The sequence below is a fragment of the Scleropages formosus genome, chromosome 9 (genome assembly GCF_900964775.1).
Source record: "Scleropages formosus chromosome 9, fSclFor1.1, whole genome shotgun sequence".
In the NCBI taxonomy this organism is placed as follows: Eukaryota; Metazoa; Chordata; class Actinopteri; order Osteoglossiformes; family Osteoglossidae; genus Scleropages; species Scleropages formosus.
This window is the reverse complement of record NC_041814.1, coordinates 31,475,315-31,546,264: the sequence shown is the minus strand read 5'-3', so window position 1 is coordinate 31,546,264 and position 70,950 is coordinate 31,475,315. Positions and strand designations below refer to the sequence as shown.

Here is a 70,950-nt window from a genome sequence, read left to right as displayed (position 1 = left end):
GGATACAAAATCTTGATGCTTCCTTACAGGTTCAGAGCAAAATATTATGCTTTTTGGAATTTTCTTAATTATGTGTAAGCAGACATTGGGCCTGAATGTTAACTGGAAAAAATTATGATTATTTCTGATAACCAGTCATATGTTAAAAACCATTTTGATCAACAAAGTTTATGTTGTACGTTGTTGGCCAGTCAAAAGTCTCCCTGAATATTACATGTATCTGAACACTGTTCTCCCCATTTGGCATCTTTGTACTGTTCATGAACCCGTCTGTTCATATGTTCAGTTCAGCCTGCAGGGCTCTTGAGACAATAAAGAAAACTTTCCAGTTAGGTTGTATTGCGCTGATCTGAGGACATTCTTGCTTTACGATTTGAAATATTCATTCGGTCGTTTTCACCAGGAAGCATACAGTATAAGGCAGGATCCACCCTGGACAGGATGCCTGATGTTACACTGCTCTCACACACACACACACACACACACACACACACACACACACACACACACACACACACACACACACAAAGGCTAAGGAGAAGTCTGATTCACCATTTCACCTAAAACATAGCCTTGGAAAGTGACTGGACATATGAGGAAAACACACAAACTTCCAAGAGACATTTGAAGCCTGACGTCAGGAGATATGAGGAACCTGAGAAACCCACTGGACCACGGTGCCAACATATCTTTTTCTTGTGCGTTTTGCCCTTATCCTGGTGAACTTGCGCTGGTGAAAGGTCGAGCAGAACAAGTATGCAGCAAGTGTCCACCTCCTCCTGTGGGATCTCCAAGGGTTCCCAGGTAAGACTAGAGACACAAACTTTCAGCTTTCCCCCCAACCTAAGAGGGAGAGAACTCCTTCTTTCAGACTGGGAACCAAACCCCACAGATGTGTCACTGGTCTTCATCCCCCGTGCATCGCACACACTGAGAGCTGCTCTAGCACAGGCTGGAGATCACGGTCTGATGAGGTTGAAGAGGAGCACATCTTCTGCAAATAGAAGTGATGCAGTCCGAAAGCCCAAGTCCTCATACTGGCACTTGACCCACAATATTGCAGTTTGTAGGTGTCATAAGAGGTTTATGAACTGCAGCCTGACTGTAATTATCAGGCTTCCCAATTTACTAAAACAGCTTGTCTGTTGGTAACTAATGCTTAAAGTTACATTTTACCCTCAGTTACAGTAAATATTGGATTTAACCCAAAGTGCAATAAATCAAAATTACACCTCCTAAGATGAGTGAGATCTTGCAGGTTGTAATAATAAAAAAATAAAAAAAAACAGATATTCTCCAGGACAACGATAGAATGGTTCACCTTACAAGCTTCCAGTCACCTTCACTGCCAATTCTCCCACGTGTGTGGAACACTCAACCTGGTAACAAACCCAGACTGCCAAGTGAGCAATATTAGACCTTGATGTAGCGTGACTGGACTTGCCAAATGTTTATGGTTGTTTCCCATCAGAACATCAGCTTCACTCTTAATATCTTCCAGATACCAGCAACTGGATGTTCCAGCTTGCCCATTTTTTCATATTTCTATCTGAAGTCATCTGATAGGCTGAAGGTATGTAGTCTGTAGAGTCTTGTCACAGTTTGAACAGAGGTTATTGTCTTTGTACTGGCTCTGGGTGTTGATTATGCTCTTCAATCATTCTTCCCAAATGTTTCAGCAAGCCTTGCCAGCTGGCACGTCCTACTGTGTACTATTCTCATGGTGACAAACTCTGTCACACTGTTCTCGGTGTTTGATCGATGAGCGCAAAGGACATGACTCAGTCTCAGCTGCTACAGGAAGGACTGAGAAACAGTTAAGAACTGGAACTGTTTCTTGGCTGCTGTTTGGTTTGTAGTGCTTGTCTGTAGTGCCGGTACCATTTCCATTTCCATTGGTTCGCGCTGTGTGCCGCTCCTCCAGTGGACCAATAGACGTCCACATTGGTCGGTGTCCGCGTGTTCTTGCTGTTTATTGGAGCCCCTCTGCGGGCAGCGGAGGAAGAGAGCGGTTCAGGGAAGTCACGTGGTTTACCCTAACCCTAACGGGAGGGGGAGGGGGAGGGGTAAAGGTAAAGGAGTGTAACTCGTGTGCAGAACTGCTGTATGATTTATTGCGACCATAATGGAGGGGGAGTAGCCCAGCGCTTCCAGCCAAGAAAGAGAAACTGATACATTCACACACACACACACACCTTTTCAGAACCACTTGTCCTATACAGGGTCACGGGAGCCTAATCCAGCAACACAGGGCGTAAGGAGGAGGAGGAGGAGACACCAGTCCGTCGCAAGGCACCCCAAGTGGGACTCGAACCCCAGACCCACCAGAGAGCAGGATCACGGTCTAACCCACTGCACCACTGCACCCCCACACTGTCCTATTCCCTGAATGTATTATCAGATATCAGACCAGAGGAAGTCAGTTACTGAGTGTTATTGTTTATTTCTTTCACTTAATGCACATGTTATGTTTACATTCATTGCTGTAAGCATGTTTTCGTCACCTACAGTTTCCTGTTGTTGCGCTTGTTGTTGTTGTGTATATATTGTGTGCGTGATTATTATCATCATATCATTACAATTATTTACTTGCTATTTATTCATTCATACATTTTTTGAATAATTATGCTGTTGTGGCTGTGGAAAGTTTGTGATTTTTTTCATGCCTCATAATAATAATATCTCCTGCTCGTGCTCTGTTTGCCTGGAGATATTATATATATCAGTCCTTTTACGTCATCAGCCTGCGTAATAATAATATTTGTTATTCTGTTCTGAGGGAAGAAGAAGGGAGTTTTATTGTTTCATTTAACATCCTTTCTTCTTATTCTCGCTTAGAGTTTTCTAGAATTATGTGCAGTTGGGTCTGTTTTAGAATTAGAGCAGTTTTGCATGGAATTATGCAAATATATTGCTTTATGTAATTTTAACCTAAATGACACTTCTGATGTTGAATTTATCAGCATTGTGCAATAAAGGAAGAAAAAAAAATCTTTAAAAGTGTTTTTGATGTTAACACTGATCTGATGATTTTCTCCAAAGTGACTTGTTATTATTTACCAGTTTGTATAGCTGGGTAATTTTTACTGGAACAATTTACATTAAGTACCTTGGTCAAGGGTACTACAGCTAGAGGTGAGACTCAACCCAGCAACCTTTGGGTCCAAAGGCAGTAACTCTAACCTCTACGTTACCAGCTGTCTATAGTTCTAGATGTAAATATTCATAGTACAGTACTATATTTGGATGTTTATAACACCTTGGATGGATGCAGATCCCTTTTCTCTTTAGTGATGTGTATATATAGTTGAAAATCAAAGGTTTGACATAATTTTGTTCGTTTGTAATGATAATTATTTCACTAAGAAATTACGGTTAATGAGAAACTGCTTTGTTTCTGCAGTTCGGAGCCTCAACCGAGGAACCGGCCAAGCCACTCCATTCTGTCATCAGGTCAGTTTCAATACTTTATCACATTTATACATGACGAATGTAGTTTTTAGTCGGTTTAACAGCTGATGGTCTCCTTATTTGTCATAAATGTAATAAACTCCTGCAGTTCCACAATGGACACGTGCCCTGGCCAGATCTTGAATACACTGAGATTTCGGTGGGTTTAAATAATAAAGAGGAATTTGGGATAGGTCAACTTGAGAAAATGAGCTGTGTTGAATTTACAGGCCACATTTGTTGCCCTCTTGTACCAAAGGAAGCAGAAAGGATGGTGTCTCAAATTTTTGCAGTCTCGAGTTTAAATCAGATTGCCGATGAGTTCTTAGCTTCTCAACATGGCAAATGAATAACAAAAGCAATGGGTAACTTTATTGACGGAAGGTACCTGTCTCCACCTGCAACAATCAGCAGCAGGCTGTAAGAGGAGCAGCCAGATAGAAGGCAAATCGCGGAACCTCCCCAGAGCCCTGTAGTCTGTCTAGTGTCTTCCTTCCGTGATCCTCACTCTCGTTTCCCCTCCACGTCACCCTCGGCTCCCTGACCTCCGGCTCTCGTTTTCTGGATTCCGATTTCGGTAACGCCCCCCTCGGACAACGTTTGCGCCTCGCCTGACCCACGCCTGTTTTTGGCCGTTCTCCTGTCTCGCCCGAAACAAACGCACCGCCCTTGAGTCCGGTCTCCTGTCCTGTGTTCCGGAGCGATGGCAGTACCAAAGCTCCTGGATATCTAAATTTGTTTTGGAATTGATTTAGAGGTTTTATGCACTAAATTTGCAGCAGGTCTCTATATTCTGTTAATTTCACAAATTTATTCTTCCACTGATTTTTAGAGTTGAGTGTTGAACCTTATGCACACCTGGGGTAGACACTAAGTAAGTACTTACTTTAATTAATAAATAACAATTCTATTCTTGTAGTTTCAAGAGGAGTCTTCTTTTAGCTGATTGTTTACCACTCCTTCCCTTACATGTAATGCATCTCCTTTACAAGACATTTATTTGCATTTATATGGATATATGATATTTCCTCTCTCTCCATTATGTGGCGAAAGTACGAGCTTTAGCTTCGTTATCAGTCCGCTTCTTCTCCGATATCGGCTGCTTATATACATCGTCCAGTACCAAACCTGACATCATATATTTGAATGGCCTTATCTGCTTCACTGCCCACAGAAATTTGGTTTTGGCTCTAAATTTATTTGTATTAAAGTTCCTAGCTCTCATGTCACTTATTTTTAAAATGAATGATCTTTTCTCTGAGTACATTGCAGTCCTCTAACCCCATCCCTGCCTGCTCTGGCGATGGAACCCCTAACAGTGTCATTACTTATTAACCAGTTAATCAAAGGGATAGTTTGTGGGTTACTGAACGGGCAGTTTCTTTGTGTGCTTATGATCATTTGTCACAAGTCCTTATGTCTCAGTCCTCATGTTCTATCTGTTTTGGACCATTGTGGTCATTGGAAAGGATTCAAGCTCAAGACACGCACACAATCTGAGGCTGCTTGTCCCAAGCAGGATTGCAGTGAGCCAGAGCCTAACCTGGCAACACAGCGCACAAGGCTGGGGGGGAGGGGACACACCCAGGACGGGACGCCGGTCCATCGCAAGGCACCCCAAGCGGGATTCGAATGCCAGACTCACCCCAGAGCAGGACCTGGCCAAACCCGCTGCACCACCGCACCCCCCGCTCAAATAAGAGTCTGTTGCTATTCAGAAATTCTATAGCAGCTGGCGCTGATTCCTCAACATTTCCTTTCCGAACTGTTAAGGTCTAGATCACCTCTGTGAGCCATCATAATGCAAAATTTTTTTTTAGTATTTAAACATGACCTTTCACTTTCCATAGTCGATCACATGAGTGTTTTCCACCTGAATGTTCTTCTCAAGTGTCCCATTTAGGTGCGTCACCACTTTTATTTCCAAGCAGTTTTGTATTACACACTAACTAATATCCTCATAGGGGGGCGTGGTGGTGCAGTGGGTTGGACGGGATCCTGCTCTTCAGTGGGTTTGGGGTTCGATTCCCGCTTGGGGTGCCTTGCGACGGATGGACGGACGGGCATCCCGTCCTGGGTGTGTCCCCTCACTCTCCAGCCTTACACCCTGTGTTACCAGGTAGGCTCCGGTTCCCTGTGACCCTGTATGGGACAAGTGGTTCAGAAAATGTGTGTGTGTGTGTAATATTCTCATTAATTTGGAACAAAAAAGTCCTCCTTATATGGAGATATTTTTCTTCAAAGACCTGACAATGGCAGCTGTGACACTACTAAACCTCAGTTTTACTCCATATTGAACTGTGTTTTTTTTCTCCCTTCCATTCTCAGCTTTAAGTGTTGCTCAAAGCTGGGGTAGATGTTGCTCTTGGAGAAAAGTGCCAACTAAATGTTAGAAAGAGCGTTTGTATTTCTGTGAATTTAGTGAAGAAATACAGAAATGATCTATTAAACAATCTAGCGTTTTTTGCAGATGAGATGTTTATATATCTTTATGGTTCATATAATACAGTTTGGGAAAATTTATAACCTATAAGACTTGATCAGCCACTACACCCCAACTGACTGCTACCGTCAAAACTTGCCGCTTTCATACTCATTTCTGCTCTGACCTCCTATGTGGAGACAGGATATGTTGCAGATGCAGATATATGCTGTCACTCATGCAGTGTATACTGGTTTATGTGGTACCATGGTCCAAATTAACTGTACAATCACATGCCTGCATCCGAACCTCTCCTTCTGTTGTGCGATAAATTTTTGCTTTATGTAACTTTGGAGGAAAGTTTCTGCTAAATGAACAATTGTACATGGAATAAATGTTCATCACTTATGACAAAGTCATCGGAATGGAATCCCGTTGTAAATTGGGGACCGTATGTACATCGTAAATCATTGATGCTGAACATTTTCTTTAAACAAAACGGAATGTTTTTATTTCATTTGGTGTCAGTTATGCCTAACGACTGCATAAATCATCCACCCATCATTTGGTGTTATTTCAGAAGTAATGCAAGGCATGTGCAGGGGGTGCGGTGGCGCAGTGGGTTGAGCCACAGTCCTGCTCTCCGGTGGGTCTGGGGTTCGAGTCCCGCTTGGGGTGCCTTGCGGCGGACTGGCGTCCCGTCCTGGGTGTGTCCCCTTCCCCCTCCGGCCTTACGCCCTGTGTTGCCGGGTTGGGCTCCGTGACCCCGTATGGGACAAGCGGTTCTGAAAATGTGTGTGTGTGTGCAAGGCATGTATGGATGCTGAATATAATAGGGCTGGCATATAAAGATTGAGAATGATTGCCAGTATGGAGCTAAACAGTACTGATAATGAGATTACTTCTTTCAAAGTTTATGTGAGCCATTCTGGTCTATGGAGAAAATTATATTTCAGTAGGAATCTCCTTTAACCAGAATCTGCAAATAGATGTTTCTTTCACAGCTGGAAAGTTCACAAGCAGTGAACACACTTGCGATTCACAGGTTGTATATTCATTTATATAAAGAGGCACAGGAAGATGATGTTAATCCTGTATTTTAATGAGACAGAAAAGTAAAGCTTTAAAAAAAACTGTGCATTAAACTTCAACAATGAATTATTATGATTAAAATTTTTCTATATTTTTTTTCCCTCCAGGTCAAACAGGCAGCGATAAATGTCAAACAAGCCTGTCCACTAAATCAAAGGGTAAATTTCTGTATTTACAAAACAAAATTGCTACATCCCTGTCTGTGTGTGTTTGTTTGTTTGTTGGTTTGCTCTCATTCCGACTCTCGTGCCAGTTCACTCTCTGCACAAGTATCCCATTTGTTACCGGTCCACCCTTCTGTCCTTCTTTATTGGCCGTGACGTTATCGCTTTACCTGCAGCCCATCAGACCCAGTGCGGCAAGTGTGAAAACGAGAAGCTGGACTTCACGCCTTGCTAGTTTCTTTTGTACGTCAGTGTATTTCTTTTCCGCCACTGTGAATGTCGCCTACTCGGTTTGCTGCTGGTATCGCTTTTTGTGTTGACTGTCTGTGTTTGTGTGTCTCCAGAGTAAAGTGAAAGGGCAAGAAGGTGACATGACACACACCTTGCACACCTTGCACACCTTGCACACATTCAGAACTCAGAACTCTTTATTGCCAGTAGATAGGATGCTGGAATTGGTTGAGGTTCAGGGCCAGATATAAAGCACGATACAACAAAATACATGAGCATGATGGACCGGACAATAACAATATAAGAAACAGTCAACATGAACAAGAAGTAATAAATAAACAAGACGACATAAGCAGTAGCGCTGTTGACAGCAGCGTGGCGACGAAGACCCCGCCGTGCAAAGAGGAGCGCAGTTCGGAGAAGAAATGCCAGTAGAGACGACATGAACTTAAGCACGTGACCGGGTGGCGGCTGTCGCGTCCCCCGCAGCCGGCACGTCGGCGACGCCTGTCGTTTCCTAACGGGAACGGCAATAAGAGGGAAGCCGAGGAAGCCCAAATGAGATGCGGAACCTTGTTTTGCTTCGGTGAACCTACTCCGACATCGACCTTTGCCTGCGTATTCCCGACCCGACCGCGTTCTTCGCCTAGCCTTTTGTAGTACTGCCGTTTGCTGATCGCCAGACCCACGCCCGTCCGTCCCTCGACTTCGCTTTCTGGATTCCGATTCGGCTTCGTTAAACATCGGTGTACGATAACTCTGCGCTTGAGTCCGTCCTTGCTACGCGCAACCGTGACGGTGGGGGGGGGGGGGGGGGGTGAGGGTGCGCCTACTTGCTTTTACGTAGGAGGCGGATGGTTTCGGGCAAGAGATGACGTGACGTGACGACGAGCGCCCATGCACTTATATTGCCCCCCCTGGGCCTGGCTGAGGTGGCAGTCTGGCGAAGAGGTGACTGCTGCGATGAGCGGAGTCTGCAACACTTTGCTCGGTTAATATTTACCCTCAGTAATACCAGGAAAATGACAGCTGTGTGAGATCATCTGGGAATTTTTCAATAATTGCTTGTCCTCAAAGTTCAGTTTTTACTGTGAGCATTTGGAAAATGTGCAAAACACACTTCTGATATAAATGTTGTACAGTCAAAATGATCATCACTGAAATGTTTCTGAAAGGATCAAATATGGGACAATCCCTTGTATGTAATGACAAATGTAATTTTTATTTCTTAAAATACGGAAATGTATGTTTCCCGTACCAGCGTTTAAAACTTACTGTTTACATAATAAACTTTTTGTTGGTGTCAAAAACATTATTGTACAACATGCTATTAAATTATGTTTTGGAAGAGTTAAAAAAAAAAAAAAAAACTGCAGTGTTACCAACTACTAATTAGTTCTAATTGTCCTCTCTGACAACACAGGTTCCGAAAGCAGTGCAGACATTTCTTCTGCCTGTTTAAAAGCTTTGGATGACATGAGTGAAGAGCAGTTTAAGAGGTTTAAAATGAAGCTACATGAAACTAAAGGGTTTGAAAAAGGGCAAACTGAGAAGATGGACCGTGCTGATTTTGCACGCCACATCTGCGACGTACTTCAACAAAAAGAAGCAGAAAAGATGATGCTTGAAACTCTAGAAGCCGTGGGCTTAAACGCGATTGCTAAGGATTTTCGGACCGCTTGTCAACATGGTAAGTGAACAATAAAAATATTGGCTGAATGTATCGACTGAAAATACTATTGCCTCACAGCACCTGGGCTTTTCAGGTGTCGGTTTGAATCCAGATCAGTCTGTGTGGAGTTTATGTGACCTCTTTGCGTCTGGGTGAGTTTCCTCCAGATGCTCTGGTTTCCTCCCACAGTCAAAAACTGTGTTTCAGTTGAACTTTGAAATTGCACATAGTGTGTGAATGTGCGAGTGTGTGGTTACGCTGTGATGAGCTGCCAGGACGTACCTGTCCTAACCTCGCGCCCGATGGTTGTTGGATAGGCTCCGGATCACCATGACCCTGACAAGGACAAGTAGTAAAAATAAGTGAGTAAGAGAGAAAATAAAATGCTGGAGTCCTGGATCTCTGCGAAAATGGTGTTGGAGTTTATGAGGAGTTTTATGCTCTGAACTTCCTTTGTCTTCCGTATTGAACTGTCTTTTTTCTCCCTTCCATTCTTTTTTTTTTGGGGGGGTGGATGTTCCCACTAGAGGGGCGCAGTGGGTTGGACCGTGTCTTGCTTTCCAGTGGGTCTGGGGTTCGAGTCCCGCTTGGGGTGCCTTGCGACGGACTGGCGTCCCGTCCTGGGTGTGTCCCCTCCAGCCTTACGCCCTGTGTTGCCGGGTTGGGCTCTGGTTCCCCGCGACTCCATGTGGGACAAGCGGTTCAGAAAATGTGTGTGTGTTCCCACTAGGACTTGAGCTGACACATGGTGGACAGATTCTTTCACTTCTATTCGCTGTGTAGTTTCAGGACGTGTCTGTTTTTCTCTGATTGTAAACCGCAAATACGAAACGAAACTGCAGAACTTGACCTTAGGAGCGTGTGCTACAAAAATCTGACATGAAATTTGCTGTGCACAAATAAGCTTAATGCAAACACTGCTATGTAATTCTCTTCGTTCTTAAAATGTAAAATCGCTCCTCAACTGTGTGATCACAGTAATGACTGGTGAGACCCAGTAAAAATGACCCAGCTACAGTATATGAATGGGTAAATAATTAAAAGTACATTCACATTGTAAGTTGCTGTAAAACACATCAGCTAAACGAATAAGTGAGTAAATTTAACACACCTACTTTGTAGAAAAGTAACTGTGTTATCCAGAACACTCTTCCGGTGTGCTGCGAAATACTTTCGAAAGATTGAAAGAAAAATGCGCAGTGTTACGAACGATAACTTCCAAAGATCTTCTCCTGTGCCACGGATTATGAGGCCGCTTGTTATTTCAGAGGTTTTGCATGAGGTGAAATTGAAATGAAGTTAAAAGAAGGTGAACGGTGTGAAAAAGAAGACATTCGGTGATGCTGCAGGCACGTCTGTTACACAATGAGTTCATCAGTTATTGCAGGAATGACGGGGCCTTTGTGCCCAGAGCAGCCGAGTGACCTCTACCAGTCCTCAGGTGACACTGTCGTTCTGAAATATGGAATCGTCTCGATTGTCTCACCTTCAGTCATCCCACAGTCGTCTGTCTGTACGCGACAGAGCCAGTTCACAGTACTGGACTTGTTTTTCTGCATGTGAGTAAATAGTGTTTTACCAGGTTCCTACTGCTTGTCTCTTGTTGTGTCACAATAATTATATAAATTCTTTCATACTGAAAACGATGTAAAGTTCTCATGTTGACTGTAAGTTTATATATATGTGTGTGTGTGTGTGTGTGTGTGTATATATATATAATATATATAGGTGAACAGTCAGTTGTGCCCTTCCTGCACTGCCTTGCCTTCTATAAATTGAATATGATTAAATTACTTTGTATTCTTTTCATGTCACAGTTAAGTAAATTAATCTCAAGCTGCTGCTTCCATTGCCGGATGCTGTTTTCAGGAATGTTTCCTTTGTGCGACGGTAACATTGCGTGAACACACATCTTCTCTCCCATTTCAGCTCATTACAATTCGTGTGAGGAGGTGACTTCTGCAAAAAGAAACCTCAGAGAGGAATTAGAGAAGATCTTCAAAAAATTCCGTGCTGATAACTTGAAGGAGTTCAAGAATTTATTGTCTAACAAATGTCCCATCAGTTTTCCCCGTGTTGAAATGGAGAAAGTGGGAGCGTGTGACCTGCAAACCCTCATCGTCAGTTACTTTGGAAGAGACAAAACAGCAGATGAGGTTGCAAAGATCTTGGAGACAATGGATTTAAAGGGTTTAGCATCTCCTTTGAAAAACATTAAAGACGGTATGCAGATTTATTTAACACTCACCCTGCTTAGTTTTGTTCTTTGTAAATTACACTTTATTGCTATATTTTTAAAAAAAAAAATTCCCCATTCTCCCCCCTTTTTGCGGGCGGTCTTACTCCTTCAAGCTTGGGTCCTCTACCAGAGGCCTGGGAGCTTGAGGGTTCTGCGCAGTATCTTAGCTGTTCTTAAGACCGCGCACTTCTGGACAGAGATCTCGGATGTTGTTCCTGGGATCTGCTGGAGCCACTCTCCCAGCTTAGGGATCACAGCCCCAAGAAATGTGTGTGTGTGTGTGTGTGTATGTATATATATATATATATATAAAATAGGCAAAACACCCCAAAATTTGCTTTATTTCATTGATTTTTTTTTTTTAAAGTAACTCCTGGATTTGAGGTTATTCGGCACTATTTTTGTTCTTTGTAAATATTTCAAATGACGTGAAGTGGTGTTCTACATGGCACACACATACAATATATTGTCGTAGAAAACAACGCAGCATGATTTAATATATTTATGTTATAAACTCAAAGAAATATCTCTGGACAGTGACAGTGATCTTGGCAAGACTTCATCACTGAAACAAAAAGTTCTATTGCAAATACCAGAAATGCAATGAAAACGGAGCTGTGCAATGTAAAGAAAGAATTTGAAGAAGAAGTGAACAATATCGAGAGGGGCGCGGTGGCGCAGTGGGTTGGACCGCAGTCCTGCTCTCCGGTGGGTCTGGGGTTCAAGTCCCGCTTGGGGTGCCTTGCGACGGACTGGCGTCCCGTCCTGGGTGTGTCCCCTTCCTCTCTCCAGCCTTACGCCCTGTGTTGCCGGGTAGGCTCCGGTTCCCCGTGACCCCGTATGGGACAAGCGGTTCTGAAAATGTGTGTGTGTGTGTGTGTGTGTGAACAATATCAAGATAAAGATGAAAGAAGAAAGAAATAAAATTGAAAATGAGTTGGAGACATTAAGCACAGAAACTGGACAGAAAATTAAACAGGTGAAGAAGAGATTTGAGGATGATGCGGAAGCAGCTGAAGAAGATGTAATGAAAAAAATTGAAGAAAAGAAGAAGAAAACTGACACTAGTGGAAGAATTTGGACATGAACTTACTTTAGTGAAAAAAACTTTAGAAGATCAGATGCTAGAAATGGAAATGATGAAAAAATACGGAAAGTAGAAGAGTTCATTTCAATATACGAAGCTCAAGAAATTAATGAGCAGGAAGAAAAAATGAAAAATAACCCTTTCATCTTTCATCCTATGGATGGTATGTCAAGATTTTCAACATTTGTAAATGTATAAAATTGTAATATACGTATAAATAATATATATAATTTCAGAATTATATTCATAATATTTTACTGTTTGCTAAATTGCTGTATCTTCTGTCATTTTCATTGTTCAATAATGCCAGAATTCTCTTTATTTAGACTCAAGTTTTGCTGCCATCACATGTACACAGTTGTCACTTGAGGACCTGTGGAAGCAGCAGTGTGACTGTGCTGCTGTACTGAAAGAAGTATTTGCAGTGGAAAGACACTTTCTGTTTCCGCGCATGTTCTTTCACTTTCCACCAGTCATCATTCCGCTTCGACAAATTTGGAGGAATCTGGCCACATCTTTCTGGAAACTGAGCACATTTGAAATGAGTGTCATTGAAAAGGTTAGTGCTGCATTTTTCAAATGCAAGAGATGCTGCCAACATAGTTCACATAATATCTTGATCTATAAGAATCCATGCAGTACTTAAAGTAAATACGTTACCAACAAATGAGATACCCTGGGATACACTGAGATACACTCAGTTTACAAATACAATTGGGACGAGAAGCCTGTTCATAACAAATTCCTCTTTAACCACGTCTCAATCAATAAAAGCTAAAAAATGCATTTGTCTGTCCGCTTTTTTAACGGATAGGCTCTGTACAGATAGTAAATATGAACACTATACAGTACTTTGGCTGTAGTAAATAAAAATACTCCGTAACACTTCTCTCACTCGATTTTGAAAAACTGCTCATCCAGTGCGGTGTCATGGTGTCACAGACAGAAGCAAAAACATCAGTGTTACACATTTGCTACTTCAAGACAACATTAAAACTAAAACTAAAAATGCCTATTCTCCAAAACCTTCCATTCAATGCCATTGACCTCACATAAACTTGTACAATGTTAGGCAACGATGCTCTGCACAATGACTAATGACTACAAGCCTCTAGACCTATGTTGATAATTTTTTTCCATGTCTTTTGACCTCTTGTGCAATGATGAAGTTTCCCTCTAACCCTACAGTTGGTCCAGTGGGAGATATTCTCTGTGGATTGTATTTGACTTCTTCCTCTTCCTCTTTGCCCTTGTACCTCTCCTTGCAAGTCATTTTTCTCATCTATTCATAAGGTAGCTGTAGAGCTTACTCTTCTTGTCTGGTATTGTAATATGAAGATACCACCTCATCATTACATCCATGACATTTTTAACATCCTTTTATATGCCACATATTTCAGAAGAGGACATTCTTTTTTCATTGTCTCATTAACCATGATTCACAGTCATTAAAAGAATCACACCGCACAGCTGATTTAATACGAAATATATATGCTCAGTATAACTCAGAATAATTCACTGTATAATGTGGTTATAATTACACCCCCCTTCTATTTAATAAGTTTCAAAATTAATTGATTCGCAGTTTGTTCCCATGCCTTTACAAGTTTAATGAACAAGAAACTGGTGGAGGAGCACAACAATGTCACGAGGTTTTCCCCTGGTCGGAACGGCGGACTCAGGCGCGGAGCACAGGAAGAGTTTAAAAGGGGCGAGCCAGAAGACATAGTCAAAAAACAGGCAGAGGGTCGCCGATGTGCTGCCGAAATCTTAGGAGAATCCAAGAGACGTAATCCAAAACAAGCAGGGAGTCGTAGAGCCAGGAAGTCGAGCCGATTCGGGAGAGGGGTCAGGGAACGAGGACGAGGAGGGGGAAGGTTGAGGACGAGGATCAGGAAGAGGCTGAGGAAGGGAGACGGGACAGCACAGGCAAGGTACGCACGTGAGAGAGAGAGAGATTGCTGAACAAGGTTTCACGTCAGTCTCTGCTCTGACACTGTCTTATATGTGGGAGCCGGCATCGCGCCCCAGCTGTTCCGCGTTGTGGTCGCAGTGTGGGCACGACAAACAATCTGGCTAGGGTGTAGATATTACGTTGCTGATCCCCTGATGCTCTTATAGACTGTAACTACATTCTGGAACTTGATTCACGATGATACAGGAAGCCATTGGAGAGAAATGAGAAGGGGGATACGTGGGCACATTTGACTGTTCAAACACAACACATGCAGCAGTATTCTGGATCAGCTAGAGAGGCTTGATGGAAGAGGCTGGAAGACCTAATAAAAAGGAGTTTCAGCAGGCCAGGTGGGATATCACCATCGCCTTGACCAGAAGCTGTGTAGACTTTGTTATGTGATAAGGATGCATCCTGCGGATGTTGTGTAGGATATTTATGCAGCACTGGGTTATGGCTGCAGTATACTGAAAGAAGATCAGGTTTGAGTTAGAGGTTACTCCCAGGCTCTTAACTGATGAAGCAGATGAAATGTGCATGTTGTCTAGTTTGATAAGAGAGTTTGCAGCATGTGGATGGACCTCCTGGGAAGTGGAGTGTCTTTTTGAGAGGTTGAGTTGTAGATGTAGGTTTGAGTTGAGATGTAGATTGAGAAGAGTTAGGAGCCCGCCAGAGAGTCCTGTGGAACATCAGTTGAGGGAGGCTCAGGGGAAGACCAGGGGCCAAGCCAGAGCATCTGGTAAGATCTACCAGATAGGTAGGGCTCATAGCATTTTAATGTGACTTCTTTGATGCCAGGCTGTTGTACAGAGGAAAGTGGAAACTGCTGGTTGAGGGTATGAAATGCTGCCAACATGTACAGGAGGATGAGGACTGAGGAATGGGATGCCACTCTAGCCGACTGGAGAGCATCTGACACAACATCTGCAAAGAGGGCAGCTGGAATGGCCAACTTGGATTCCAGAATTATAACTGTTAAGGAGATCATTCTGAGTGAGGAACTGGTTATTGACTGGGACTGTGCTGTAATTTTTGACTAACTTTGGGTCCAGATAGGATTCTTTTAACAGAGCTGCGATGTGAGCAGTTTTCAAGGGAGAGGAAAAGCAATCAGAGGAAAGAGAGGAATTAATGATGGGAGAGATAACAGAAGTAAATTGTGGAGTAATGGCCTGTAAGACAGGAAGAGGGATGGGATCAAGGGAGCAGGTGGTAGCTCTGTGTGAGAGCAGGAGATTGGAGACTTCACTTTCTGATAGCTTTTGAAATGCAGACAATGAGGCTTTGAGAGGCATCCCAGCATAGATAGGGCAAGTGGATTCTGAGGACTTTTAGGTGTTGGAACTAACCTCGTCTCTGAAGAGCAAAAAAAACATCAACAATGAAGGAAGTAAAAGGAGTGGTGAGGAAGGAAGAGAAAGTGGTGAAAAGGTTGTGGAGGTTATTGGCTGCAGACTGTAGTTTTTTCTAGAAGAAAAAAAGTATTTTATAGAGGAAACATCAGAGTGAAAGGATACAAGGAGCACCTCATAAACTGTTAAGTCTGTGAGACTGTTAGATCTCTGTCATCCATGTAGCATGGATTTTGGTCCTGTTGGCACAGAATAGGTCTGATAACTTTGGTCTGCTGGTAAAATGTGCTGATCTGCAAGTCAAAGTACAGAGAGAATCTAGAGAGGAGAAAAAGGATTAAAGAAATACTCACAGACAACTTCACAGCATCGTACTTCATTGCTGGAGCTCCTTAAATCCAAGCTTTCATCAAGTGGCAGCTCCTTAAATCCAAGCTTTCATCAAGTGGCCACAGGTGCTGCTGAGCCGCTCATTCCCGGAGGCGACACACACGTAGTTTGCATTTCACATCGGATTTCGGGACGGGCTGACAGAGTTATAATAATAATAATAATAATAATAATAGATACAGCAATTCAAAAATCTCTCTTTTTTTACGTTTAAATCCCATTCTTTTAAGTGAGAAAACTAATAATGCATTCCCAGCCCATCTGAAAACCCCAAACCAATTTTTCGAAACATCACTAAAACAGTGCAAAACACCTATATAACTGTCGAGCCATGATTTCAACACAATATAAAACACATTTATTCATCTCAGAAAACAATAAAACAGTACTTTATACCAACAAATAAATTGAGATCTAGATGAGCTGAGTTAAAAGGGATTTCAAATATGGAACAAAGACAGTTGTCATCTGTACAAGACTTAGACACTCGAGTAGTTTATTTTGAACTTTTCTGAGTTGTGTTTTTATCTTTTCTTTTCTCATTTTAGTTTAAAAATATCATCAATGATATGTTGGAAATCTTAAAGCAAATGCCTGTGTTTCTGGATCTGCGGGGTGGTGAAATAGCCAAGCACATGGTGTCTGTGTTGGTGACCATGGCTAAACATCTGGAAAAGGATGTTGCTGAAGCCCGAGAAAGGTACCACCTTTCATTAATTTGATGTTAAAAACTTTATTTCTTTACGTTTATTCATTTAGCTACTGCTTTTATCTGAATATTCTCACAGTTTGTGATGTTAAACAACTTGCCGCATAGGCGTACGAGCTGTTGCATTTAGACCCAAAAGTTCTAGGTTCAAGTCCCACCTCCAGCTGTTATACCCTTGAGCAAAGTACTTACATTACCCAGCAAGTTTTTTTTTTTTTTTTTTTTCTTTTTTTTGATCATGATCAGTGAGCAAACTGAGGTGCAGTGCTTCTTTTACATGATTTAGTGGTCAGTCATTACATTGCATTTTTCCTCTAGTAAACACAGTCATGTTCTCTTTTTCAGGTCTGGAGAAAGTTTCAGTATATGTGTGAAAAATACTTGGAAGGAAACAAAGCCAGTGAACTGGAAAAGCTTTATGATTTTCTCAAGAGAAAGATGAATGAAGACGAAAATGATTATGATAGTGATTTGTCAGATGGCATCACAAGTACAAGTTGGACATGAAGCCACAAATGCAACTTATTCTCGTACAGTCCTCTGTCCTCAAGTCGGACTCATTCGCGGGGTTACAAATGAAGCCAAAGACAAAGCATCACAGAGGACTGTCCATTTTTATGAACTTTTAGTCCTGATCAGAGTCAAGGGGTTTCAGAGCCGATCCTGGAATCACTGGGTGCAAGGTAGAGAGGGAAGAGCCCTGGACAGGACACCAGCGTATCTTCACATGACACTATACATGAAAATAATATGTGAAATTAACAACAACAACAACAACAAAAAAGATTGGAAACACGAGTAAATACATGTATTAGTAAATTAGTGTTTTAAGTGACTCAACTTTTACATGAGTAAATTAGGTATCTATGTGATGACTGGTAACTTACTAATTTTTTCTAGTTTGTGCCCTACACCTTAAAAATCGCACAGATTTTTTTTAAATTAAGGAAAGAAATGAAAACCTTCAGCTTACCAAATACACCATAATAAACCTCTGACTTCAAGAAGCAGGACAAACTGAGCTAGTGGTGCGTCAGACCCCTCTCCCTTGGTGTTTATGACTCTCTCCTCCCATTGGCTCATGTTATGTTGCTTTTTCTCTCTATTTTGTTTTCCTTTTATTATTTTTTTTTAGTTTTCTGTTTGTTTATGTTCATTGATATTTTACATTTCTTCTGTTAATAAAATGTAGTCACATAATTATTTTTTATGAGAGGTTTTTTCCTTACTCTGTTTGCTGTAACTGCAAGAAGATCCAACCTATGGCTGATACAGATCATTCATAAGTTTGAGCAGAAGTCTTATCATATAATTTCTTTCATATATAATTTCCAATCCATTATTATGATTCCAAATAAGTGTTTTGTAGAATCAAGGAAGCGGGGAGTTGTTGGAGTGTATGTATAATAAATATAAAATACACACACACACACATTTTCAGAACCGCTTGTCCCTTACGGGGTCACGGGGAACCGGAGCCTACCCGGGAACACAGGGGCGTAAGGCCGGAGGGGGAGGGGACACACCCAGGACGGGACGCCAGTCCGTCGCAAGGCACCCCAAGCGGGACTTGAACCCCAGACCCACCGGACAGCAGGACTGCGGTCCAACCCACTGCGCCACCGCACCCCCTAAATATAAAATAATATTTTTTAAATTTTACTTTTATTTTTAGGTTTATTTTTCTTGTTGAATTATCTTTTATTGTATTGTTCGCTGTATGGTATTCATCCTGATATGCTTTTTCTTATGCTTGTCTGTGATATGGTTTTTGGTACAGTCTGTACTACTGGTAAAATTCCACTTAATTTCGTCTGGGTAAAGCAGGGCTTGGAAGGTCATTGGGTCTGGTACAAAGATGAAAATAAAAATAAAGTGAATTGAAATGAATGTGTACCTGTGGGGGGTGCGGTGGCATGGGGGGTTGGACAGGGTCCTCCTCTCTGGTGGGTCTGAGGTTCAGGTCCCGCTTGGGGTGCCTTGTGGTGGACTGGGGTGCCTTGTGGTGGACTGGCGTCCCGTCCTGGGTGTGTCCCCTCCCCCTCCAGCCTTACGCCCTGAGTTGCTGGGTTAGGCTCCGGTTCCCCGCGACACCGTATGGGACGAGCGGTTCAGAAAGTGTGTGTTAATGTGTACCTCTGCATATTGTGAGAAGTGTAATAAGCCAACTTTTAAGATTTTCTATACCTTATTATTGATCATTTTTAAGGACCACAAATGAAAAAAAAAGATCAACTCCAACAAGTCTGTAGCTGAAGATGCTTCACTGTTTCACCAAGATGGTATACAGAGGGTGAGAGTCACTGTCCATTTTTGACAGAGGTTTGTTCAGAGTCCCTCTCTATTCCAACCCAACTCCCTGGACTGAACCAGTCTCTTCATTAGTAAATTCAGTCTCTTGGTATCACCTGTTGGAACTGTCCCAGCAAACAGCCGCACAGAAGCCTGCTCTGACTACAGTGCACGGTAGAACATCTGCAACAGTCCAGTATGGTGTGGAAAGTACTGGAGAAGTAAAAAAAAAAAAGCACATGAGAAAACACAAGTGCGTGCCTTGTCCTAATAGATAACAGAAATTACATCACAGCATCAGCCATTCTGATATGCTCCTGTTAGGCACTCATGACCACAGGGTTGAAGTGAGTCGAGGTTGACCTTTCTAGGATCTTCATGTTTTGTGAAGTCAGGGCAGTTTGTTAGATTATTCAAATCTGATGGTCACCCTTTTTTGTCAAAAGGTATCACAGAAAACATTTTTCCATGTCAATGGGACCCATTTCATACTCAGGGTCAGGTTGAACATATTGTATGTTGAAATACTATACCTGCACACTGCACACACTAAATAACGTGGGACTAATGGCACTGGACCCTATGGCTTTTTCCTTGCAGAGTCTTCAAAGTGTTTTTCTAGACCTGGTCAGCAGTGAAAGACAATCCAGCATGGCTGAGTGGTAGTAGGAGGGAAGTGATGGCTGTGTCAGCATAAAATGACCTGTGGTACTAGTTGGGGGTCTTCAGAGGAGATGATTAGAGAGCATTTTGCCAATTTTGACAGTAGATCTCCAGCAGTTTCTCATGGAGGGAGCAGATCTTGTCCTGCAGTTGTCCTGTGGCATCAAAGTTGAAGACTCATAGTGGGGCTGGAGGTGAGCTTCACAGTACGAGGCGAGACACACCAGACAGGACTTGACAGCTTTCTTCTTTTTTCCGGTACAGAAGTCACACTCCACAGCTCCAGGTGTAGGAGGATTGCCATCAAAAGGAGCAGCTTGGAGTTCTGTCTTCAGCTTCTCCATGACTTCAGCCAGCATGGTATTTCTGCCCAGAACAGGTCTTGACGTGAAAGTGTGTCTGCACTGAGGATGGGATGCCAGTTCACCACAAGGCACCCCCAGACTAAATTCAAGGAGCGCCTCTACCCTAGGACTGGGTGACATCTCTTTTTCATTTGTGCATACTACAGAATTAAAGCTCATGCCCAACAACAGCAGTGAGAAACTGTGACATCACTCTTAAATGTATCGCTTTTTTCCAGGAGTTATTGAATTTCTAATTTACATAAATTGTCAGGAATGTCAGAGGTGTGTCTTGCAGATCCCCAAGCCTGGCACTAAATCATCTGCACCTTTTCCCCATCATCTTACCCAGAACAAAACCAGTGTCACCACAGGCAGGAATGGGGAAACTTGAACAGAAAAACATACCCAATGACCAATGTAGGCAGGTCAATCTATGTCAACAATCCGTCCACGTCCATGTCCACATCCATACATGTTGAAGCTACCTGTGCTATGTCCTGAGTCCCAACAGCTTCTCTTTTCCAAGTCACCACATCTTAGCTCTTAACCTCAAGCTCACAATCCTGTACTGGCACTTCTGAATTAAACTTCTGATCTGGGTCCACTTTCGCATCTGCACCTGCGTGTTTGTTACAGAAACGCTAAAATAACAAAAAATACTGAATATCGAATTTAAAGAAAAAAATGTTTTTCAAGAAGTCGTTTTGAGCAACACTAAAAAGCAAACCAATAAAAGCACCGAACGGAAAGAAAAGGTAACACACATTAACTGAGGATGAAGAAAGTATTTGTAGTAGTTATAATAGTGATAAAAACAGATACTTAGCAAACAAATTAACACAATGCAGCGATCTTTTTCATTCACGTGACTCTGTGAATTTTTATGGCTCAAACTTCATTTCCTGTTCAGTCTGCCCCTCCATGCCTGGATTTGATCAAACACCACATCTCCTGCAGTAGAACCAGGAAGTTTCTCCTACTGTTACACACGTGACCAGTTTCACTGTAACGAAAGTGAAATCTGAAACTGCGGGCTTTCAGCAAAATGACACAAGATGGAAATCTGAATCAGGACCAGTCCTGTTGTTCTATGTATGGATCTACTGAAGGACCTGGTGACTATTCCAATCAGAAACAGTTACTGTATGGATTGTACTACAAAGATTTTCACAAATACATTATTGCGTAGTAACAGTCTATAATTTTATCTCAGAAGTGTGACCTTCAGTGATGAAGTACAAAGTTCAAGCAGCAAATACTGTTTCCTCACTTTAATTTAGGTCTCATCATTTAATCTCACACACACACACACACACACACACGTCTGTATCCGCTTGTCCCGAGCAGGGTCATGGCGAACCAGAACTTAACCCAGCAACACAAGACGCAAGGCTGAAGGGGGAGAGGACACACCCAGGACGGGTCATCATTTTATGAGCATTTCATTTTGAAGTGAAATTACGTTTTAGCAAGAAGCCGAATAAGAGTGTGAATCATATTCTGCCCTTATGGCGAAACTCATAGTCACATCTCCACACCTCTCACCTCCAGTTTTCATTGTGAGAGCACAATGCACGCCTACCCATTCATTAGTGCTGGACCGCAAATACATCACAATTAATGTACATTCATCACCCAAAGAATTCCACATCATGGCAACTAATATAATTCATTTTCATCATTTAAAGTGATGAAATCCAGACAAAAACCAGAGCTGTTTTTGTGTTATCAATGAGCACCATGCAGCAGCTCCGTGTGGAAGAAAACACTGTCTCACAACCAGTTAGGTAGTGAGACATGGGAATTACCTCTATGGTGTTCTGACACCTGGAGCCCATGATGAAAAGGAGACTACAATGACAAGGAGAAAGACACCACACCACAGAGCGATTTTCCAGTCACTTTCTCTGCTCCTGGGAAACTGAAACTGAAACTTATCCACATCTATCCCTCACAGGGAGCACAACAGAAGGGCTCAAGCTGAAAACACTACAATGGAGCAGGACCAGTTCAGCTGTCCAATCTGTCAGAATCCACTGAAGGATCCAGTGACTACTCCCTGTGGACACAGTTACTGTATGGACTGTATTAAAGACTGCTGGGATCGGGCTGATAGCCTTGGTGTCTACAGCTGTCCTCAGTGCAGGCAGACCTTCACACCAAGACCTGTTCTGGGAAGAAACACCATGTTGGCTGAAGTGCTGGAGAAAGTGAAGAAGGCAGAAGCCCAAGCTGCTCCTCCTGATCGCTGCTACGCTGGACCTGGAGATGTGGAGTGTGATGTGTGTATCGGGAGAAAGAAGAAAGCTGTCAAGTCCTGTCTGGTGTGTCTCGCCTCGTACTGTGAAGCTGACCTGAATCTTCACAACAAACTTCACCCGAGAAAGGACCATAAACTTACTGACCCCATTGGACAACTAGAGGACAAGGTATGTCTGTCTGCATGTGGTGCACAGCTACAGGTTTATCAGATGTGTGTTTTATTTTTTAAAAAAGTTAAATACTGAAGGAAGGGGGTGCTGTGGTGAGGCAGGCTTGGCGGGGTCCTACTGTCCGGCGGGTCTGGGGTTCGAGTCCTGCTTGGGGTGCCTTGTGACGGACTGGCGTCCCGTCCTGAGTGTGTCCCCTCCCTCTTCAGCCTTATGCCCTGAGTTGCCGAGTTAGGTTCCGGTTCCCCACAACCCCATATGGGACAAGCAGTTCAGAAAGTGTATGTGATGCAGTTAAAAAGGCTCTGCTGTTGAAATGGCTAAATAGCTTGAAAATTGTGCATAAAATTTTGTCTCCACTCCAGAGGCCAGATTCTGACAGCTCGTTCTAAGTACAAGTTTTATCACTCTCAGAAAGGGAAAATAATAAGTCACAGCAGAGACCACTGAGCAAGGACTGTCTGAAACTACACAAGTTAAGAAGGTTGTTATGGACACACTGGAAGTTTTTGACAAAGAAGAGGAGATGGAGACTTTGCCATCTTTGGGATGAGGTGTAACGTGGGATGTCCAGTTAGGAGTTGGGAGGATTACTGTAAATAGCTTAACAATGTGAGGTGCTTAGGAGAAAAGCACGAGGTAAATGAATATGTCCGTAGTGTAATGTCTGTAGTACGACTGAAAAATTATCCATCCATCCATTTTCAGTAACAGGGTTGTGTTGACTGACAAAATACTGATGGACTAAATGCACTTTCTTCTTCCAAAGGAACATCCAGGGTCATCTGAAAACCAGAGAGTCCTGGAGAGACTGAAAAAACTGCAGGAGCTGAGACAGGCTGTGGACTTGTTCACTGTGAGTACAGAGCAGAGGAGAAGAGCCATTTGAGGGCTCAATCAGGATTCTATTGCAGTTCCACAGTGAGGAGACCAGAGTCAAAGTGTCTCTCTGCGTGTCTCCAACAGCGCTCTGCACAGGCAGCAATTGAGGACACTGAGAGCACCTTCACCCAGATGATTTTCTCTTTTGAGAAAAAGTGCTCTGAGATGAAAGCTCTCATCAGAGTTCAGGAGGATATTGCAGTGAGTGAAGCTAAAATACTTCTGGAACAACTGGAGCAGGAGATTGCTGAGCTGAAGGAGGAGGGTAACGCTTCATCTAAAAACACCAAAGTCCCAGTAACACCAAAGCCTGTGGTAAGCACCCTGTTCAGGGATATGGTCATTTTTACTTTGTTACTAACAGTCAGCCAGGCCACAGTTATTCTCACAGATGGACATTTCGACCCGGGAGCAAGAGCATGAACAAAAACAAGGGAATTTTTGGGTTTGAAGGCTCTGCTTAACCCTTGCTGGATAGGGGCCTTGTGGTGGCAGAAGGGTTTGCATTATCTAGGGATTTCCAGAGCTATATAGTCGGGAGCAGTATGCTCCTGGTAGGGTCTCCCATGGTGACCAGGTCTCAAGTAAAGATTCAGACTAACACACACACACATTTTCGGAACCGCTTGCCCCATACGGGGTCGCGGGGAACCGGAGCCTACCCGGTAACACAGGGCGTAAGGCCAGAGGGGGAGGGGACACACCCAGGACGGGGATTCAGACTAACATTATTTGAAAACTGCTATGGCAAACCTGAACAAGACAGCATTTACCCTGCCTGGAATAAGGTCACTGGGTGGGGTTCTGGACAAGCTGAGCCATAAGGCAAAGCTCTGTATTTACCAGTCGATTTATGTCCCCACCCTTGCCTATTGTCATGAACTCTAGGTAATGACCGAAAGATAAGATTTCGGATACAAGGGGCTGAAATGAGTTTTCTCCGCAAGGTGGTGGGACTCACTCTCCATGACAGGGTGATGAGTCCCGCCATCTAGGAGGAACTCAGAGTAGAGCCGCTACCCCTCTCCATTAAGAGGAGCCAGTTGAGGTGATTCGGGCATCTGTTAAGGATGCCCTTGGGCGCCTCCCTTTGAAGGTATGCCAGGAATGGCTAACTGGGGCAAGACCCCAAAGTCAGCCCAGGACCTGCTGGAGAGATTATATGTCCCAGTGTTCCTGGGAACAGCTGGGGATCCAGAGACATGGGACATCTGGGCTTCTCTGTTCTCCCTATTGCCACTGCAATCCTAGAACAACAAGTGGTGTAGAAAATGGATGGATGGATGGATGGATGGATGGCTGGCTCTGCATAATTCATGAGTTGCATTTAGGTGTTGCTTTCATTTGTTCAGTCTTGCTGTTTTTTGTTTGTTGTAGAAGCTTGTTTGGGGTTGTTATAGAGCTGAAAGATTAAGTTTTTGCCTTTCAGTCATTCTCCCGAAGGTATTGCACAATGAATCAAAATCTGTTTATTTTTCCCAGTTGTGGTAATTCCAATGATTTTGAGCAGATCTTTTACTCTATTGGCCGAACGAAGCCCCAGACCATGACAGAGCTGAAACTATGCTTCACAGAAGGATTCAGACAGGCATTCGTACCTTTTTTCAAGTCTTCTTCTAACAGATAGGTGTCTTTGAGAAGCAAAAATTAAAATTTGGGATCATTATACTGTGAGACTGTCAGGCGGAACCAAGGACGCTGGGGCGGCTGGACCCAAGTGCAGGATCGTTCGTCAGGAACCAAGGGGTCAGGCGAGTTCTTGTTGTTGGGGACGGGCGAAGAGTCAATCAATCGGAGGTCAGAGTGAGAGCGAGGATCCATGGACGTGGTCAGAGGGCGATGCAAAGGGTCAGAAGCCGGAGGATGGATAGAGGAAGCAAGGGATGAGGAAGAGCAGGACATGGCAGAGGAGGGACGGTTGTCTCAGTGAGATTCCACAAGTGTACAGGAGCTGAGGAGGGTCTTTTAACGGCGAGCGCTCAGTCAGGTGCTTGATTGGTGTCAGGTGCTGTCGATTGTGGTGCGGGTGTGGACATGACAAAGACATTCTGCCACTGGTTGTCGCTGACAGTCACTCTATTTCTTATGTTCTTTTGCATACTGCAATCTTTTCTTCTTCTTACCTTTTCAAAAAAAAGTTTCTGATATTTGTATCCTTTGTAACACCTTACATTCTTACACCTGTTTACAGAGATACCATTCTCTCTGTACCCGTTCTGGAGCTGAAGAATTACCCATCATCACTATCAACCCAGATTACTCTTTTAGTGCTATCAGCAGAGCTATACATGACCTGAAGTATGAAGCGGACAAACTGTGGAAGGAGAAAAAAACGACAATCTCAACAAAAGGTTGGTGCAAGACTATTTAAAAACTGCCCTCATTGCCTTGGAGTATCTGAGTGTTTTTTATACCTCCACAGTGGCCGAGCTTTGGCTCGTACGACCTCTGGAACCAAACAAGAGAAAGCAGTTCATGAAGTGTAAGTACAATTTTTTTAAATTTTATTATTCATTAATAAGGGGGTGCGGTGGCGCAGTGGGTTGGACCTGGTCCTACTCTTCGGTGGGTCTGGGGTTCGAGTCCCGCTTGGGGTGCCTTGCGACGGACTGGCGTCCCGTCCTGGGTGTGTCCCCTCCCCCTCCGGCCTTATGCCCTGTGTTGCCGGGTAGGCTCCGGTTCTCCGTGACCCCGTATGGGACAAGCGGCTTAGAAAGTGTGTGTGTGTGTGTGTGTGTGTGTGTGTGTGTGTATTCATTAATAACATCAAAAACACTGGGTCACAGCAAAGAAGAAGCAAGCAGCATCCAGAAAAACGTGTCAGTGTATGAAAAGAGGGAAAAAACTGCAATATATCAAATGTTTGAACAAGTATCATGATATAAGAGGTCCATTGTCCAAAAATGTGCCCCAGGTTCACATCTCATCATCCAGAGCAAATGTTAATTTTCAGGTAGCAGAAGAAAATTCATCACTTGATTCATTCATCTCCTGTTTTCCCAGAGGGAACTAGAGGTATAGACCACACCTGCAAAACAAGGTTATGTAAAGTATGTAAGAGTAATTAGCCTGTGTTTCACGTGTTTGTCAAAAAAACATGGAAAGGACATAGTGTCATAGTTAAGCACATCCAAAATGTACAGGAGTAAGTGAGACCCCAAAGTACACACACACACACACACAGTCGAAAACCACTTGTCCCAAGCAGGGTCATGGGGAGCCAGAGCCTAACCTGGCAACACAGGGCACAAGGCTGGAGGGGGAGGGGACACACCCAGGACGGGACGCCAGTCCGTTGCAAGGCACCCCAAGCGGGACTCGAACCCCAGACCCACTGGAGAGCAGGACCCAGCCCAACCCACTATGCCACCACACTGCCTGCTTCTGAGAGCTTGTTGATATAATAATAAAAAAAAAAAAAAACGGATAATCCTTGTCCTTGGAACAACACACATTCGAGATCTGCCAGTTTTAGCTTCTTAAACCAATACTGGGGGACAGAAATGTCAAAGTTGTGGGACCCTGGAGCAGAGCTAGAATTTGAATGGCCATATTAAAACACAGCCACATTACCAGTGTGTAACATGTAAGGATCTTAATAAACACAGTCAGAAGATCGGATTTGAACGCTTTTGTCACACAGTCCTTGTTGTGCTATTTGTTCTTGTTCTGCTATTTGACATTTCCTTTGCTGTATGCATCTATCTGGCTCCTGGGTTTCCCAACACCTTCTTGTTCTCTTCCGTTAGATGCTTGTCGGATCACGATGAACCCCAAAACTGCAAATTCAGAAGTGATTCTGTCCAACGGAAACAGGCATGCAACAGTAGGGAAAAAAATACAATATGACAACAACACAGAGAAGTTTGACTCCTTGCCCCAAGTGCTGTGTAGGGAGGGTCTGTCTGGACGTTGTTACTGGGAGGTTCAGTGGAGTGGGGATGATGGGGTTGAGATAGCAGTGGCGTATAAAGGCATCAGCAGGAAAGGAGAGGATAATAATGCCTGTCTGGGATATAATGAGAAATCCTGGAGTTTGTACTGCTCTCACTCAATGTATACTTTTCGACATAATAGCGAGACCACTTCAGTTTGTGGACCATCCTCCTCTACAATAGGAGTTTACCTGGACCACAGGGCAGGAACTCTGTCCTTTTACAGTGTCTCTAAGGACTCAATGACCCTCCTCCACCGCGTCCAGACCACCTTCACTGAACCCCTCTATCCTGGGTTTTCAATATACTCTCATAAAGTTTCTGAGACATATTACAACCGCGATACAGTTAAAGGGTCTACAGTTCAACTGCAAATTTTACAGTAAAGGTGAGGTTTTCAGTGCAAAGTAATAATATCTAGACATGCATGAATAAATGTTAAACGAAATTTACTTAAAACAGTTTTAAAAAAAACGAATATAGTTCAGATGATGGATCATGTCTATAATGGATTGTGACACAAACACGCAGGAGACGTAAGACGATTAATTGTGACCTTTTTCATTCGCAACGTGTCGGGGGACGTGATCTTGTCCAACGTTGGGTGCAGCTGCTGTGCTGTGCTGTGGGTTTTTGCTGCTGTGTCTTTCTGAGGTCCGTCCTTGTTCTCAGGCTTCGGTCTCCATGTTCCCCCGTCACTGCTGGGAAGACAGGATGAAGTAAAGTCAGTTATTAGTCCCGGGTGTGTCAAAGTCCCTCCTCCTCATCTACCCCCTCTCCCGCAGCATAGGCGTGCCGCATGATTATTTGTTGATGTGTGTTCCTGTAAGTGTCGGCATGTTTTTTTTTTTTTTTTTACCAGACTAAGAGCATGAACATGTATACACAGTCATACATACACTTAGCGGCAAATAACTTGACTTTGAGGAACATTTCTGGCTTTGCATTGCATGTGTTTTCAGGAACCACTTCCAGTTCTGCTTCATCTCTCTTTATGTGGTCAGAACTCTGGAAACTGAATAGTATCCAAGACCCCAGTAGTGTCAATAATGTGGCTAAATGGTGAACAAACCTGAAAAACAGTATTGGTAGTCTTCCTCTTTGTTGCTTCTCAGCTATGTTTTGCTAAGTTTGCTGCTAAACTAAATAAAACATTTATGGATTTATTCACTGTATTTATTAAATATTTAAAGTATCATTTTCCTTCAGACAATGACATTCACAGTGTTTAGTTTCCAGCATCTGTGCATTTTGACACTTTTCTAGAGAGCCTCATTGAATGCAGGAGGAAATAAGAGCGGAATGCAGGTTGAAGAAATAAGAAATAGAGTATGTCCTTTAGCCTTGTAATGTGAAACATAAAACATTGTGCTTTTCTGTGAGATGTACATCGTTTTGGAAACAAGCACCTGATAAATGAATAAATGTGCATGTAAATGTAGCCTAAAGCAAATGATTAAATATTGATTTCAAAACAGGCTGCTATTGCTGTTATTTGGCAAGAAGGTCAAATTCATTCAGCAAACTGTAAAGGATGTTGATGATATTGACACTGCTTTGATGACCATACACAAAAAAAAATAAATAAAAAGTCACATTCAGTTCAACTGAATTCAGCTTATTTTTATTGAGTGTTCTGCTCACACAGCGACACGGAGTGCGGAACCTTTAAAGGCATAACTAGAATATTACAGTTATTAAAGCTATAAGTATGTCCACTGGCCACAGAGGAAAGGAACACACACACACACACACTTTCGGAACCGCTTGTCCCATACAGGGACACAGGGAACTGTGGTGATCAGTTGTTGTTTCTGTTATTACCTATAGAGGGCAGATGTGTTCGGTAGGTACAGGAAGGATACCTACGTAGTAAGGAAGCGGATTTAGGAGATATACGTAAAAAGCATATGGTTGTGAAAACCCAGCGTGAACATTAAACGAGGCTACGTGCCAGTTAACAATATAATTCTCAGTGTGTTTATTGAGTAAAACACAACAGGAACCGGAGCCTACCCGGCAACACAGGGCGTAAGGCCTGAGGGGGACACACCCAGGACGGGACGCCAGTCCGCCGCAAGGCACCCCAAGCAGGACTCGAACCCCAGACCCACCAGAGAGGAGGAGCGGGGTCCAACCCACTGCGCCACCGCACCCCAGGAAAGGACCAAAAAACTCCAAATCAAAAGTCAAAAGAGAAAAATCCTCTGGATGTCCAGCTGCCAGTGGCTAACCACCCCTCCCCTCCTCCCCAGGGCATTCTAGATTAAAAAAAGACTTTTAAGTGAATTAAATAGTAATAATAACATTGTACATGAGTGTTCACTTTATGCCCCAGTTGACAAAGACATGTCTGGTCCATCATGGCAGGGGGTCATCAGCCTCAGTCAACATGCGGTGCTGGTATGATGGCCGGTCAGCCTCCTCCGGTCTTATGTTAGGGAAACAATGCTCAACAAGAAAGAAATTGTTAGTAAATGATGACTCTTTGATGAGCTCGTATCAATCACAAGTGCTTTAAGGTAACCTGCATCCAATGAACACTGTCTTAGAATATAAGAATCTGTAATCTCACAAAGGTAAGCCAGAACAATGGGATTTACTGCTTCATAGGTCAAAAGTAGGATTTTACAATAAATTCTAAATGTAATTGGGAGCCAATGTAATGATTTAAGTACCGGTGTTATATGGTCACACTTCCTAGCCTAGTTCGAGTGACAATTCCTGCAACAGCGTTTTGTACCAACTGTAGCCTGGATACAGTCCGGTGTGGACAACCTGACAATAACACATTACAATACCAGCCAGCTTGAAACAAAAGCATGAAAGCAGGTTTCTCAGCATCTTGTATACATAGGAATTGCCTTAAATTAGCTACGTTTCTCAACTGAAGGAGGCACGACGGCCTAGTCAATGTATCAACTGACATGCATTCTAATTTTACAAGCACGTCGTCTCTATTAAACTTACAGCTACAGTGTACATGCTCTATAAGCAAGATAATTTACAATAATCCTGTAAATTATACCTTACGAATTTGTTTTTGAAGAGAAACATGCATAGCCCCTACGCAATCTGTTCCCTGTTGTAATTTGGGGTGTAAAGTTTATTGGTGTCAAATAGTTGTATATGGACTGGAGAGGGTTAGGGTTTTGTAACCGATGTTCTTTTTTGTTCCTGTATTGTAAGCTTTTTTCGGTGTTTATTGGCAGGAAAAATGGCATTAGGGACTGCTGATCGATCGGTGCTGGGTGGGAAAGTAAGGGCTCGCGACCCCACAGGACAGGGAGGAATTTAGAACTTTAGAACTTCATTTGCCATGATTTGTACACGTCCACATCGTCCGGGCACATAGGAATTCTTGTGTGATGCTGAAAAAGTCAAACGTATAAGCAACATGTACACAATAAACACACTAAAACTACAATAATCCAATAAGTAAAATGAAGGTAAATACTGAAAAAGAAGGAAATCAAATACTATTAAAAAAGGGAACAAATACTAACAAGGGAAGGGCCCAAGGGGGGGCAAGAATAAAATGCACAATACACACAAAACACACGCAAAGTACACAGTAAAATATCCAATATACAGTGAAATACACAGTAAAGACTACAATAATACTGTTAAAAATAATATTAACAGGCTAATGGTTAATGTCATGTCTAGAAGACATTATTAGTTCATTTTTGGGGTTTGGATCATTTTCCTTTGTCGATAAAGTTCATTCAAAATTGAGAACATCACTTCCTGTTTTTCCGAGCGCCTCACTTCCGGTTGTCAGACCAGGAAAAACAAGGAAGCCACATGGCCGGAAGCACAAGGATATGATTGCATCCACAGCTAAGGACTGAGAAATTAAGTCGTAAGTGACTGGAATTTATTATTTAGAGTTTAAAGATAGGATATTAAGAATTATTTTATAATAAAAATATAGAATAATTTACGTTCTAAGAGTGTTTTACAAACGAACATGTACATGTAAGCTGTGGTTATGTTTGCCATGTGTATAATATATTTTGTTATGGGGGGGCGCGGTGGTGCAGTGGGTTGGGCCACAGTCCTGCTCTCCGGTGGGTCTGGGGTTCGAGTCCCGCTTGGGGTGCCTTGCGACGGACTGGCGTCCCGTCCTGGGTGTGTCCCCTCCTCCTCCGGCCTTACGCCCTGTGTTGCCGGGTAGGCTCCGGTTCCCCGCGACCCCGTATGGGACAAGCGGTTCTGAAAATGTGTGTGTGTGTGTGTGTGTGTGTGTGTGTGTGTGTTTTGTTATGTAAAATACTGATACAGACTATTTGTATTATTTTTGTAAATTGAATTGCTTTATTTTTTTGTATTTTGGTTATAGTTTTCACTCCATGTCTTGGTGAAGGAGTCATCAGTAAAGTCTCAAAAAATACAACGACGACTCGTCTCTTATGGAGTTTTGTGTCTGCGGTTGTTACACCTTGACGAGAACACTAGAGTTATGTTAATAATAATGTTAATGCTCCACTGGTTATTGTACATAATATTATTATTATCCCCGTGGAGGTTAAATATTGCACTTTATAGGTAGCTGGAATCTTAAATCAGTCCTTATGTAGTTATGCCATGAGTCTCACTGTGGCAGGGAAAAAGCTGAAGAAGGAGAGTGTTGGAAAACAACATGGATGGAGAAAAAGGGAGTTTTTTATGTTTTTTTTGAGGAGCCGGGGCTCGGAGAGCGAGCCGGTTTGGGTTCGTTCTCGCTCGGATGTGTATGTTTATATGTGTGGATCATTAGTAGTTTTATATTTAAAAATGTTCTTTGGGTTTAAATTTAACTGGGTGTTGTGACATTCTGTGTGTGATGCACCTCCGAAAACACCAGAATTGAGTGGATGGGCTACACGTGTTTTCAAAAAACAATCAAATCATATCATGCACCTGATTAGGTAAAACATGAAAATACAGGCTTCCCTTTTTGTCTGAACACAAGTCAAAGTAAATGCACAAATCACGCCTTTTTGTTTTTATTAACGTTTTCCATACTCTCCCAACCTTTTTTTGGAGCTGCTGGGGTTTTAAATTTAAGGGATTTCTATGCACTGAAAAGGGCCAGATTTGGATTTTTTTTTCCTTGGATTTACATGTACGTTTATTCTTTTAGCAGTTTGCTACAGTGATTATTAATTTCTACATAGTGGACAATTTTATCTTATGTGACTTACACTGCTAGATACACACACACTTTCAGCAATTTACAATCACCAGTTAACTTAAAACACATGACTTTGGGGTATGGGAGGACACCAGGGATTCTGGACAGAACACATGCAAACACAGGTGAATGTGGGGGGGGGGGCATTAATATGTATATTTGTCTTCGTATCTGTCTTTATATTTTTATACACACGTTTAGTATTATGTGTTCTATTACTCTAATTTTCATAGCATTTTCCATAATGTATTTGTGATGACAGGGTTAGACATGGGTTTTTGGCTTTTGATACAGTGTAAGCAGCGGGCTGTTCAGAGTCATCAGTTCAGGTGAAATGTTGTCATCTGGAACAGAGGACACGGAGGAGGCTGGACCCAAGTACAGAATCGTTTAGTCAGTATTAAGGGATCAGACTTGCTCTTGTGGTCGGGGACAGGTGAATGGTCGGTCGATTGGCGGACAAAAGAGAAGTGAGTCGATAATCTATACATACTTAATCACATGTCTGCAGCTATGTCTCTTTCTCTTAATGTGAATGAATGAATGAATGAATGAGCTTTATTGCCAAGTATGTTTGCATATACAAGGAATTCGTTTTGGTGACAGGAACTTCCACAGCGCAGACAGAATGACAGTGACAAGACACAGATAATAAAAAGCACAAATGTAATGCACAAATTGTATTTTTGCTGAGATGTATGTCGCTTTGGAGGTAAGCGTCTGCTAAATGAATAAATGTGAATGTACATGGATGCAGCCCACTGTCCTCTTTTCCCATAAAGAAAAAACCTGCAGAGGCTGGAGAGGTAGGTCTGATTATTCCTAAGGCCAAGGCTTTGGTCACATACTCTTCCATGGCCCTCTGCTCAGAAAGGGACAATAGGTATAAATGATCTCTCGGAGAGGAAGTTCTCAGCAGGAGGTTGAGCGCACAGTCTCATGGCCGATGTGGAGGCAGGGCAGATGTCCAGGACTTACTGAAGACCTCCATATTCTCTCGGGGCTGCCAGAGGCTGTGCGGACCCAGGGCCCTCGATAGTGGTGGCTCTACAGGGAAATGACAAACAGGAGGATGTGCACGGCTTTCCCCCAGAAACCAGTTCTCCTGTGCTCCAGGAGAACGTGGGGTCATGTAGGGCCAGCCAGGTGTATCCCAGGACAATCTGGTTGTGAGGGGACTTAATAAGAAAAAAGGAGAGCGCCTCCTTGTGGCACGCCCCTACCTGAGGCCCTAGTATGTCGGTACGGGAATCCATTATGTCCTTCCCCAGCGGTTACCCATTGAGTGCACTGATTCCTAATGTCCTGTCACAGTCCCATGTGGGAATGCCGTGTGAGTTCGCAAAAGTGATGTCCATAAAGCCGCTGGCCGCTCAAGTCTACAAGTGCACACGTGACGATTTGGTGAGCTCCCTCTCCCCAACACAAGACAATGAGAACATTTAGCCGTGATGCAGGATGGAGAGGATCACTTACTGAAAACTGTGTCTGGGGAACTGCCATGGAGGGCTGCTCAGGGCAGGTTGCACGTAAGTGGCTGGAGCTGCCGCAGTAGAGGCAAAGCCCCTCTTGGAGGCGTTGCTGTCTCAGTGGGCGTCAGGCGCCCTTGATTGACTCCCAAGGGTGTTGGGACATCAGAGAGGCAGGGTCCCTTGTGGTCGGCCAAGGATGTTGCAGGCACTCATGGGCCAGGTTGTCCAGGGCGATGGTGTTCTTTATGTACTGGTCCGGGGTCCAGTCTTCGCCCCAGTAAGCAAGCTTGGTTTGGAGATGGGGATTCAGACCCCGCTGGAAGCACATTAGTAGTACTGCCAGGTTCCACTGTGTGGCTCCAGAAAGGATGTCGGAACTGCAGAGCATAGTCCGAGACAGTCCTGCAGACGGGACGGGAGAACAATGGAAAAAAAGGATATGGGAACCGTAAGGTGAGGTAAGTTTGGGAGCGCAGAGGAGATGGTTGTCTCAGGAGAGGTTCTGCAGGTGGGGAGTGCTCGAGTGGTGGTTTTTGTAGCCAAGTGCTCCAGTTAAAGTCTGGTGCTTAATCGGAGGGGGCGCGGTGGCCCAGGGGATTTGACTGGGTCCTGGTCTCTGGCGGATCTGGGATTTGAGTCCTGCTTGTGGTACCTTGCGACAGATTGGCATCCCATCCCGGGTGCGTCCCCTCCCCGTCTAGCCTTGCGACTTGTGTTGCCGAGTTAGGCTCCGGTTTGCTGCGACCCGGTTTGGGTCAAGCGGTTTCAGTCAATGTGTGTGTGTCTGTGTATGTCTGTGTGTGCTTAATCGGAGTCAGGTGCTGCTGGTTAAGGTGTGGGTGTGGTTGCGACAAACTTGTTTAGATTGTATAAAGAATTCAGGGAACCCATGGGAAACCTACATTTTGTACTGTAAGAACAAATATCCAGAATTGTACAGAATCTTTAAAGTAACTAATGAAGAAAACTAATGTTAACTACTGAAGTAATTGGGTCCTTTTTTAATGGGGTTTGTTGATATTTTTAGTAAAAAATGGGTGTTAGTTTTGGGGCTCGGGATTGACTAAACATATTTTCCATTAAAATGAAAGATAATGATATCTTGGAATAGGGGGGCGGGGTGGCGCAGTGGGTTGGACCGGGTCCTGCTCTCCGGTGGGTCTGGCGTCCCTTCCTGGGTGTGTCCCCTCCCCCTCCAGCCTTACGCCCTGAGTTGCCGGGTTAGGCTCCGGTTCCCCGCGACCCCGTATGGGACAAGCGGTTCAGAAAATGTGTGTGTTTCCGTCTGTCTGTCTTGGAATGATGAGAATTCACCTTAGAGGGGATTCTGTCAGGAACACATTAAATTTGTAAGGTGAGGGGAGACTGTGTGTAATTCCAACAGAATGCAGATCACCGTAACTTCTCTGTGCCTTTTTTTGACTCGAAAGACAGAACAGTACCGTCATCCACGTGCTCTGTGCCTGCAAGCTCTGAGCTTGGCCGAAGTCCAGCACCCCTCCCGCTGCAGCTCTGGGCTGAATCGGGAAACTGCTCGTTTCAGAGAAACGAAACTTACCTCTTCTACTCTTTCTCTCTCTCTGTGCCCCATGCAGACTGCAGTAACATGGCTGAAGCTGGAGATCTCCTGGATGAAGACCAGTTTAACTGTTCGGTGTGTCTGGATCTACTGAAGGATCCAGTCACTATTCCCTGTGGACACAGTTACTGTATGGGCTGTATTAAGGGAACCTGGGATCAGGAGGGCAAAGCTGGAGCCAACAGCTGTCCTCAGTGCAGACAGACCTTCGCACCAAGACCTGTTCTGAACGTAAATGCTGTGATGGCCGAAGTGCTGAAGAAACTGAAGAAGACTGGAGTCGAGACTCCTTCTCCTGATAACTGTTATGCTGAGCCTGGAGATGTGGTGTGTGATGTGTGTACTGGGAGGAAGAACAAGGCTATCAAGTCCTGTCTGGTGTGTCTGGCCTCATACTGTGAAACCCATCTAAAACTTCACAACAAGCTCAACCCAGGAAAGAGACACAAGTTGATTGATGCCACTGGAAAACTGCAGGACAAGATCTGCTCCCATCATGATATTGTGTTACAGGTTTACTGTCGCACTGATCAGCAGTGTATCTGTCTGCTGTGTACAATGGATGAACACAAGGGGCACGATACAGTTTCCATCGCTGCAGAGAGGAGCGAGAAACAGGTAAATGATGACTATCTGTATACCGCATTTTTTCTGAGATTCAAAATTGCCACCCTGTATGAATGAGGAAATAATTCTAAATACCTTTAGAATTTAGTCTGTATAAAAAAGCATTTGCTAAATGAGTACAATTTAAAATTGCCAGTAGAAATAGATCGTAAAAACCTATTTCTTTTATTGTACTTGTTGATTCACCTTTATACTGTTAACTTCCCTAATAACAAAAACGATAAAATAACCCGGATGTATTTATGTCCAAAAGGAACAGCTGGGATCCTTACAAAAGAAATTCCAGAAAAAAATCAAGGACAGAGAGGAGGAGCTGCAGGAGCTCAGACAGGCTGTGGACTCACTCACAGTGAGTATGGACTGAACGACATTAACGTTAGGAAGGACAGTCAAAAAGTATCAAACTGTTTGCAAATGCACCTGTGAGCTTTGCTGAAGTTGCAGCAACAGCAACGTTTTACTCTTGTTAACATGGGAACTTCCCTTCCCGTCTGCACTGTAGGAGAGTAGTGTGCCGTGATGCGATTCGTTTTGTGGGATGGTTCATCAGCACAGACCCACCATTGACTTTCAGTAAAGATATATATTTACCGTACTTTCCGCGCTATAGAGCGCACCTGACTATAAGCCTCACCACCCAAATTTCATAAAATTTAAGAAAAATTACACACGTAAGCCGCACCTGACCATAAGCCGCGCCTGCCTATCAGCCGCAGGTTCACACTGAACCACGATATCTTTATGGTACACAGAAAGATGGTACATAGATTTTTTTAAATGTTTAATTACTAAACACAGCAGTAAAATGAGATAACCATGCCGGCTTTTTTCCGAACAGTGCCTTAACACGGCAGTAACGCAGCAGTGAAATTACATTATAGTAACATGCCGGTTAAAAAAATAACAAGCCTACCAGCTGTTGATCGTTAGCCTTTTAAAAAAGCCATTGATCGCTCTCTTCATCTTCCTCACTAAAACCACTGAATTCGTCGTCTTCAGTGTCGGAATTGAACAGCCTCAGAATGACGCGCAAAATGACTGTTCAAAACACAATTAACGTGTGTCAATCAAACTAGCGACTTCCTCAGCGCATTATTTCTCCTGCCTGTCTGTCACGCTCTTGCGCTTCCTGCTAGAGCGCCCGCTATAGGCCGTTAGCCCGTAAAAATATATAGATTAACCGCATCGTTGTTTAAGCCGCAGGGTTCAAAGCGTGTGATAAAAGTAGCGGCTTATAGTCCGGCAATCACGGTATATTGTCTCCAAATTTATGATGACACTTAGTATATGTATTAGAAAACTGTGTTCATGATAATAATAAATAAATAATATTTTATATATATATATAAGGGGGCGCAGTGGCGCAGTGGGTTGGACCGGGTCCTGCTCTCCGGTGGGTCTGGGGTTCAAGTCCCGCTTGGGGTGCCTTGCGATGGACTGGCGTCCCGTCCTGGGTGTGTCCCCTCCTCCTCCGGCCTTACGCCCTGTGTTACCGGGTAGGCTGCGGTTCCCCGTGACCCTGTATGGGACAAGCGGTTCAGAAAATGTGTGTGTGTGTGTGTGTATAATAATTTTCAAGGAAGTCTTTTATTGTTTCTCAATTATTTTCTTGGAAATACTGGAGATTCTGTTTGACTTACCTTTGTATTTTTCAATAAATTGTTCTGCATTTTCTTGATGGAGGAAGATTTATGTGTTCTTGGTGACTATTCAGAGAGCAAGATTTGTGCTGATTTCTTTCCGCGACGTGTTTCTTGCCATATCTCGTGTATTGCAGTGCACTATTGTGGCATCTCGCCCTTTGAAATGTGGCTGTGTCTCCATCAGCGCTCTGCAAAGGAAGTAGTTGAGGACGGCGACAGGACCTTCACCGAGATGATCCGCTCTCTTGTGCAAAGACGCTCTGAGCTGAAGGACGTGATCAAAGCCCAAAAAAAAGCTGCAGTGAGTGAGGCTGAAGGTCTCCTGGACCAACTGGAGAAGGAGATTGATGAGCTGAAGAAGGGAGATGCTGAACTGGAGCAGATTTCACACTCAGAAGATCACATCCATTTCCTCCAGGTACCAACACTGGTTCTCAGACTGGCAGTCGCAGCATCTTTATGTTAATTACTCTTGTGTTTTGGCCTGATGCCATCAGTAACGTGTGTCTTGAACTAATATTGTCTTCAACTTTAACCCAAACTGTAAATACGACCATTTTCTCACTCTAGACTTTTCAGTCTCTGTGTTCCCCCCCTGGATCTGAAGAATTACCCAGCATCAATATCAATCCAAAGTGCTCTTTTGAGGACGTGAAGAAAACTGTTTCCCAACTGAAAGAGCAGCTGGAAAATTTATCCCAAAATGAATTGGCAGAAATTTCTAAACAAGGTCTGTGTGACAATTGACTTGTTCATGCTGTTTCTCCCATTTATTATATAGTTTAATGAATACTTAACTCTAATTTGTCAGTGATCACAACACCTTAATGACCACTGCTTCTCACCTAATCATTAACTTCACCCAACAATTTCGGAGAAAACTACAAAGACAAAACGTAAGGTGTTTTTGTTTAGTATAATAGAGTTTCATTAATCTGGAAGGAAAAAAAAAACATGTTTGAGAACAAATTTGAATTAAACTAATTTACAATGCAATAAAAATTGTTAAATGAAAAATTGGAGATAGTGTGCAGGCCAGTTGTTTAAAAGCACATTCATTCATGCTTATTAAAGTTGTTTTGCCCACTCAGATATTTTGTAAATAACATTCACTGTGCATTATTCCTTCCTTCTTTATTCTGAGGATTAACACCGTTCTTGACAAGTTCATTTTACAAAGGACCACATAATAAACAAGTGATACATTTTTTAAATAAATTCATTCAGGACTATTAAAATTACACTCTTGATCTTCAGAATTTTTTTAAATGATGCTTGCTTTGCATTATTCCTTACTGTTTATTCTGAGGACTAACACTGTTTGTCTCCACAGTGACTGAACTCTCTATTTTTTTACCACTAAATCCCAAGACTCGAGAGGAATTCTTACAGTGTAAGTTTGTCACTCTAGCATAAGTGATTTTTCCTCTCTTTGTGGACATTTCCTCTTCTTTTTCATTCTGGTTCTAACACTGAAATTGTGAAAGAATTATTTCTAAGTAAATGTACTTTCTTGCATTTTTGAACTATTTCAGTGTCAATAAGAGGTATCATTGTAGAAATACCACACCCCCAAACATGTAAGGATACTTTTAATGCCAATCCCCAGCAAAATATGTCTCTCAATATGTAAGGTTTCATCATATGACTTTGCAAAGAAAACCTTGGATTGTACCGTTCATGGAAGATAAGGTAGAAAACTGCATTTAACCCTGCAGTATAATGACAACTAACCCTATAAGCTGTTAAACAAAAGTATGACATCTGAGCATAATTTCCTTGAAATTTTGATAATGTGCAGATCAGTCTACAATCTGACATATTTATAAAAATGTAACTTTTTCTACAGACACCAGTTCAGTCACACTGGATGAAAATACTGCAAGTACCAGCCTGCGTCTGAACGGAGACAAGTATGTTGCTGCAGGACAAACCCAGTCACGTCCTAATCACGCCGAGAGATTTGTGAATCTTCCACAAGTGCTCTGTAGGGAGGGTCTGACTGGATGCTGCTACTGGGAGGTTCAGTGGAGTGGAAATGGTGGAATTGATATTGCAGTGGCCTATAAAGGGGTCAATAGGAAAGAAGGAGTTGGAAACTTCAGATGCAATGATAAATCCTGGAGTTTGTTCTGCTCTCCAAACAGTTACTATTTCTATCATAATAGCAAATCAGCTGTATTACCTTTTACCCGTTCCTTCAAAATAGGAGTTTACCTGGACCACAGGGCAGGAGCTCTGTCCTTCTACAGTGTTTCTGGCACCATGACCCTCCTCCATAGGGTCCAGACCACCTTCACTGAGCCCCTCTATCCTGGGTTTTCATTATACTCAAATAGTTACGTCCAGTTATGATTCATCCATTTCTCCAATTACAATAACCACTTATTCTGATCATGGTTGTGGTGATCTGGAGGATTTTCCGAAATCATTGGACTAAGGCTGTGGGGGCGGGGGGTACACACCTTGGACAGGACGCCAGTCCACCACAGGGTATGATTGTGATTCATATGACATGAATGACATGTGGAGTAAGAGCCAGTAAACTGGCATTAAGTGGAGAATAATTTAGTAAGAATGAATATGGTCATATTCTCTAAATGGTTTACAAAAGCAAATACACTTTGTCTTGAAGCAGTAAATCAATTTTCTATTTATTAGATTTTTCTAAGACTTCTTAGATTATGTGAATTTATGTACCATATGCATGCTTTGGGTAGGGTGGCACAGTGGGTTTGGCTGGTGCCCACTGTGTGGTGGGTCTGGGGGTCCGAGTTCTGCATGGGGGTGCCCTGTGATGGACTGGCATCCCATCGAGGTGTATTTCCCTCCCCCTTCAGCCTTGTGTCCTGTGTTTCCGGGATAGGCTCCGGCTCGCCACTACCCGGCTCAGGACAAGTGGTTGTTGGCATTGGTTGGTATGTACGCTTTGGATGTGTGAGCCTGGAATTTGAATTGTCCGTAGAACTCTGGCTTTGTATTTCATACATTTTTAGGACTCGCTTCCGGTTCAACTTAATCTCTCTCTTAGTGGTACAAAAGAGTAGGAATTGACTGCAACACAGGATGTTAATAATAGCTTATAGAATTTGCCTGAATGGTAGAAAAACTTAATTAATAAACTTTCCATCTGCAGCCATTTTGCTTGGAGTTTCTAATGACCTAAATAAAAATATTTTTTTGGAAAATTTTTGTTGTATTGTATTTCTTCAGAAATATTATATCCCACCTGAACTGAAGTACACATTTATTCGTTGAGGTGATGTTTAACCCCTCCCAAAGTAATTTACACGCTAAGGAACTTTACCAGAACAATTTAGGGTAAGACCTTGCTCAAGAATTCAACAGTTGGAAGTTGAACCTGCAACTTTTTTTGTCCAAAGGTAGTGACTCTACCAAGCTACCAGCTATCCAGCAAAAATGTTGAGGAACCATCATCATCATCACTTCAACAATCCATTAATGATCACTAAGAACACACACACTGCCTGAATCACTTTATCCCATACAGGGTCACAGGGGGCCAGAGCCTAACCCAGCAACAGAGGGCATGAGGCTGGAAGGGGAGGGGACAAACCCAGGACAGGACATCAGTCCATCGCAAGGCACCCCAAGTGGGACTCAAACCCCAGACCCATCAGAGAGCAGGACCCGGTCCAACCCACTGTGCCACTGCACCCCTTCCCCCCCCGCTGAGAATACAAATGATTTATAAATGTAGCTACAGGAGGTCACTTTGTATTTACAAACATCCCAGTCCTGGCTACTAGCAGAGTCTCTTTTTTTTACCAGATTTTATGTTAGCCAATGAAAGTATGTAGGGTGCATGAACCACAGTTTTCTACAGCTGATTTAGTTTGTTCTGTTCACTCACTCAGTAACACAGCTAATGGAAGCAAAGAAAGCTCCCACACACAAGACATCCAAAAGCACCAAGGTTCTTTGTTGTGGATCTGAGGTGGTTGAATGACCTTGCCCTTTGACTCAGAACTGCTGAATCTCTATTAAATTTAAGAAGTGTCTCAAAACTCACCTCTTTTGGATTCACTTCTCCCCTGATCTCTTAAATCCATGAAAAATATGTAAATGTTTGTTCAATAAGGGGGTGCGGTGGTGCAGTGGGTTGGACCTCAGTCCTGCTCTCCGGTGGGTCTGGGGTTTGAGTCCCGCTTGGGGTGCCTTGCGACGGACTGGCGTCCTGTCCTGGGTGTGTCCCCTCCCCCTCCGGCCTTATGCCCTGTGTTACCGGGTAGGCTCCGGTTCCCCGTGACCCCGTATGGGACAAGCGGTTCTGAAAATGTGTGTGTGTGTGTGTGTGTGTGTGTGTTTTTGTTTAATAGCTTTTTGATAAGCAAGTGCCAGAAGGGACAATTGGTAGCATAGTGGTTAGAACTGTTTCCCTGGGACTCAAAATGTTACACGTTTGGTTCCCACCTCCAGCTGTAGTACCTATAGGGGGGAGATACTTACCTTCAGCTTCTCCAGTGAAATTACTGAGCTGTGTAAACAGTTGTAGGTAGATTAAGGTTATAAATTTGGAGAAAAGTGTGGCATAATTGTGAAATAACTGGTAAACCATTATGCAGTTACTTGTGTGACATGTACTGGTTCGTATTGTGCATGGTGACTAAGCGTACTCCAGAATCACTTGTCTGCATCCAAATCCCTCCTTCTGTTGAGGTAAAGCACCCATTGTATTTTGCTCTGAGATGTTCATCAATAAAAGGAGAAAAGTACTGCTGAATGAATAAATATACATGTAAATGTAGATGGATCAGCAAAAATTAAGGGATTGAAAACTTCGGAAGCACGGACAAGTCCTGGAGTTTGTTCTGCTCAGTTATTAATAATCAAAGACCATAGTATCTGGTCCCAGTTCCTCCACCATAGGAGTTTACCTGGACCACAGGGCAGGAATTCTGTCCTTCTATAGTGTCTCTAGGGACACAGTGACCCTCTTCCACAGTCCAGACCACCTTCACTGAGGCTCTCTATCCTGGGTTACCACTGTACTCTCACACACACACAGGCTGAAACCACTTGCGGCAAACCAGAGCCTAACCTGGGGGACGCACTCAGGACGGGACACCAGTCCATCACAAGGCACTCCAAGGGGGACTCGAACCCCAGACCTGCCACAGAGCAGGTCCTGGTCAAACCCACTGCACCACCACACCCCCCTAAATATAAAATAAACTTGTTAAATCTAAAACTTCTGAAATTAATAAATGACTATGATTTACACCCCTGACTCTACTTACCTACTTGGTTTAACCAGTACAACTTGGGCTTCATTTATTTTAACACCTGCACTACTTGTGTGTTTCTACTACACACACGATTTCTTCTAAAGGGAACAACATATGGAACTGATCATCACACACCTATTATGTCACATGAGAAACACTGAGTGTCATTAAATAACCATTTTGTGGTAAAACTAAGAGACACAAGGGTTCACATACTTTCAAGCAGCGCTGTATCATTTTTCCAGTTGTACATCTCAAGGGGAAAACAGTCACGGTTACCAACCCCTTTTGAAAGAACACCCATACCAAGTGTGTGACACTAAGAGGGATTTCCTGTTGCTGCTGCTGCTGCTGGAGGTGTGGCACTGGACTGATGTCAGAGCGCGAAGAGTACAGAGAACGGAGAAACGGAACCGTCCTCTGCATGCAGTAAAATGGCTCAAGCTGCAGATCTGGAGCAGATACAGTTCAGCTGTTCCATCTGCCTGGATCTACTGAAGGATCCAGTGACTGTTCCCTGTGGACACAGTTACTGTATGGACTGTATTAAGGGCTGCTGGGATCAGGAGGATCAAGTTGGTGTCTACAGCTGTCCTCAGTGCAGACAGACCTTCACACCAAGACCTGTTCTCAACATTAACACCCTGCTGGCTGAAGTGGTGAAGAAAAGTAAGAAGAAAAAACTCAAAGCTGCTCCTCCTGCTCATGGCTACGCTCATCCTGGAGATGTGGAGTGTGATGTGTGTACTGGGAAGAAGCGCAAAGCTATCAAGTCCTGTCTGGTGTGTCTGTCTTCTTACTGCGAATCTGACCTTAAACTTCATGATAAGCTCAACCGTGGAAAGAGACACAAACTGACTGATGCCACAGGACAACTGCAGGACAAGATCTGTTCCGTCCATGACAAACTGCTGGAGATCTACTGCCGCGCTGATCAGCAGTGTATCTGTTATTTGTGTACGATGGACGAACACAGAAGACACGATACAGTGTCAATCACCACAGGGAGAACTGAAAAGCAAGTAAGAACTGCAGCTCTTCACGCGTGATCATTACTTTTGTTGCTTTCTTAACAACTTCGTTTAAAGCGAATGACAGTGTTTGAACCATGTTGATGTGAACAGATAACTTCCAGATCACACATCAATGGCCTTAACCAGCGTGCTGTGAACAGAAACGTGTTTAGCTGCTTTTATTGATATATCCAACATTTAAGAAGCCTTTTTGGATGGACACAATTGTGAAAGTTTGGGCGTAGTACTTTGGTAGTAGTGCTATAGTGTAGTGGTAGCTGGCTTAGCGGTGAATTTCCGAGCAGCTAAAGAGGAAGAAGGAAGTAGGAGATAAGAGTAGAGCACAAAGGTCTCGCCTGATCTTTTCACACAAAGGAGTTTCTGTCTTGCATGAGAAGGTGGGCAATTAAGTAACCGAGAGCCCGGTGTTTTATGACGAGTCCGACATTTCATTCTGACCTCTGACTAAAGTCCATTTCTCGAAAAGGAGTTTCAACCAGCTATTGAAAAAAAAAGCTGTGCTTTTCTCAGCAATTCTCGCGACTGAGAACGACAAAGGTGAATCAACAGCAGGCAAAGAGCTGCGCTGCACATGGAGACACGTAACTGTCCCGCGGTTAGAGTGTCTCACAGCATTGTGTTCCTACAAGAGTAAGTTGCGCAAGTAGCCGCATGCAGAGTGTTCGACCGAGTCACATCGGACGCATAATGCTGATCCGAGGTGTGTGGAGTTTCCGCTTTCTCGCGCTTCTCTCTTGCGCTTACATTTACACGACAGTTAGAGAACAATTTATGCTGCCCGTTGCCCTGTTGCAGACTGCGGAGGTCACGTACACACGTACAGGGCTGCTATGTCCTCCCTGCTGCCAGACGCTCCGGCTCCATCCGCTCCTTCGGCCTGTGGCCCCGTCGGCCTGTGGCCCCGTCCCGTACAAGATGTTCGCGTTCTCCTGCTTTGTCTTCTGTCTGTCCTCAGAAACACGCCATGTCCTCATCCTAAGAGCCATGTTTTGTGAATCGTTAGCTTTGTTTTAATAACAAATGAACAATGAGAAACTGTTAGTAGCTGACACTCACTCTAACTGTATTTATATTTGTTTCTTTAGCTGACACTTTTCTCCAAAGCAACTTACAGTGTTGAGGTTACAAATATTTACCCATTTATACAGCTTGGTAATTTTACCAGAGCAATTTAGGATAAGTACCTTCCTCAAGGGTACTACAGCTAGAGGTAAGGCTCAAACCTGCAACCTTTGGGTCCAAAGGCAATGGCTCTAATCATGACACTATGAGCTGTCCCCAATTTAGCATGAATACCTTGCTTAAGGGTACTACAGTCAGAGGTGGGGATCGAACCCACAACCTTTAGGTCTAAAGGAAGCAGCACTAACTACTATGCTACCGGCACTCCCTAAGCTCTATTTAAGGAGTGTGTTTTTTTTTTATTCAGGGAGCTCTGCCTTCCCAGCACTGGTTTCAGTGCTGACCTGCTGTTAAAACTTTATTACCTGTATTTGTTGAGCAGTGTTAACTCTTTACTGAGTTCCCTGACATGACGTTTATTAATTTGGCAGACACTTTTCTCCAGAGCAACAAACATGTCAGGGAAAAAAGTTATTAATCAGGATTATTAAAAATGAACGCCACCCGTTATCCAAGTAAAGATTTGCTTATCTGGTCTAACATCCAGTCCGGACCACGATGCTTGGTCCGGTTCAACAAATAAATGGTAAATTTGAAAACCTCACCAAACAGCCACAGTCTCACTTGCGTACTCACATGTTTGTGTTTGCATGCTCTGATTTTTTACATTTTACAACTTTTTCCAAGGAAACTGCTCGTACAGAATGTAAGCAATATTTTTCATGCCATTTCATACAGCAATAACACTACTAATATGTTCAAAATTGGCATTGGTCATATTGTTGATCACTTTCTATTTATTATTATTGTAATTAGGAAGAACTGGGAATGACAAAAATGAGATTCCAGAAGAGGATCCAGCAGAGAGAGGAGGAGGTGCAGGAGCTGAGACAGGCTGTGGACTCTCTCACAGTGAGTACAGAGCAGAGGAGAAGAGCCATTTGAGGGCTCAGTCAGGACTCTCCTCCAGTCCCACAGTGAGGAGACTAGAGTCCAAGTGTCCCTCTGTGTGTCTCCAACAGCGCTCTGCACAGGCAGCGCTGGAGGACACCGAGAGCATCTTCGGCGAGATGATCCGCTCCATCGAGAGAAGACGCTCGGAGGTGAGAGACCTGATCAGAGCTCAGGAGGAGACTGCACTGAGTCAGGCTGAAGGTCTTCTGGAGCAACTGGAGCAGGAGATTGCTGAGATAAAGAGGAGAGATGCTGAGTTGGAGAAACTTGCGCATGTAGAGGATCACATCCATTTCCTACAGGTAACACTGTCTGTTTCACAATCTGACACAAACACACTTAGCGTGAAGTCAAAATTGTCACACCTCCTGCAGAGTAAGGGGTGACATAATAGGCTTTTGGACTAATCTAGTTTTAATGGGTGCTTCTCTTGTCAATATTATGTCCACCTGGTCATGACACAGATCACTGTTCTTCATGTGCAGAGTTTTGAGTCTCTTTGTGCCCCTGTTGGATCCAAAAGTTTACCCAGCATCACCATCAACCCACGCTGTTCTTTTGAAAATGCAAGAAGAGCTGTCTCAGAGCTCAAAGAACAACTGGATGAAATCTGCAACAATGAACTGGCTAAAATATCTACAGGAGGTTTGTGGAACTGCACATTGTGACTAGTACTCACTCTTATTAACCACTTCTCCCAGTCAGGGTCACAGTACCCTGCAGCCCATTCTGGAAGCACTGGACACTAGGCTAGTCAGGACAGGACACCGGTTTTTCACAAAATAGCCACAGATTTATAGTCACCAATTAACCTGAAATGCCTATGTTTAATTGTGGGAGGAAACCAGATCAAGTACAGGAAACCCACATGAATGTGGCATGGTGGCACAGTGAATAGAGCTGCTATCTTAGTGTGCCTGGGTAGTATGAGAGGACATGGGTTTGATCCCTGCAAAGTCTGTGTGGAGTTTGCATGTTGTTTGTGTGGGTTTACTCTGGGTACTCTGGTTTCCTCCCACAGTCCAGAGTCATGCTGTTCAGGTTCACACATAGTGTGTGAGTGACAGAGAGAGTTCCACTGATGTATGGATGAGTGACCCAGTGTAAGTAGTTTATCTAGCAGTGTAAGTCACTGCAGTGAATAAGGTGTGTGGGCTGATACCACTACACAGAGTTCAGCATTCAGAGTTCATTGAAAGTTGCTCTGGAGAAAAGTGTCTGCTAAATGAATAAATATAACATGGGGAGACCATTCAGTCTTTACACCACAGCTTGGTCTGAGCTAACACCTGAACAGCTTGCCATACCTCCCCTGTGATTACTACACTTTTACAAAATTACAAAACAAGGAAGGTTGTATAGTGATTTTGGGCAAAGATCTACAACATGAAAGATGCTGCTCTATATCCCAGGCATGACTCTGATGTAGGATTCTAGGAAATACTCAGGTACGAATGGTACATTTTCATACAGTTTTGGAAAATAGCATCAAGTGAGCAATTAATTATTATTATTATTATTATTATTATTATTATTATTATTATGTTTTGTTTGACATATGTGATTATTTTGTCTCCTGTTGTCTCAGTGAGGGATCTCAGTATTATATTGCCCCTGGAACCAAAGACCAGAGAGGACTTCTTAAAGTGTAAGTTATCTCCACAGATAGACTTACTTGAACAAATTACATGATAACTGATGTCCTCATATTAATTCATTGCCTTAATTAAATCTGAGCAAAAATGAAATTTCACTGCCAGACAAAATATTTGCCACAAAATGTTGAAATGCCTTGATGTCATAAAAGTGGGTGTCCTGTTCTTGTCAATAGATGCCTGGAAGGTCACACTGGATCCAAACACTGTGAACCAGGATCTCAACATATCTGATGATGACCGAAGAGTCTCAGCAGGATCAAGAAGGTCATTCTGTGATCATCCAGACAGGTTTGACTTCTGGAGACAAGTTCTGTGCAGAGAGGGTTTGTCTGGGTGCTGTTACTGGGAGGTGCAGTTGGATGGGAATTCTGGGATTCACGTAGCAGTATCATATAAAGGAATCAGCAGGAAAGGGAACGGAAATAACAGCTCCTTTGGACAAAACATCAAGTCCTGGAGTTTGTTGTGCTCTCCCTCTGGTTACACTTTTTACCACATAAATAAGGAGACTCCGGTGTCTGGTCCCAGTTCCTCCACAATAGGAGTTTACCTGGATCACAAGGCAGGAACTCTGTCCTTCTATAGTGTCTCTAGGGACACAATGACCCTCCTCCACAGAGTCCAGACCACCTTCACTGAACCCATCTATCCTGGGTTTTCACTGCATTCTAGAACAACAGGCTGCTTTGTGTCATATCCCACAGTTCATCTCATCAACATGGAATCACAGTCAAACAGAGAGGAACAACAGAAAGATGTATATGGAAAAATGTAAATGCAATTATTTTTTTAAAAAATTGATTAAACACCTCTTAAAAAAATATACTGAAATTCACATTTAAGAAGAATAGTTCATTTCAAAACAGTATGAAAACATTTCTTAATAAAATCTGAAATGAGAAAAAGTCCTGCAAAACCGTACATCAATCCCTGATTAAATGGATTTTATACAGATTACTGAGAACATGTCAAGAACGTGTACAACTTGGTCTTTGGTCAGTAAGAGTACCACATCCATGCTAAAATGCCTCCTACCACATAAACTGAATGAGCCACACAGATGGGCTGAGGCTTCTGGGAAGAGACACCATCTCAGCTTGAGCTTATCTAAAACACGGCATTGTAATCTCCTGCATTCTGTGTTCACCATTGTTTGCACTGTTTGAAAAGTGGCTGAAGTACCGGGTCCCTACTTAACATGTGCCACTACTGATTTATTTTTATGGAAGCGTTTAGCTTCGTAGAGGTAGAGTACTTGCTGTAATGCCATGGTAACAGGGGACTCATTTAAACACATATTTCCATAACGTCATGAAAGTAAAAGAAAGCATCACCTATCTTTCCACATATGTGCTTTCTTGTGTTTTGAAAACTAGAAGGTATGTTAAAAACAAGAATAAGTGAAAAGCGAAGCTGCTGTAAAAATTAGGGTGAATTCCCCTCCACGCCACTTGGGTTTTTATGACTTGTTCCTTACATTATTGTTGCACAAAGTGCCTTGTCTTCATTCATTTGTACTATGTGGACCACTTCTTTACTGCTTTCCTTTCAGTTATCTGCATGTCCAGTAGTGGCATTATCATAACCTGTCACATGTTGCCAAGACTCTTTCAGCACTATTTCCATTAAGCGTGAAATCTGCCAGGAATCTTAAATCTGCTTGCAGAATGTCCATAACACACAGCGTTGACAATATCTGACTACATTGATAAGAGTCTAATGAAATCTAATAATAGGGACAACTGCTTTCATAAGATGAAAATTGTTCACAATACTGTACTACTATACATACTACAACAATAATGTATGAATATTAATATTAAAATAGTAATAAACTTATGCTAATGTTATGAATGGCTGTCCATGTTTTTGGCTCATGTCTGAATCATCTTGTTGGTCTGGGAAGAGATTTAAATGTTTCCCATCAAAATAATGCTAATGTACCTATCCCTTATAATTGGTTCGAATTTGTTCTTGAAAAAACAAATACTGAAGAACTGGATAATGAAATTACTTATTGCATTATTTATTATTTGATAAAATTCCAATTTTTCCATTCCCTTCCAAGTTCACCCCAAAAATCACCTTAAATGATGCCTAATATCATAGAAAAAAGTAGTCTAACACATTAAAAGAGAATTACATAACAAATGACAACACACACTCAGAATTTTCATGTTTACTGTTGTTAATGTTATTTTTTTCACCATTAGTTCCTGAAATTTTATATATATTTATATAAAGTTATTTACCTGACACTTTTCTCAGCTATTTCATTATTTACTCATTAACACAGCAGGATAGTTTTTACTGGAGTAAATGAGGCTAAGTATCTTCCTCAAGGGTACTACAGAAGGAGGTGGGATTTGAGTGCAAAGGCATCAGTTCCAACCATACCATGACGAGGTGCTCCTTACCAAAAAGGTTAAGCTGAAGACCAGCCGAAACAGGGCTACTGCAGCAGACCTCACCATGGCTGGGTTCATAAAACATTCACTTTTTTGAGAGAGTCAAGGGTCAACTACAGCTCTGTATCAGTTAGAGATTCAATTTATTACATTTACATTTATTCATTTAGCAGACAGTTTTCTCCAAAGTGACGTATGTCTCAAAGAAAATACAATTCCTTAGGAGAAAGAGACATAACTGCAGATGTGTAACTCTTAACTATAGTAAAGTTTTTTTTGAGATACATATAAACATTTACATTACGTTGGAGGAGTGGCTCTGGAAAGGATTCAACTGAGCATGATCATGAACAATTATACCTTACATGAAGTTAAGGCAGGGGTGCGGTGGGTCGGACTGGGTCCTGCTCTCCGATGGGTCTGGGGTTTGAGTCCCACTTGGGGTGCCTTGTAACAGACTGGTGTCCCGTCCTGGGTGAGTCCCCTCCTCCTCCAGCCTTATGGCCTGTGTTGCCGGGTTAGGCCCTGGTTGCCTTCAACCCCATATGGGACAAGTGGTTCAGACTGCGTGTGTGAAGTTAAAAGACCACAGTTGAAGTGAGTCTGAATTCACATTAGTTTAATCACCAAAGAGCATGTTTTTTGAAGAATACAACACACAGAACAGAAGTGAATGTGAGGGAAAGGTTGAAAGAAGAGACAAACGCCCTGTGTGGAACTTGTCCACTCTATAATGCACCTACAGTAGAGACCGGCCTCGTTCACATGGGTTTGCTCCGACAGTCTATGGAGCCCGTCCCACTGAACTAGAAATTCTTAAGGAGCGTCTTTTATATTGGGCTATAGCCAAGGTCGGCCCCTTGAACTTCCAGTGTTGGGCAGGAGAAGGTGTTCAGGCCTTGCGTCTTCATACAGAAGAGCCTGGAGGACCTGACAGCGTAAGAGTCCAGCCCTTGTTCTACTGCGAGCTTACTCCTGGCCACTGCTAGAACGTCATCATCTCCTGCCAGGAGTGGAGTCCTTCCATAATCAGGGCCAAGAAAAACAGAACAAAGGCTGGACCAACAAAAACTACAGGAAAACCTGAAATAGGCACACAACTCGATGGCCTGTAGAGGTGTACAGCTTCTGGAGGTAATCATGGTATTGACACACTGCTTGATGTTTCCTCGAAATGAAACAGAGGATTTTTGAGAAAAAGGAATTTTGCAAGTAAGACAAAACAATTAATGTGATAGTATTACATTTTCTCACTTTATCAATACCATAGAAACCAAATGTCCATCCATCCATCCATCCATCTTCCTCCGCTTTTATCCGGGGCCGGGTCGCGGGGGCAGCAGTCCGAGCAGAGTCCTCCAGACTTCCCTCTCCCCGCACACCTCCTCCAGTTCCTCTGGGGGAACCCCAAGGCGTTCCCAGGCCAGCCGGGAAACATAGTCTCTCCAACGTGTCCTGGGTCTGCCCCGAGGCCTCCTCCCAGTGGGACAAGCCCGGAACACCTCCCCAGGGAGGCGTCCAGGAGGCATCCGGAACAGATGCCCGAGCCACCTCAACTGGCTCCTCTCGATGCGGAGGAGCAGCGGCTCTACTCCGAGCTCCTCCCGGGTGACTGAGCTCCTCACCCTATCCCTAAGGGTGCACCCAGCCACTCTGCGGAGGAAACTCATTTCTGCCGCTTGTATCCGCGATCTCATTCTTTCGGTCATGATCCAGAGTTCATGACCATAGGTGAGGGTAGGAACGTAGATCGACCGGTAAATTGAGAGCTTCGCCTTACGACTCAGCTCCCTCTTCACCACAACAGACCGGTACAATGACCGCATTACTGCGGACGCCGCACCGATCCGTCTGTCAACCTGCCGCTCCATTTTTCCCTCACTCGTGAACAAGACCCCGAGATACTTAAACTCCTCCACTTGAGGGAGCAACTCCCCCCAACCCGGAGGGGGCAATCCACCTTTTTCCGACTGAGAACCATGGCCTCGGATTTGGAGGTGCTGATTCTCATCCCCGCCGCTTCGCACTCGGCTGCAAACCTCCCCAGTGCACGCTGCAAGTCTTGACTTGATGAAGCCAACAGGACCACATCGTCCGCAAAAAGCAGAGACGAGATCTCGCGGCCACCAAAACAGACACCCTCCGTTCCCTGACTGCGCCTAGAAATTCTGTCCATAAAGATAATGAACAGAATCGGTGACAAAGGGCAGCCCTGGCGGAGTCCAACATGCACCGGGAACAGGTCTGACTTACTGCCGGCAATGCGAACCAAGCTCCTGCTCCGGTCATACAGGGAACGAACAGCCCGTAGCAACGAGCCCGGAACCCCATTATCCCGAAGTACCCCCCATAGGATGCCACGAGGGACATGGTCGAATGCCTTCTCCAGGTCCACAAAACACATATGGACTGTTGGGCAAACTCCCACGAACCCTCCAGCACCCTAGTGAGGGTATAGAGCTGGTCCAGTGTTCCACGGCCAGGGCGAAAACCGCATTGCTCCTCCTGAATCCGAGGTTCGACTATCGGTCGGATTCTCCTTTCCAGTACCCTGGCGTAGACTTTCCCAGGGAGGCTAAGGAGTGTGATCCCCCTGTAGTTGGAACACAATCTCCGGTCCCCCTTCTTAAAAAGAGGGACCACCACCCCGGTCTGCCAGTCCAGAGGCACCGTTCCCGAACTCCACGCGATGCTGCAGAGGCGTGTCAGCCAAGACAGCCCCACAACATTCAGAGACATGAGAAACTCGGGGCGGATCTCATCCACCCCCGGAGCCTTGCCACCGAGGAGTTTTTTGACTACCTCAGCAACTTCAGCCAGGGTAATGGATGAGTCCCCCTCCAAGTCCCCAGCCTCAGCTTCCTCTACGGAAGGCGTGTCGGAGGGATTGAGGAGATCCTCAAAGTACTCCTTCCACCGCCCGAGGACATCCTCAGCTGAGGTCAGCAGCGCACCACTTCCACTGTAAACAGTGTTCGTGGAACACCGCTTACCCCCTCTGAGTCGCCGGACGGTTTGCCAGAATCTCTTTGAGGCCGACCGAAAGTCTTCCTCCATGGCCTCACCGAACTCCTCCCAAGCCCGAGTTTTTGCCGCGGCGACTGCCAGAGCCGCGCTCCGTTTGGCCCGTCGGTACCCGTCAGCTGCTTCAGGAGTCCCATGAGCCAGCCAGGCCCGATAGAACTCCTTCTTCAGCTTGACGGCATCCCTTACTTCCGGTGTCCACCACCGTGTTCGGGGATTGCCGCCGCGACAGGCGCCGGAGATCTTATGGCCGCAGCTCCGAACTGCCGCTCCGACAATGGAGGCGCGGAACATAGTCCATTCAGACTCGATGTGCCCCACCTCCCTCGGGACCTGGTTGAAGCTCTGTCGGAGGTGGGAGTTGAAGACCTCTCTGACAGGGGCCTCCGCCAAACGTTCCCAACAGACCCTCACTATGCGTTTGGGCCTGCCAGGTCTGTCCAGCTTTTTCCCCCGCCATCGAATCCAACTCACCACCAGGTGGTGATCAGTTGACAGCTCAGCCCCTCTCTTCACCCAAGTGTCCAAGACATATGGCCGAAGGTCAGAAGAAACGACTACAAAGTCGATCATCAACCTCCGACCTAGGGTGTCCTGGTGCCAAGTGCACTGATGGACACCCTTATGCATGAACATGGTGTTCGTTATGGATAAACCGCGACTAGCACAGAAATCCAATAACAACTCACCGCTCGGGTTCAGATCAGGGACGCCGTTCCTCCCAATCACGCCCCTGCAGGTATCACTGTCGCTGCCCACGTGGGCGTTAAAGTCCCCCAGTAGAACGACAGAGTCCCCAGTGGGAGCGCTTTCCAGCACGCCCCCCAGGGACTCTAAAAAGGCCGGGTACTCTACACTGCCGCTAGGCGCATAAGCACAAATGACAGTGAGAGACCGTTCCCTGACCCGAAGGCGTAGAGAGACGACCCTCTCATTCACCGGGGTAGACTCCAACACATGGCGGCTGAACTGGGGGGCTATTAATAAGCCCACACCCGCCCGCCGCCTCTCACCTTGGGCAACGCCAGAATAGTGGAAAGTCCACCCTTGATCGAGAAGAGTGGTTCCAGAACCCAAGCTGTGAGTGAAAGTGAGCCCGACTATATCTAGACGGTATCTCTCAACTTCCCGCACCAGCTCAGGCTCCTTCCCCGCCAGTGAGGTGACGTTCCAAGTCCCAAAAACCAGAGTTGGCGCCCGAGGTTTGGGTCGGCCGGGCACTCGGCCCCGACCACCGCCCAAATCACAACGCACCGGCCCCTTACGGTTTCTCCGGCAGGTGGTGAGCCCACCGAAGAGCGGCTCCACGTCATGGCTTCGGGCTGAGCCCGGCCAGGCCCCGTGGGCATAGACCTGGCCACCAGGCGCTCGCATGCGAGCCCCCCCCCCCCAGGCCTGGCTCCAGGGTGGGGCCCCGGTGACCCCATACCGGGCGGGGTAAACGAAAGCCTTGATTTTTTCTCATAAGGGGTTTTTGAACCGTGCTTTGTCTCGTCTGTCATCCAGGACCTGTCTGCCATGGGAGACCCTACCAGGGGCATATAGCCCCAGACAACATAGCTCCTGGATTCATTCAGGCACTCAAACCCCTCCACCACAGTAAGGTGGCGGTTCACGGAGGGGAGAAACCAAATGTTTCTCTTAATAATCAACTGATAATTTATGAATGTACACATCTTTCCAAAACAGTTAAATTTATGAACAGATACAAAGCAAATGCAGAGCAATTTTTGAATAGGTATAACAAAAGAGTAGTTTGTCTTTGGGTTCTTAACACAGATTTCAGCTAGGAAAAATCGAATGAGTTAATTAGATACATCCATAACCTCATTTTCCACTAAATATTTAAAAAGGAACGGTTCAAACTTTTTTCTCCTCTAAATAATTTCAACAAAAACGATCCTGATGTGACAATACATCGACTAAAAGAGCAGGCACTAATGTTTGCCCTTTCCGGGTGTGCGTCCCTTGCGCATGACGTCATTACGTATCCCTTTCCGAGTTGCGCGCGCATGCGCTTCAAGAGGGGTATAGGCGAGTGCGGTGGACGCTGTTTCGGCTTTGTTGAAGTTGAATGCGGTGCGAAATGTTGAGACGTGTGTTTAGGTGGCTGAGTGTACTTTAGTGGCGTCTTTTTTGCATGATAAGTGATGTTTTGGGCTGAGTGAATGTGGCGTGTTTGTTAGGGCGCGGTAAGGATCTCAAAACACAACGAACGCGTGACGTGCGACGACGACGGGACTCGAGCTGAGAGTTTTAACTCGGGGGGCAGTGGGAGTGACATATTTTCATTTTTTTTTTGTCCCCCTTATCCGTCCAAAACAGTGACTACCACCTGTTAAGCTTCTTCTTTTTGCTCCCTTGGGTTTCCTGCACGTGTACTCAAACTTTTGGCTGCTACTGGAGGGAGAGAGGTGGTGTTCCGTTTCTTCGTCAAAAGGAACATTGGTTTGTAACTTAACCCGGTTTTTGGGTCTCAAACCTTGACTTCAGCTTCGGGCTTGAGTTCAACAGCTCTGGGCTGAAACAGCGTGACTCCGTGTGTGAAACTGAAGCTTTTTTCCTTGTTATTGCTGTGCTCCACATGCAGACTGCAGTAAAATGGCTCAAGCTGGAGATCTGGAGCAGATACAGTTCAGCTGTTCCATCTGCCTGGATCTACTGAAGGATCCAGTGACTGTTCCCTGTGGACACAGTTACTGTATGGACTGTATTAAGGGCTGCTGGGATCAGGAGGATGATGCTGGTGTCTACAGCTGTCCTCAGTGCAGACAGTCCTTCACGTCAAGACCTGTTCTGGGCAGAAATACCCTGCTGGCTGAAGTCATGGAGAAGCTGAAGAAGACAGAACTCCAAGCTGCTCCTTTTGATGGCAATCCTTCTACACCTGGAGCTGTGGAGTGTGACTTCTGTATCGGGAGAAAGGAGAAAGCTGTCAAGTCCTGCCTGGTGTGTCTCGCCTCGTACTGTGAGAGTCACCTCCAGCCCCACTATGAGTCTGCAACTTTTAAGAAGCACAAGTTGATTGATGCCACAGGACAACTGCAGGACAAGATCTGTTCCCTCCATGACAAAGTGCTGGAGATCTACTGCCGCACCGATCAACAATGTATCTGTTATCTGTGTACCATGGATGAACATAGAGGACATGATACAGTTTCAGCTGCTTCAGGAAGGACTGAGAAGCAGGTAAGACATGAAGCTTCATTATAATTCAGTTGTGCATTTTTTTTTAACTTCAATGGGGCCAAGAGTTCCTGGAGAGTTTCCACATTTTTTTGTTCAACTTTTGTCATATGAGTATTAAGTTGACCACGTGTAGTATAACTGAAGGGTAGACAAAGTAACAAACACCTAACAGGTCCTTTATATTGATATACTATGAAGGAGTAGGACCACAATTTGCATGCAGAGCCGCTTCATTTCTTCTGGGAAAGCTGTCAGGGTTTGTACAGAGCCTTGAAAGTTTGGAAAATGCTTGATTTTAATTGGGGTGAAAATGTGCTTCAGTTCTGAACATCAGTATTTCCTTAAATCCTTTTTGTTTTTCTTCCTTCTGACATTAACACTGACAGCCAGTCGTTATATTTTATTTTGTGTAATTGAGGCAGGAATTAATGTTCTCTTCTGTTATGATGCATCCAGATGGGGGAAAACACGTAACATTCGATTTATTGGCGCCTCTGTTCGCCTGGCGCGCGTCTGTCTCCATTAACATGTCTTGCTGTCATGTTGGCTGAAAGATAAATACAGACTGTGGTTGTGTCACAGAACAGACAGAAAGACATACTGTTCCCTATACAAGAAAAATACTGAGGTGTGCGCTATGGTCTGGAGAATCAGCCCTCAGCCGTTACAAGAGTTGCACAAAGATAAACATGCCATTAAAACTTTGAAGGATTTTATTTAAAAGGATGAAATTTGTTAAATATAGAATCAATATGTAATCGTGTGAATGCTGTCATAAGTAAAAAATTTAGTCAGAATTCACATGTGTGGAGTAGTAAATTAGCTGTGGGCCCATTGGTTATTTTGCTATGCTGTAGAGCTCTGTTGTAGTTAAGTCACCCTACTAGTATGTGTGTGTGATAGAGAACATTCCAATTCAGAACATTAGTACTTTCAAATCTAATATATGCGATTAATTAATGTTAATTGGGTTCATTGCTTAGAGCTTTTCGAAGAGAAAGGGCTGAAGCAGCTGAGACAGGCTGTTCTCTTTACTGCCGTTTAGTGGTTAAATGATGAAGTAGACATGCAAAGTAGAGTCCAGTTGCAGTAGCAAGGGGCCATGCCATGTAATGTAGAAAAAAGAAATGTTTAATATGTACATGTAAAAAGAGTATTAATTCATATGCCTAAATGAATTACTTTGTAGTGATGGAGGAGCTAGCAGAACTAAAAGCAAAAAGAGGATAACTGAGGATATTCAGGTTCTGCACACCACTGCTGATCATAGTGCAGAGGAGGCAGAGAAACTTGGAAAACTCATCTTAATTTCAAAATCGAATTGACTTTAAGCTGCTAAAGAAAAAGAGCAGCTCTAGAAAATGTGGAGTGTCAAATAGATGAGAAGCTAAAGGAGTTGAAAGTGCTTCAATGAACTGTAGCCTGGGGTTGGATCAACTTGCAGGACTGTTTTAGGTTTGAGCAGTCAAATGTGCATTCTTTTTTTTCTCTCACTGCTTAATTGTTTTAAAAAAATGTTTACAATAACATTATGAAGTGGTGTTTTTGTCTTTTTTAGTATAAGGAAGAATGTACAGAATTTATTTGATTTCAGTGTAAATCAGCAATCAGGTAAAATATTTTTGTTTGTTGCAATATTTTAATCAGACTGGAAATTGGGTTGGCATTTTATCCCAACTCATCTAACCTGCAGTTGGCAACATGTACAAAAATACAACTACAATAAGTATGCAAAATGACAAATTTTAATCATAAGTTGACTGGGGTTCTAAATCTTCTGGATGAGGAGACGACATTCTCGTTAGTTTCGATGTCACCTCCCTCTTCACCAGCATTCCTACTGAAGACGCTGTCACTCTATTAGAGAAAATTACCAGAGGACCTGGCCACACTTGCAGAACTTTGCCTCCATTCCACCTACTTCCTGTTCGACAGAACATAGTATAAGCAAGAGGAAGGTTCACCCATGGGCAGCCCTCTATCACCAGTCGCAGCCAACCTGTTCATGGAGGACTTTGAGGAATGAGCACTCCAATCAGCAGTACACAAGTCCATCTGTTGGTGGAGATACGTTGATATCTTCCTGATATGGAGACGTGGAGCGACCGCCTTAGATGACTTCTTACGGCACATGAACTCAATTTGCAACATCAAGTTCACGATGGAGAAAGAAGAGAACGGCAGCCTTCCCTTCCTAGATGTTCTTGTGATGAGAAAGTGACGGCACCCTCAGCCACAAGGTTTACCAGAAACTGACCCGCATGAAACTGTACCTCAGCACAGCGTCCCATTACCATCCAGCTCAGAAGAACACCATTGTGAATGCCTTGGTAGCAAGAGGTATTCGACTAAGCGACGGAAGTTCCTGGAAGACGGCACTCTTGGCGAATGGTTTCAAATGTAAGTCACGGAACTCATTTTCTGACACGAAAATCCAAAAGCACCAGGCACAAAGAAGGAAACGGTGACCGAACCAGCTAGAACAGCCTACCTCCCCTACGTTAAAGGCACCACCGACAAGATAAGCAGGTTACTCAAAGCATGACATCAAGACCACCTTCACGGCTGGGTCCCCAACAAAAAGCCTGCTTGGTACAGTAAAGGACAGCCTACCACTGAAGACCAGTGGAGTCTACAAAATACCCTGCAGCAAAACCTACATAGGCCAGACGAGACTATCTCCACCTGGCTTCAGGAACATTTAGGGCCACGAAAAACAATAACTAATTCCACAGTAGCTGAACGCTTGCTGTGGACCAGTCGAGGGATCAACTTCGAAGAGACCACAGTTCTTGCATCAGTTCTGATATCAAGCGGCTCTTGTATAAGAGAAGCGGTCAAAATGGAAAAGCACCCAGATAACGTCAACCAAGAAGAGGGCTTTAAACTATCAAGGACCTGGATTACCCTTTATTTCGAATCTTCGCTCCAGACCCATGACTACTCGACTGCCTCACACGGTAGCTCAAATCAACGAGCCAACCAGTAACCTGAAAGATGCAGCACAGGTGGGAAGCACAGCAAGGACACCACCCAATGGGACCACCTGCTGCAACCTCCGACCACCCTCGTCGAACACTTCAGTTCAGTGCAGCCTTCGCAAGATGTGGAAGCTCCCCGAAGATGCTTCCAACATGGGAAGCGAAACATTGGAACCAGTTTCCTACACAATGCTATCTCATCCAGAAGACTTGGAATGCCAGTCAGTTGAAACTGGCAACAGAAGCCTATGTGTCTTAAGTTATATTTATATTGAGGGATTCCAGTCTTGTAGCTTGATACTTTGAGTTAAAGTGGCACTGTTTAAACTCACCAAGGGTGGCTTTTGTCAGTTTAAGTAATATTGCATCAGTGAATTCAGTGCTAGTGCTTGAAAAATGGATTTAGGGACCTTTTAAAGTGCTTGAAAAGTGAGTGAAATTAAAGCAATCTGTACAAACCCTGTGTGATGCAAATCCTGAACTGTGTGTAGTGGGATATTGCACCGTTCTTCAGGAAGAAAGCAGCTCTTTATGAGATGAAAGAGGTGGAAATCTACCATCTGCATTGCTCTCTGTTGTCCAGAACCACCTGTTTGATCAATGATGTTTAGATCTGATGACTAGGAAAGCATTTTCCTTCATTCTGGTGGTCATTTCAGGTGTTTTGAGGGCATTATTGTCCTATATGGCAACATGAGTGAAGAGTGCTTGCAATGTAGGGTGTACTTGGACCTGTGAAACTGCCTCATATTCCTTGCCTGTTATATAACCATTCAGAGGAGATGGCTGCCGTGATGTGAATTTGAAGTTTTTCTTGAGACTCGGTGCTGTTTTAATTATGTGATTATTTTTGGGGCATTGAGCAGCAATGCTACAAAATGTCCATTTCTCCCTGTCACTAAGCTTTGACTTAAAACCACTGTTCGTCTTTGCCGATGTAGTTTGTCTATATTGGACATGTGCTGTCATTGAGACTTTTACCCTTAACACATTTTTTTGCAGTTTGAGTGATGCACCTGCATTCCAGGCACAAACTGTTTAGCCTCTTTTGAACACCGTTAGTTGCTTCATGTTGCTGATAAGGTCTATAAGATAAATATTGATAAATACTCATTTGTTTCATCCATTAAGAAATATCTGGAAACAATGCAAAAGCAGTTCCTGCAGAGGATGAAGGAGAAAGAGAAAAGGCTGCAGCAGCTGAGACAGGCTGTGGAGTCACTCACCGTAAGTATGGAGCAGAGGAGAAGACAATCTGGCTGCTGGAAGAGCCATTTGAGGGCTTAGTCAGGACTCTTTCCCCCCCAGTCACACAGTGAGGAGACCAGAGTCAGTGTCTCTCTGTGTGTCTCCAACAGAGCTCTGCACAGGCAGCAGTGGAGGACACTGAAAGAATCTTCACCGAGATGATCCGCTCCCTGGAGAAAAGGTGCTCTGAGCTGAAAGATGTGATTAGAGCTCAGGAGAAGGCTGAACTGAGTCAGGCTGAAGGACTTCAGAAGCAACTGGAGCAGGATATTGCTGTGCTGAAGAGGAGAAACACTGAGATGCAGCAACTTTTGGAAACTGAGGATCATGTCCATTTTCTCCAGGTAACTTTTTTTTTTTTTTTGGTTGTCTGTGTGGCAGTCACATGTAAACTGATTTGCATTGTTTTCTGACAAAATGATCTTTGCTTGTAGAATTTTCAGTCTGTCTCTCATACTCCTGAATCTGAAATCAAACCCAGCATCACCATCAACCCTGACTGCTCTTTTGCAAATATAAAGAAGTCAGTTTCTAAACTGACAGTGCAGCTGGAGGACATCTGGAGGAAAGAGCTTGAAAAGATCTCAGGAGAAGGTTGGTGAAGAGGCTGTTTTATCCTCTTGTTCTTGAGTAGTCATCTGCCTTAGTGAACAGTGATGAAAATGTTTTTCTCTGCAGTAAAAGGTGCCAGTGTTGTCCTGCCTCTAGAACCCAAGACTAGAGAGGACTTCTTAAAATGTAAGTTACCCTAAAAACATTCTGCATGGGTAAGCTACATATTGCTCATGGGCAATCAAAGCACATCTGATCCTTCCCTGACTATGGATTTTCAGCTGTTTTGCATGAATCATAAGAAAGGGACAAAAAGAGACAAAATTTTGCCAAAACATTGAACATTTCATTCTTGTTAGTTCAGCTCAATAGTAGTAACTGTGCTGCCATGGCTACTACTTACAGGATTAAGTAGTGGTATTAAATGGTTATTAGCAGAGTGATAAGGGCTATTGCCTCACAGGCTGAAGATCCCAGCTTTGAATTCTGCTTCTGCTGTGGTACTCTTGATCAAGGTACTTGCCCTGAATTAATGCAGTAAAAGTGGTTTCTTGCCCTGCTGTATCAATGGATATCAAGATGTGGGGATCTCATACAAACCTGCCATTGTAATTTGGAGGAAAGTGTCAGCTAAATAAAGGTTAATACAATTACCAAAAGAGAGCAGTAGTTCCAGCAACCACATTAGAATGCCCAGGATGGGTGGACAGCAACTGGTACTTGAGCCCCCAGAGGTCTGTTGTTCCACCTTTTTTCTTCCTAATTCTTCTTTTCCAAGCTCCTCCTGTGGTCACTGTTACCACAATATGCACTCAGTGATGTCTTTGTAGGATTGTGCTGTTTTTAGGCCATGTTCACTAAAACTCACTTTTGGGACCATGCTCATAAGTACATACACCAATCAGCCAAAACACTGAAACAACTTGCCTAATGTTGTGCAGGTCCCCCTTTTGCTGCCAAAACAGTTCTGACCTGTCGAGAGATGGACTCCACAAGACCCGAGGGTGTCCTGTGGTATCTTGCCCCAAGATGTTAAAAGCAGATCCTTTGTAAGTCCTGTAGGTTGTGAGGTGGGGCCTCTATGGATCGGACTTGTTTTTCCAGCACATCCCACAGATACTCGATCGCATTGAGACCTGGGGAATTTGGAGGCCAAGTCAACACCTCAAACTCTTTGTCATGGTCCTCAAATCATTCCTGAACAACTTCTGCAGTGTGGCAGGGCCACTGCCATCAGGGAATACCATTGCCATGAAGGGGTGTGTGTGGTCTGCAACAGTATTTAGGTAGGTGGTACGTGTCAAAGTAACATCCACATCCACGTGAATGCCAGGACCCAAGGTTTCCCAGCAGAACATTGGCCAGAGCATCACACTGCCTCTGCTGGCTTGTCTTTTCCCATAGTGCATCCTGCTGCCATCTCTTCCCCAGGTAAACGACACACGCACCCAGCCGTCCACATGATCTAAAAGCGAACCTGATTCTTCAAACCAGGCCACCTTCTTGCATTGTTCCATGGTCCAGTTCAGATGCTCACGTGCCCATTGTAGGCGCTTTCGGCGGTGGACAGGGGTCACCATGGGCCCCCTGACTGGTTTGCGGCTACGCAGCCCCATATGCAGGATGCTCCGATGCGCTGTGTGTTCTGACACCTTTCTGTCATGGCCAGCATTAAAGTTCTCAGCAATTTGTGCTACAGTAGCCCACCTGTGGGATCGGACCAGACAGGTTAGCCTTCGCTCCCCCCACAAATCAATGAGCCTTAGGTGCCCATGACCCTATCGCCGGTTCACCGGTTGTCCTTCCTTGGACCACTTTTGGAATATACTAACCACTGCATACTGGGAACACCCCACAAGACCTGCTGTTTTGGAGATGCTTTGACCAAGTCATCTAGCCCTCACAATTTGGCCTTTTAGTCACTTAGATCCTTGTTTGCTTCTAACACCTCAAATTCAAGAACTGACTGTTCACTTGCTGACTAATATATCCCACCCCTTGACAGGTGCCATGGTAATGAGAATCAATGTTGTTCGCTTCACCTGTCAGTGTTTTAATGTTTTGGGTGATTTGGTTTATTTGACTATACCTGCACTTTACAGTCAAACCTCAATATAAGTGTTGATTATTTCCAAACTGTTAGTGAACATGAACACACATTTACGATAGACATCAAATATCTTTACACTTTGTATGAAAATAAAGTAATTTCAGTTTACAGCTCCCCATCACTAGTATGATACAGTATCATTTTTATCAAACTTTAAATGAAGGTGTTGCTTTCCATTTTTCTGTATCTTTACTGCAGGGAAACAAATTCTGTGGAATTGCAAAATACACATTTCTTCTAGTAATTTATTTATTTTACAGCATCATGACATTATGAACAAAGCTGTGTTAGACATTACTTTAAGTATTTTTTTTATTTTGAATTTGTTTTTCTGAGGCTTATTTTTCATATTTAATGTGTTATTTCTGCACACTTATGGTAAAATAACCATATTGCCATTTCACAACTTTTTAACTTAAATTTCTTGCCAAGTGTAAAATGTTACCAAGTGAGGGAACAATATTATACATATCAAAAGAAATCAAATGAACTATCATAGTTTAATAAATCATTTGTCATCTCACTGACAACAGGTTAAAATTAATGCTCAGCTTCAGCAGGATATGTCATTTCCACACCTTTACATATCTCAGAATCGGGGGTGGAATTTTTTTATATGTATAAATACCAGGATAAAACATGTGCATTTTTGGCACAGCAGTAAAATATAATTATCACTACAGACATGGCTGTAGGTGTGGATATGGCTATTCTTGGTAAGTAAATGTAAATAACTTTGTAAGCCAGTTTAGTGTAAAGCATCAAGTAACTGAGTAAATGTAGACAGTGTGTTCTCTCTGGGAGTTATGTTTTCCTGTGGATCATGTTGCCCACATTTTGTGATAAACTAGTTTTTGAACAGTCACTGTGGTTGAGAAGTATGCCATAACAAGTATTTCATTCATGACCAAAGAGAATTCAAAGGTGTTCTGGAAATCATGTGTTGTTGGGTACCTTACTTAGTACAGGTAATAAGTACAGAAGGAATAGCTATAGGTACAACACAAGATGAATATACAATCTGAAAATTCTTGCAAATGAATAACCATTTAATCTTCCTGTCCTGTAGCTGCTTACACGCTCACCCTTGACCCCAACACAGCAAACGCGAGAGTCATTCTGTCTGATGGAAACACAAGTGCCAGCGTAGGAGACCCGCAGCAATACCCTGATCACCCAGAGAGGTTTGACTCCCACCGACAAGTTCTGTGCACAGAGGGTCTGAGTGGCCGCAGTTACTGGGAGGTTCAGTGGAGTGGAGACGCTGGGGTTCATATAGCAGTGTCATATAAAGGGATCAACAGGGAAGGAGGAGGCAATGACTGTGGCTTTGGACTCAATGACAAGTCCTGGAGTTTGTTCTGCTCTCCCTCCAGTTGCAGTTTCTATCACAATAATGTAGTGTGTCCAGTATCTGGTCCCAGTTCCTCCACAATAGGAGTTTACCTGGATCACAGGGCAGGAGCTCTGTCCTTCTACAGTGTGTCTAAGGACACAATGACCCTCCTCCATAGGGTCCAGACCACATTCCCTGAACCCCTCTATCCTGGATTCTTATTACTGTCCCACGCTGAATCTGTTTATAGCCCTACGCATCAGCTTTTAGGTGGTAAACGATATTCTTTGAATGAAAAACTGAAGCACGCTTACCATGTTGCGCATTTGTCTGAGAGAATAGATGTAGGGTCCAAAATTCATCTTGTATAGATGCAGTAACATAGGAAGATTCCATGTTTGGATTTATTTAGAAGGAAATTGTGGAATAATTTGAAATTGTAATCTTTTAATTTCTTTGTGTATGTGTGTAATGAGATCAAGCCTCCTAAATAAATCCATTTATGTAAAGTATGAGATAAAGACAAACATGTAACCTGTAGTAAAATGCAGGGTAAAGATTTTTTTAATTTACATTAAAAATGGCATAAGATCTTGTACCTGCAAGGGTGGTAATCCGTTTTCATAAATGTTTCTCTATTCTGAAAGTCCATTCCAGTGAAAACAGCTTCATGGACAATTTTCTCTTTTCATTTATCACTGTGATAATGAGCAGTATCTTATTACACTCTCAGCCTTTTGTCATCTTTCTAAACTGTCCTGTTACAATAAATCTTTATGAATAATAATTCCGACATTGGCATGGCCCTATGTGAAATGGTGTGTTTGCGGTGATACTAGTGTCTGCAATACACTAAGGTCAATGCCTGGAGTTGTTGCTTAGAAACTGTAATTGTGGTAATTCTTTGTTAGGGATGCTCATTTAATTCTCAAAAGAGGTACTTTCTAAGGGTCACTGCCTCAGGAAATGTCCGTGTAATCTTAAGAATAATCTGTATACATAAATCATCTATATGCGTTCATTTCCAGCAAGGGGATCATGATAAATTGTCATCTATTTGACTGACATTTAATGTGTAATCAAGTATAAATGCAATATTTTTTATTAAAAAATTGAATATAATAGGAAGAACAAGAATTACAGAAGTGGAATAGTAGTCAAGCACAAACCGTGGCAATAAGCCAGAATAGAGTTTCTGCATTTATGAATGTGGTGTATACAGTATATACAGTAAATAGTATTGGACAATGTCTCATTTAAGAACTATGAGCTTCTGCTGTCCCCAGCTGGTGGTGATTTGAAGTACAGCTGGAGACTTCAGATGCCTCAGGATTTGCAGGATCATTTGGAGTTTATTTACATTCATATCACTATAACATTACGGCATGTGCTGCTACATTAATGACATATTGGGGGGCTGTTAGGCCTTGATTTTACTAATAAATGTGATATATACTTAGAATTTTTCTGGCAGTCAGACAATACTGATCCCACAGAGAATTAATTCAAGCAGAAATGAGGCAGCAGGAGAAGCAGAGACTGATGTGAACGGTCCTGCAGCTGGACACATCCAGGTGGTTATTGGGTGGCAGGCACACACACATTTTAAACTTTGTGAGAACATTTAATGAACATTGAAGGCTCTTATATTTCTCTTGTCTTAGGAGGACTTGATTGTAACCTTTGTTTTTCTGTTGTGTTATACTGCTGTGTATATTTGCAGTTTTGGACTTTTGTCCTTGAGGTTCTCTATTGCAGGTGAAAAAATGGCACAAAAACTGAGGATGGTGTTAAAGCACCATTTTTCTATCACATGATTCTCCTTTGTACATGTGTAAAGAGGAGTGGAGAGTTGCCTGCAATATAAGACTTTGGTCATAACTGTCATGAGCAGCTAATGATTTCCCTCCTTTGTAAAGTGTAAAATAAACTGTACAGGCTTCCCTTGTTTAACTGGTGTAATTCCTTCCTGAGGATTTGTTCATGATGTGAAATGTTGTAAAAATAGCAGTTCATTTACAGAAACTTTTAATGCATAGAAAGACATCCACTGATTTACACACACACACACACACACACACACACTGGCTAAAACTGCTTGTCCCAAGTGGGGGTCATGGGGAACTAGAACCTAACCCACCAACAGAGGGCGGAAGGCTGGAGGGGGAGGGGACACACCCAGGACAGGTAGCCAGTCTGCCGCAAGGCACCCCAAGCAGAACTCGAACTCCAGACCCACCAGAGAGTGGGATCCAGCCAAACCCGCTGCACCATTGCGCCGCCACCTGTGACTCACATTTTACATTTATTCATTTAGCAGATACTTTTGTCCAAAGCGATGCAGGTCTCAGAAAAAGTACAATTTATGCATTATATTAAGAGAGAGACATAACTGCAGACATGTGACTCAAGTAAACCTAGTTTGTTCCCTATCACTTACTGCCCTGAGGTTCATCGTTCAAGAAGGTGCATAAAATGCAGGATAGACAAATCCTGATGCCCTCCTGTTTTTTTTTTTTTTTTTTTTTTCTTGATTTATAGAAAGTATGGGGGGAGAAAAGTGGGGGGAAAAATGTGAGACTTATTTATTACCTTTTGCCATTAATGTCATGACCACAGGGAGATGTGAACTGTGCAGTTTAGAAGTGCCTGGTGCAGTGTGTGGCGAACGAAGACAGCAGCTCCATACTGTCCGTTACATATGTTGCAGACATGATTCTAGGCCTTAGTCCAGTTCCCCACCAGCTCTTCAGAAAACATTTTTTTTGTATGGACACTCTAGTGCAACGACTCAGCACCGTTGTTATTGTTGAATAAAGTTTTTAAAATCTTTTTTCTCAGTAATCCTATTTGATGCAAACAGTGTGAAACTATATTTCTGTTCAACTTCAAGAGGTCTGTCAATCACTAACACTTTCTGGGAAAACACCTAAAAATGTAAATACTTATTGCAGTACAAACGTTATTTCTACACTAAGAGAAGGTACAGCATTGTGCAATAGACTGAAGATCAGCAGTTTAATAAATCTGTTCAGCACCATGCTGAGTGAACGAGTGAGGGAACTTACTGTAATGTGTCCTCCTGTAGGACATTTAACATTATCACGATATAAATGTTTGCTAAATTACAGGACCATATGAAAACTGCAGTACAGTTGCTAGAAACCTGTTTCTGTCCCTTTAAGCTTCATTATTGTCATCATTAAAGTTTTAGCAGGAAATGAATCAAAATATCTTTCCCACTCTTCTAAACAAAAGTATTTGTGTAGCACAGGATTTCTTTTAAGTGATCCAAAAAACAGTAAAACTGTAGTTATTGAATTAATCTGTTGCTGCTGATGGTCCAACTGTTACACTCAATGTCAGATGCTCCTCCAGAGGATAACATAGTATCACACGTGACATTTACACCCAAAAACTTCACCTGTTTTCGACTTTGTCTGCACCACAGGTTTCAACTGCTTAACCAGACAGTTCTCTTTCAGCAGTTTCCCCAAAACTGCCCCACACAGCCTGCATCATAGCTCACCACTCACCTGGGCCACATCCTGTTATTGCAGCTAGGTGAACACAGTAAAAAAGACATTTACAATGCAGCTTAAAATATCTGGTTTACTTTAAAGGGCCCTTTGAACTATAATGAATTACCATTTGTACAGCTGGGTATTTCTTACTGTTTTCAATTCAGGGTAAGTACAAAATTGGACCTTACTCAGGTGTATTACAGCAGCAGTTGGAATTCAGACCTGGGTGTTTCTCATTATAAAGAAACAGCTCTACACTGCAAGTACTACCGTTTGGCCCCATGGACAGAAAACTGCAAAATAGTCAATTTGACCACAGTTCGGAGTGAAGGGTGTCACAAGGTAGAGTCATTTCAGAATGAATTTCTAAATACAGGCAATCCCTGGATTACGCACGAGTTCCATTCCTAAGTCTGTCTTTAAGTTGGATTTGTGTGTGTAAAACATTAAAGAGACTTTAATGTTCGCTTTTCCAATGTTTGTTGGTATTTCACCTTTCGCTTTATTATTTCCACTTTAGTTTCAATCGCGATTGCTTCCCTTTTCTTTGATGCATCACCATCACCTGCATCACATTTGCACATTGGTGCCATGGTTATGAGGGTAAAAACAAAAAAAAAATACTCATTGCTATACAAAAAACTGTGATCCCCCCCATAAGAAAAAAGAAATGAAGAAAATCTTCTATGGCCATCTAAATAAATGAAACTGTTTTGGGTTTGGGGGCAGGAAGGTGCAGCGGACTGGCGTCCTGTCCAGGGTGTGTCCCCTGCGCCCCGTGTCCCCAGATTACGCTCGTTTGCCGCGACTCCGCTTGGGACAAGCAGTTGTAGACATTGTGTGTGTGTGTTTTGGATCCACAGGATTCAGCCTTGCTCATTTGTCCATGAAGGCCATTACTAATGGGTCAGGCAGTGAACTTTCTCTTTTCAGCCCATGGGCAGAGTTGAAGACTACTGGCCTAAATCGTAAATGTTGTAGTCTATAGTCTTTGATAGAACAGCGGCTGATATAGGGGGTGGAAATTAAGAAGAATGTGGATTCTGGAACAACTTCTCCACGTAGGATTAACTTCACATGACACACCTACTGAAAAATCTGACATTGTGCTGCTGTCTGAAGTTTCTACACAACTTATTTTCCTGCTGGTGCTTACAGTCTCATTGGAAGAACGATTGAAGGAAGCTCACAAGAGGAAAAAGATGAAGTACAAGGAACTGGTGGAGCAGAGGTGCTGGAAAGGCTATGGGGCCAGGTGTGCATCCATTGAAGAAAGCTGCAGGGGATATCTAGGACAGTCACCCTTTAGGGTCTACAGTGTGTTGGGTGCCACAACGGCCAAGAGAGTTGCTACTGAGGCTGCAGAGAGGTGCCGTGGATCAGGGGAAGTGAACTGTGGGCTTGAGGAAGTGCTTCCTGGATGGAGGCTGGGACCAAATTAACCCTGGTTGTGTCACCTGTGTGTGATGTTGAAAGAGCAAGAACACCCCATGTCCCCAGGTTACATCACTGATGATGTGTCCAGGAGCATCACAAAAATGTGCAATAAACGTGTACACTGTCCCAAGAAGACACACTCATTTCAGAACTGCTAGACAAACTTAAGTATTAAAGGTCATTGATAGCAGAGGTAGAAAAGGTGAATCCTGTGCACCTGGAAGAACCAGGTTTAAATCCTACCTCCTTTGAGTTATTCGATAATTCAATGAGACAATCATTCAATCAAGCGGCTCTTTAAAATAGAAACACACCAGTGCATCATATAGTATCGTTCAAGGGAGTCTGGCCAGTTAGTGCTGGTGGACTGTTTTTCAGTTCTTAGGTTTGGTCATAATGTCCAACAATGAGCGCCTCCATCTGTTGTACGATAACCATTGACCAGCTGTGCTGCTGTTCATATCTGTTAATGTTTGGGTCTTTGTTATTGTTTGGATGTCTAGCAGCAAGTGCATTTTATTTTATGAAAATGTTGTTTTGTTTAGTAAACTTTTCAGGTGTGATTCCTTTCAAGTTGCCATTAATTTAAGATGCTTAGCAAACTTTTTTTAAAAAAAAAAAAAGGGGGGGGCATTTTTGTAGTGCTGAAAAAGCAAAAGACTTAGAAAATAGTGCAGCATGAAACTATAACACAGTATGGTATTCATATTATTATTCCCCATTTGAATTATTTAAATATGAATAATGCGTGAAATAAACTGAACAAAGTCCTGTTATACAATGTTTTCTTACTGCTGATCTCAAGGAACTCAGATAGGGATGTTTAACTGTGATTTTACTCTATCCCTAGTAATCTGTGGTGACCTGAACCTGCCAAGATTCCTTTCTCTAAAATAGAACTGGCTGCTGCTGGTGAGGTAGACATTCCAAAGAAATAAAGTTCTGGAACGTCCACCGTATGCTCTACCGTTGCGTCCCCGATTGAACGTGGCTTGGCTCAAATGCGGACACCCTTAACTCAAAGGTCGAGTTTTACTCTGTACGTTACTTTGCAGAAAAAGCACGAGCTGAATGAACGACTCTGACGTGGACAGGTGGTAGTGCACTGGTTCGAGTTGCTGCCTTTGGACCCAAAAGTTGCAGGTTTGATTCCCTGACTTCTTTGAATCCACTTACCTTAAATTTCTCTAGTAAAATTACCCAGCTGCATTTGTCACTGTAAGCTGCTTTGGAGACAAGTATCACATAAATGAGTCCCAGCAGTGGGGCTGGGTTTCACTTCCTTTTTGTGGAGAAATGAAACCAACATTT

General features: G+C 43.5%; 4 protein-coding genes across 7 annotated transcripts; all 4 read left to right on the top strand.

Moving 5' to 3' along the window:
• Nucleotides 1-25,799: 25,799 nt before the first annotated feature.
• LOC108922756 (stonustoxin subunit beta-like) lies at nucleotides 25,800-27,699 on the top strand (the record flags this gene model as incomplete). Its single annotated transcript, XM_029254523.1, has 2 exons — nucleotides 25,800-25,860; nucleotides 27,128-27,699. Coding segments are annotated over 2 exons (633 nt in total), but the record flags the coding sequence as incomplete, so codon positions are not given.
• Nucleotides 27,700-31,149: 3,450 nt separating this feature from the next.
• LOC108922791 (tripartite motif-containing protein 16-like) lies at nucleotides 31,150-40,588 on the top strand. Its single transcript, XM_029255076.1, has 7 exons — nucleotides 31,150-31,178; nucleotides 35,560-36,161; nucleotides 36,424-36,519; nucleotides 37,998-38,231; nucleotides 38,384-38,543; nucleotides 39,147-39,206; nucleotides 39,663-40,588. The coding sequence occupies exons 2-7, from the start codon at nucleotides 35,571-35,573 to the stop codon at nucleotides 40,166-40,168; spliced, it is 1,647 nt and encodes a 548-aa protein (XP_029110909.1). The 5' UTR covers nucleotides 31,150-31,178; nucleotides 35,560-35,570; the 3' UTR covers nucleotides 40,169-40,588.
• A 2,875-nt stretch (nucleotides 40,589-43,463) lies between these two features.
• On the top strand, nucleotides 43,464-49,607 carry LOC108922772 (tripartite motif-containing protein 16-like). Of its 2 annotated transcripts, none has more exons than XM_018733102.2 (6): nucleotides 43,464-44,084; nucleotides 46,035-46,130; nucleotides 46,241-46,474; nucleotides 46,658-46,817; nucleotides 47,761-47,820; nucleotides 48,004-49,607. In XM_018733102.2, exons 1-6 carry the CDS (start codon nucleotides 43,497-43,499, stop codon nucleotides 48,603-48,605), a joined length of 1,740 nt encoding a protein of 579 aa, XP_018588618.2. In that variant the 5' UTR covers nucleotides 43,464-43,496; the 3' UTR covers nucleotides 48,606-49,607. The 2 variants fall into 2 exon arrangements, with proteins under 2 accessions (XP_018588618.2, XP_029110915.1); XM_029255082.1 differs by lacking the exon at nucleotides 43,464-44,084 and adding an exon at nucleotides 44,669-44,726.
• LOC108922771 (tripartite motif-containing protein 16-like) lies at nucleotides 43,464-66,773 on the top strand. 3 transcript variants are annotated; one of them, XM_029255072.1, is made up of 7 exons: nucleotides 43,464-43,512; nucleotides 55,880-56,451; nucleotides 60,564-60,659; nucleotides 60,791-61,024; nucleotides 61,115-61,274; nucleotides 61,359-61,418; nucleotides 64,412-66,773. In XM_029255072.1, the coding sequence occupies exons 1-7, from the start codon at nucleotides 43,497-43,499 to the stop codon at nucleotides 65,047-65,049; spliced, it is 1,776 nt and encodes a 591-aa protein (XP_029110905.1). In that variant the 5' UTR covers nucleotides 43,464-43,496; the 3' UTR covers nucleotides 65,050-66,773. The 3 variants fall into 3 exon arrangements, with proteins under 3 accessions (XP_029110905.1, XP_018588616.2, XP_029110904.1); XM_018733100.2 differs by lacking the exon at nucleotides 43,464-43,512 and having other exon boundaries at nucleotides 55,276-56,451; XM_029255071.1 differs by lacking the exons at nucleotides 43,464-43,512; nucleotides 64,412-66,773 and adding an exon at nucleotides 62,174-62,500 and having other exon boundaries at nucleotides 55,276-56,451.
• The last annotated feature ends 4,177 nt before the right edge of the window (nucleotides 66,774-70,950 follow it).

What these genes read in the sequence shown, in the direction of transcription:
- LOC108922791 (XM_029255076.1), top strand. Translation starts at nt 35,571, where the DNA reads ATGGCTGAAGCTGGAGATCTCCTGGATGAAGACCAGTTTAACTGTTCG. An exon ending in GGCAGAAATTTCTAAACAAG is followed by an intron (nt 38,544 to 39,146) that starts GTCTGTGTGACA and finishes TTGTCTCCACAG; the next exon opens with TGACTGAACTCTCTATTTTT. An exon ending in TCGAGAGGAATTCTTACAGT is followed by an intron (nt 39,207 to 39,662) that starts GTAAGTTTGTCA and finishes CTTTTTCTACAG; the next exon opens with ACACCAGTTCAGTCACACTG.
- LOC108922771 (XM_029255072.1), top strand. An exon ending in ATCATGTCCATTTTCTCCAG is followed by an intron (nt 61,025 to 61,114) that starts GTAACTTTTTTT and finishes CTTTGCTTGTAG; the next exon opens with AATTTTCAGTCTGTCTCTCA. An exon ending in TAGAGAGGACTTCTTAAAAT is followed by an intron (nt 61,419 to 64,411) that starts GTAAGTTACCCT and finishes CCTGTCCTGTAG; the next exon opens with CTGCTTACACGCTCACCCTT.
- LOC108922772 (XM_018733102.2), top strand. Translation starts at nt 43,497, where the DNA reads ATGGCTCAAGCTGCAGATCTGGAGCAGATACAGTTCAGCTGTTCCATC. An exon ending in AGGCTGTGGACTCTCTCACA is followed by an intron (nt 46,131 to 46,240) that starts GTGAGTACAGAG and finishes TGTCTCCAACAG; the next exon opens with CGCTCTGCACAGGCAGCGCT. An exon ending in ATCACATCCATTTCCTACAG is followed by an intron (nt 46,475 to 46,657) that starts GTAACACTGTCT and finishes CTTCATGTGCAG; the next exon opens with AGTTTTGAGTCTCTTTGTGC.